Source organism: Procambarus clarkii, unplaced genomic scaffold (assembly GCF_040958095.1).
Source record: "Procambarus clarkii isolate CNS0578487 unplaced genomic scaffold, FALCON_Pclarkii_2.0 HiC_scaffold_99, whole genome shotgun sequence".
NCBI lineage: Eukaryota > Metazoa > Arthropoda > Malacostraca > Decapoda > Cambaridae > Procambarus > Procambarus clarkii.
The window spans coordinates 630,593-701,872 of record NW_027189132.1 but is presented as its reverse complement, the minus strand read 5'-3'; the positions used below and the strand labels follow the sequence as shown (position 1 = coordinate 701,872).

Here is a 71,280-nt window from a genome sequence, read left to right as displayed (position 1 = left end):
TATAATATATATAATATATATATATATATATATATATATATATATATATATATATATATATATATATATATATATATATATATATATATATTTATATATATATATATGACAATGTCAGACCACGGAGGAAAATGAAACAGGAATTTCCTTAAGTACTTTCGTATATTAAATACATCTTCAGAAGGATTTGATTCCTTCTGAAGATGTATTTAATATACGAAAGTACTTAAGGAAATTCCTGTTTCATTTTCCTCCGTGGTCTGACATTGTCACATTCTTAATCACGTGTTTATTTTCGTGATATACACACACATATATATATATATAAGACACACGATAATATATGGCATAATTTGAACTCCTTACAACTGAAGGTCATTCTGTAGTTGATAACTTAGTTAATAAAGCTCCCAAGCGGGCTCTGGCTACCCTATGGCTCACAGTCCCAACCCTGGAACCATGCACACCTCCACCGCACCTGCCCACCGGTGACACACATATATAAACCTCTAGGAAACTTGGACTCTCTCTCTTATGAACAACACCAAAGACTGCCTGAGTACTCTACCCTATCTTGCAACCCTGTTAGAATAGTATGGTGGCTTATCTGACTATACGGCCGGAGACAAGCCCTCAGTTAGCAAGGTCTGGTCGTCCAAGATACACCTCCCCTCAAGTCAAGATGGCGTCCACCGCTCTTGCTTCATCGCCCCTTAATACTCTATGCTTTACATTTTCAACCAAACCCTATATTGACTTTATTTATCATATTCCCCATGCATGATTTTTTATTGAGTCCATTTTTCCCTCACATAGTTAGGCTATTCCGGTTCACATTATTCCTAAGAATCTCCAGCTGAGAAGGTACTACTTTGCTTGGCGGAGTATTACTGGTGACTCGCGGCCCCACAGATATCAGCTGTAGATTTATTCCAATAAAACATTGTCCACTGTATCCACCAATAATTTATAATTGAAATTAACCTTCACAGGAGGTAAGGTTCGCAATAAACACTCAACACGCAGACAATTATACTTTTTCATCAGACAGACACAGACAGGCAGAGACAAAGACATCTAGTGACAGAGACAGACAGTACAAAAATGGATGGTTATATGGCTGGAAAGATGGATAGACAGATAAATAGATGGATGGGTTAATGGTTGTCTAGGTAGAAGGGTAGATAGACGAAAAGATAGATGGATAGGTAGATGGAGATATATTGGCATGATTAACGAATAGAAAGATAATTAGGTTCATGAATAGATAGATCAATAGAAAGATAGTTGGAAAGATAGATAGATCAATAGAAAGATAGTTGGAAAGATAGATAGATCAATAGAAAGCTAGCTGGAAAGATTACGAGATAGATAGATAGAAAGCTAGATGGATAGATTAATGAATAGATGAATAGATTGATAGATTGATGGATAGGTTAATGGATAGATGGATAGATTAATGGATACATGGATAGATTAGTGGATAGAAAGCGAAATGGATAGATTAGTGGATAGAAAGCGAAATGGATAGATTAATGGAAAGAAAACTAGATCGAAATATTAATGGATAAATGGATAGAAAGCTAGATGGATAAATTAATGGATAGATAGCTGCACAGATGGATGGATAGAGCGATGGATGCAAAGATGGATGTATGTATATAGATAAATGGACAGAGAAAAGGGCAGATGAATGGATTGATGGATGCATAGATGGATGGATGTGTAGGTTGATGCATAGATGGATAGATAGATGGATAGGTAGATGGATAGATCGATGGATACAGGGACCGACGGGTAGATAGAAGTATAGATAGACAGATGAGTAGATTTATGGACAAATGGATTGATGTACAAGTGGACAGACAGAAATAGAGATAGAAGGATTTATAGATTGCTAGACGGGTAGACGGGAAAATAGATGAATAGATACATTCTTAAATAGGTTGATGGGTAGATACTAGTTATATAGATGAATAGATAGACTGAGATAGACGGGCAGATAGATGGATAGACAGATATATTGATTGTTGGCGGAGTTGATGGAGAGATAAATGAATAGATGTATAAATGTACAGATTGATGGATAGATGAATGTATATAAGAATAGATTAATGGATATATAAATTAATGGATAGACAAATAGAGAGATAGGTGGATATATAGACAAATAGAGAGATAGGTAGAAGGATAGATAGATAGACAGAGTGGAGACAGACAGACAGACTCAGGCAACTCCGGGTGTTCCCCCAGTGCCATATATGGCACAAATGCTCTCAAACGTCCCCATGTATCAAAAAACAATAAATGTTTAATATTTATGGTGACATTATTCACAAGAAATATAAACTCAAAATATGTATCTTACTGAATGGAAACACATTACTTGTATAATGCTACAGACTCCAAACTTTACGTGTGAATGTCTGTCTGTCTGTTTGGCTGTTCGAGGTTGGAGGCCACACGGTTGAGACTAGCATCGTCCATATTGACAGAGGGAATGGTCGGGTGTACAGGATGAACAATGGATGGTTCGGGAGGTCAGAATTGAAGAGGTAAAAGCATGCCAAGGTCACATTCACACCACCACTAAGATGTTTGGCAGTGAAAGCCGTCTGCTCAGCTAAATATTTTCAGATTCAGATGTTTATTCAGGTAAGGTATATACATACAAGTGATGTTACATTAATGGATTGATATATAGATAGAGCTAGTACATACAATGCCTAAAGCCACTATTACGCAATGCGTTTCGGGCAAGAAAAACATTAATATCTAGAACTTAATACTAATTGAGCATAAAGAATAAAAAGTGTTGAGAACAAATACAAATAAAGATAAAAAAAAAGGGGGAACATGACTGAAAAAGCAGCACAAATACAATAGGTTGACAAACAGTGTTGATTAAAAAAAAAGAAAATAACTGACATGGGTTGACAATAGAGGAGTGAGGTAGGTTACAGGGAATTTATTAGGTAGTGTTTAGTTTTTATCTTAAACTGGTTGAGAGAGGTACAGTCTTTAACATGGTTGGGAAGGTCATTCCACATTCTGGGCCCTTTGATTTGTAGAGCATTTCTGGTTTGATTAAGTCGTACTCTAGGAATATCAAAACTGTATTTATTTCTGGTGTGGTGCTCATGGGTTCTGTTACAACCTTCTATGAAGCTTTTGAGATCAGGATTGGCATTACAATTTAGCGTTTTGTATATGTATAGTACACATGAGAGAATGTGCAGTGACTTTCAAAACCAACGTTCAGAGTAATCTTTTTTTCTTATGGTAATATGTATCATTATACACTGATCTTGGGAAAATTAACATAAATTTCATGCGGTAAATAATTTGGCCGTACTCACATAAGACAGACGATTCTTCCATAGCTTTAAAGGTTTATCAAGCCACGGCCCTTTATCAGAGTAAGGGGTAACTATTATTTGTTGAGTGTTTCACACGCTCTCCTACGCTCCTCCCGCAGGCGATCATTCACACATTAGAGAGAGAGAGAGAGAGAGAGAGAGAGAGAGAGAGAGAGAGAGAGAGAGAGAGAGAGAGAGAGAGAGAGAGAGAGAGAGAGAGAGAGAGAGAGAGAGAGAGAGAGAGAGAGAGAGAGAGAGAGAGAGAGAGAGAGAGAGAGAGAGAGAGAGAGAGAGAGAGAGAGAGAGAGAGAGAGAGAGAGAGAGACAGACAGACAGACACAGAGAGAGAGAGGGGGGGAGGGAGAGAGAGGGGGGGAGGAAGAGAGAGAGGGGGAGGAAGAGAGAGAGGGGTGGGAGCGAGAGAGGGGAGGGAGAGAGAGGGGGGGAGGAAGAGAGAGAGGGGGAGGAAGAGAGAGAGGGGTGGGAGCGAGAGAGGGGAGGGAGAGAGAGGGGAGGAGGAAGAGAGAGAGGGGGAGGAAGAGAGAGAGGGGTGGGAGCGAGAGAGGGGAGGGAGAGAGAGAGGGGAGGGAGAGAGAGAGGGGAGGGAGAGAAGGGGTGAGGGAGATAGAGGGGGAGGGGGAGAGAGAGAGGGGGGAGAGAGAGAGAGAGAGAGAGAGAGAGAGAGAGAGAGAGAGAGAGAGAGAGAGAGAGAGAGAGAGAGAGAGAGAGAGAGAGAGAGAGAGAGAGAGAGAGAGAGAGAGAGAGAGAGAGAGAGAGAGAGAGAGAGAGAGAGAGAGAGAGAGAGAGAGAGAGAGAGAGAGAGAGAGAGAGAGAGAGAGAGAGAGAGAGAGAGAGAGAGAGAGAGAGAAAGAGAGAGAGAGAGAGAGAGAGAGAGTGACCTAGAAATACAAAGACAGAGACAGACACACGCAATCAGTAACAGAACAACAGACTGCGGGAAGAAATACAGACTGATAAACAGAGAAAGAGAGAGACACAGAGACAGTAAGGAGATAGATAGATTGCAAATATATGTATGCATAGAGAGATGGATAGATAGATGGATAGATAGATGGATATATTTTTGGATAGAGGGATATATAGACAGATGAGAAGATTGATAGATAGATGGATGAATAAATAGATGGATGGATTAAAAATAGAATAAATTTAAACAGTGAGAATGTTAACATAAACTGTGTATTTCTCGTACTCACCTAGTTGTACTTGCGGGGGTTGAGCTCTGGCTCTTTGGTCCCACCTCTCAACCGTCAATCAACTGGTGTACAGATTCCTGAGCCAACTGGGATCTATCATATCTATATTTGAAACAGTGTATGGAGTCAGCCTCCACCACATCATTTCCTAGTGCATTCCACCTGTTAACTACTCTGACACTGAAAAAGTTCTTTCTAACGTCCCTGTGGCTCATGTGGGTACTCAATTTCCACCTATGTCCCCTTGTTCGCGTACCACCGTATTAAACAGTTTATCCTATTCAATATGTAAATTTCTCTGAGAATGTTATAAGTAGTGATCATATCTTCCCCTACTCTTTTGTCTTCCAGTGTTGTGAGGTGCATTTCACGCAGCTTTTCCTCGTAATTCATGCCTCTTAGTTCTGGGACTAGCCTAGTGGCATACCTCTGAACTTTTTCCAGTTTCTTGTGCTTGACAAGGTACGGGTGTTATGATCTCAGCCTACAGGAGAAACGAGTCTCCCTCCTTGAGAGTTATTCATCAAGCCTGACCTGACTAGAAGGTCTAGCAAATATTGAGGTGATAACCCATATGTAAAATAGTTGCTTGGATATGTATAACAGTTTGAGATTATGGGCAATGCAGAAGAAAATAGATAAATGACTGGCTAGGAGATGTGGACATTTTGCTGGAGGCGTGAGGCTCGCTTCCGGAGGACCTTGACCTCACTTGAGTGCCAGACATCGCAGGGGGAAGCCGCGCTCCGTTTGAGCTCCCGCCAGAAGGGAACCCCTAGTGATATATCTCGAAGAGGAGAGAAGTGTGCGGACGTGCCAGCTGTGGAATCGAGCTGGGAACGTTGTGGTCTCAAGTCCTGGTCGACGAGCAGATATTAAATCGCCCAGAAGCATTATTGTGGGCTGTGTGGAGCGCCCTGACCAGACGCCGTCAGAGGGAAAGCGCCCTCGACCAATTAATCTGTGGTAAGCACGATATACGCCAGTTCATAGTGATTGCTTATATTTGGTCGTGTGCCCAGCGACAGTAGCGATGTTTATTTATAAGTTAGACATGTTTTAATAAGGCAGAAAGCCTGAAATAAGAGAGTGGAGAGGGAGGAACACGGAGCGACGTCCGTCCCCTCTGAGCGCTGGCGGACGACTGAGGGAGCCTGGCTCCGGATGGAGGAAGACCCTCCCAGCGAGTGAGGACCGCCGCCAGGCGAGGTGGAGTATGGACCCGCCCAAAACGGGGGAGTCCACTCTCACTGTATGTAGAGGACAGATAGAGGTTTGAGGCAAGCATATTGTGTGGTTATTTTTGTTTATGTGTTAAAGGGGAACATTTTATTGGAGTGTCGATGGGTTGCAGGTTTGTTCTTTGGGGAAGAAGTTGCTGAGAACTTCGAAGCCAGCAGATGATGTAGCTGATGAGACTCCAAGGTAGTGGAGCAGAGGACCTCGAGCTGTGAGGAGAAGCAGCAGTGAAGAGGAGTGTCACGTGCTTCTGTAGAGGTGGAGAAGCACCATAGTTGCTCGGGGAAACTTCATGGTGTAGCAGCCAAGAGAGCTGTGGAGGACCCTAGCAGAAGGGTGAAGCACCGTAGTTGCTCAAGGAAACTTCATGACAGCAGCCTGGAGGAGCTGCAGAGGATCCTGGTAGCGAAGCCCGGAAGAACCTAAGGATATTAGGGTAGTGAACTTCCAGAGGTGGAAGGGGAAGTTCTGGTGGATTACTTATAGGGAGTTGATAGTGTTTGGTTGTCATTAGCGTGCAAGACGCAGTGAGAGGTGAGTGACTGTTGGCATTCTTATGTCAAGGAGTTTTTTATACTGAAGTATCAATGAACATTTATACTGGTATATGTTATTGCATTCAAATGCTGATTTTCTATATATATGTTATCTTGCTGATAGTGCAACAGTGTATGTAGGCTTGACCAACTTGAGGAGGTTAATAGTATCAGGTGGCGAACCAGGAGATAGGATACCACTTGATAAGCTGATAATAGAGTTCTGATGGTGTTGGAGTGCAACCTGATTGTGATATTATAGAGTATAGGATTCATTATTATTATATGTGTGTATGTATCGTGTATGTGCTTTGTCCAGTAAATGTGTCACAATTTGCTGGTGTTTGCCCTTGTCCTAGTGAGGCTTCCCAGGAAGTAGTGAAGAAGGAGAGAGAGAGAGAAAGAACCAAGAACCACTGCTGTGGACAGGGTAAGAGGTAATACTAATAAGTCATAGGGGATTGAGGAGATCATATCTCATAAGGAGAGAGTGGGGAGTCACAGCGGCTCGAGTGGGTGTGTGCACGTGACAACGAGGCTAAATGTTGGAGCCGCATCCCCTAAACGTGTGACGTTGAGCCCCTCTCCAAGAGCCAGAAGCGCCAAGGGTGATCTCCTAGTATAAGCACTCTACCGAGTTGTGGGTTGGGTTGTCCGTAGAGGAGGATCAACGACGACTACACCAACCAACCCACAGTCTATAATAAATTGGGGGCCTGTCCGGGATAGTGAACTGACACACCCACACCCTGTCCAAGAGTGGATTTGTACACCCTTGCTGAAATAGATAAACTGTTTGACCGCAGGTGTATATTCTCTCTCTTGGGAAGACTCACAGGACAAGATGGATAAGGTGCAAGCGTTTGTGGAGTCAGGCAAGCCTGAGGACTTAGAAGGTTGCACGAGGGATCAATTGAAGCAAATAGCAGAAAAATGTGGCATCAGGTTGAGAGCATCTAAAGTAGCTGGGATGAAGGATGAGATCCTGAGGCAGTTAAGAGCCAAAAATGAAGCGGCAGAACAAGGAGCCCAGAAAGGTGCTGAAAGTGGAAAGGAGGATGATGGGCAGGATGAAGTGAGATCCCAGGGATCGAGTAGGAGCAGCAAGAGTAGCCGCAGTAGTAGGAGTAGCCGAAATAGGAGCTTGGAGAGATTCCAGTTAGAGCTCCAGATCCAACAACAGCGTGAGGAGAGACAGTTCCAGCTGGAAAAGATGAAATTAGAACTCCAGATGAAAAATGAAGCCGAGAAGGAAAAAGAGAAAACCAGGCTGGAAGTAGAGAGAGCGAGACTAGAGGTGGAGAAAGAAAAAGAGAAAACCAGAGTAAGAGAACTGGAGTTGGAACAGGAGAAAGAAAAAGAGAAAACCAGAGTAAGGGAACTGGAGTTGGAACAGGAGAAAGAAAAAGCCCAAGTCGAAAAAGAAAAAGAGAGAACAAAACAAATGCAGATAGAAGCGAATAGAACCTTGGCTGAGCAAAGGATTGAACATGGGTTGCCAGAGAGCACCACCCAGGTATCACACTCACAAGATGTTAGGGTTAGGGAGAAGGACATTCCCTTGTTTGTTCCTGAAGAGGCAGAGAGCTTCTTCGAGCATTTTGAAAAAGTTGCCAGCATCAAGGAGTGGCCACAGGAGGAATGGGCCCAGCTGGTCCAGTTAAGATTGACCGGTGCAGCCAGAGAGGCATACACCCAATTATCACTGGAAGAGTGCCAGGATTACGCCACAGTAAAGAGCAGCATATTGCGCTCGTTTCAGTTAACCCCAGAAGCTTATAGGAAGCGCTTCAGAGAGATGATCAAAGTTGGAGCATGTACGTTTGCTGAGACAGCAAGAGATCTGGAAAGACGATTCCAGAAGTGGATTGAGGCTGCTGGAGTTGGATCTTACGCTGACCTGAAGCAACTGATGGTCATGGAGAAGTTCTTGGAGATGATGCATCCCGAAACAAAGTTCAAGATCCAAGAAGCAGGGATAAAGGAGGTGAAAGATGCCGCAGATAGGGCAGATATGATTACTGAAGCGTACAAGAGCTTGAGGGAGAACAGAGTGAGAAGCGAGGTGAGACGCAGCAATGGCAGATCCAATGGAGTCTGGGGAGGAAGAAGTTTTGGGGGGCAGACAAGCAGACCAGCTAGTTTTAAGCCCCAGGAAGGAAAGTTGCCGAGTCCGCCTGCTGGAGGTAAGCAGGAAAATAAAAGTGTGCAGAGGAGACAAGAGTCCAATGAAGCTCCACAGAGTATGAGTAGTACATCTGGCCCGAGGAACTCCAATACGAGTGGGCAGAGTCAGAGCTACTCGGGGGCGTATAGGAGAGATTTCTCCCAAATGAGATGCTACAAGTGCAACAGATCAGGTCACATGATGCGAGATTGTCGGCAGGGCAAGAGAGTCGTGACCCTGACGACATGTGATCCCCGGAAGAAGTTCGTTGAGGTACAACAAGACAAACCACAGAAGGTAGATTTGATGAACGAGCGGTATAGGCCGTTCATTAGTAAAGGTTGGGTCGGCATAGAAGGTCAACCCGAGGTGGAGGTTAGTATCCTCAGGGATACTGGAGCCAATCAGAGCTTGATTCTGAGAGGCCTAATAAGAAATGATCGACTGTTAGCTGGCAGTAGGAGGATAAAGGTTCATGGGTTGTTGTCTAAGAGTGACATGCCCGTGTGTGCTGTCCAGTTGAAGTCAGATTATTTGTCGGCGGAGGTGATGCTGGGAGTGTGCCCCAACATACCTGTTCCAGGAGTCCAAGTGATCCTGGGGAACGACTTGTGTGGGTCCAAGGTGCTGCCAGAGCTGATAGTAAAAGCTGTGCCGGAGGTGAACCAGAAGGACCGCGGTACAAGTGGAACGCCGGACAAGATAGATCTAGCCAGCATCCTTGAAGATGAGGCAGAGGACAGTCAAGTCATCGTATACCCGGCCTGTGTAGTGACAGAGTCTGACGTAGACGCCGAGGAAGACATTGGAGATGATATGGCAGTGTCGACTCCACCAAGGGAGGAGGTCAACATGGACATGTCTGGGCTGTTCGACGAGGATCGAGCTCAGAAGAATGAGGATTCGAGGAGACAGGAAGTGAAAATGACCCTACCTGAAAAGTTCAGCGTGAACCGAGCGGACCTGATTAGGGCTCAGAAAGAGGAGTTTATAGATCTAATCAGGGAGGCAAAAGGGGGAAATTCATGTCCGGAGTCCCCCGTGTATTACTACTTGGACGATGATGTACTAATGAGGAAATGGCGACCGGACAAAGCCGGCGCAGATAAGGTATGGTTGGAGAAGCACCAAGTGTTAGTGCCGAAGGAGTTTAGGGCGGCTGTGTTAGAACTAGCCCACTCCGTAGATATGGCAGGGCACTTGGGGGTGAAGAAGACCTTAAATAAGGTGCAGGAGCACTTTTACTGGCCGAACGTGTGGAAGGAGGTAAAGAAATATTGTAGGACATGTTTGGCGTGCCAACGTGCAGGTAAGCCGGCTCCGGCTATACCAAAGGCACCCTTAAAGCCCATACCGGCATTTGGCGAGCCTTTTGAGAGAGTCTTGATAGACTGTGTAGGTCCGTTGCCGAGGACCAGAAAAGGCCACGAGTACTTACTGACCATAATGTGCACGGCCACCCGTTTCCCTGAAGCAATCCCTCTGAGAAGAGTGACGTCGAGAGCCGTTCTGGATAGACTACAGAACTACATTGCGTGGGTAGGAATGCCCAAGGTTATCCAGACGGACCAGGGGAGTGTCTTCCAGTCGAAGTTGTTTAGGGAAACTGTGAAAGGATGGAGAGTAGAGCAAGTGCGCTCGTCACCGTATCACCCTCAGTCGCAGGGAGCATTGGAGCGTTTCCATGGAACGCTAAAGAGCTTGTTGAGGATATACTGCGCTGAGGAAGGGAGTAGTTGGGACGAGGCATTACCATCCGTGTTGTTCGCCATCAGGGATGCGGTAGTAGAATCACTCGGATTCACCCCATTTCAACTGGTGTACGGACACTCCGTGAGGAGCCCAGTGGGCGCGCTGAAGGAGCAGCTCACCGTGGATAGGCCTAAGGTGGACGTGGGAAAATATGTGAAGACTTTTAGAGAGCGACTCTCTAGGGCCAGAGATTTGGCCAAGGAAAATTTGAGGACATCCCAGGCAGAGATGGTAAGGTACCACGACAGGAAGGCGAAGGGCAGGAAATTTCAAGAAGGAGATCAGGTGTTAGTCCTGCTACCGGTAAAAGGAAGTATATACGAGTCGAGATTTTGTGGACCATATACCGTCCAGAAGGCATTAGGGGATGTGAATTATGTAATCCACATGCCAGATCGTCCGAGGAAGTCACAGGTTTGCCACGTGAACATGATAAAGAGGTACTATGACAGAGATAAGCCTCTAGGCGATGAAGAACCGATGGAAACCCCATTGCAGGCGACGGTGCTGTGTGGAGGAGACGGCAAAGGGATAGAAGAGGAGAACTGTAAGTTAGAGAAGGCCGATGGCGCGAAGATATCAAATACAGAAAGCCTGGCCAAGATAGGTGAGCGTCTGGGTCATTTGGAGGATGACCAACGACAGGAGCTAGTGGAGATCCTACGGAGGAATAAGTCGTTATTCACGGACGTGCCTAGAAGACACCGCGGAACGGTGCACGAAGTGAATGTAGGGAGTGCTGAGCCCATCAAGCAGCACCCTTACAGAGTTAACCCGGAGAAAGCAGCGGCAATGAGAGCAGAAGTGAAGTATCTGCTAGATAACGACTTGGCAGAGGTTAGCGACAGTGATTGGAGTTCGCCGTGCCTCCTCGTGAAGAAGAGTGACGGCACGTACCGGTTCTGTACCGATTATAGGAAAGTGAATGCACTCACGGTCGCTGACTCGTTTCCGATACCGCGCATTGACGATTGCATAGATCGGATTGGGAGTGCACGGTATGTCTCGAAGATAGACCTGTTGAAGGGATACTACCAGATTCCCCTGTCTGAGGAGGCCAAGAGGATCTCAGCGTTCGTGACACCCGACGGCTTGTACCAATATAAAGTGGTGCCGTTCGGAATGAAGAATAGTGGTAGTTGTTTTCAACGAGTAATGAATCAGGTATTACAAGGCGCGACTGGATGTGCAGTGTACATCGATGATATTGTGGTGTTCGCTGATTCCTGGAAAGATCACGTGGATCGGCTTTTAGATTTGTTCGATCGGTTGGAGAAGGCCAACATGACGATCAACTTGGCAAAAAGCGAGTTCGGGAAAGCCCGCCTGGAGTACCTTGGATATATAGTAGGGCAAGGCGAGGTTGCTCCGGTAAGAACAAAAGTGGAGGCCATTGACAACTTCCCGGTGCCCAGGAGTAAGAAAGAATTGTTGAGATACCTCGGTATGATTGGGTATTACCGGAAGTTCTGTGAAAATTTCTCCACCATAGCCGCTCCTATGACGAGTTTGCTATCAAAGAGCAAGAAGTGGGAGTGGAATGGAACAGCACAAGAAGCGTTTGAGAAGACCAAAAGACTGTTGACTGAGGCACCTGTACTAGTGTCGCCAGATTTTGAAGCGCCGTTTACGTTATTTGTAGATGCCAGTGATATAGGGGCCGGAGCTGTACTGACGCAGCAGAATGATGGAATTTACCGCCCCGTGTCCTTCTTCTCGAAGAAGTTCGTTAAGCACCAGAGGTCGTACAGTACAGTCGAGAAAGAGACTTTGGCCCTGGTGATGGCATTGAAACATTTTGAAGTGTATGTGAGTGGGGGAGGACACCCAGTGACGGTGTATACAGACCATAATCCCCTAGTTTTCCTGAAGAAAATGAAGCATGCAAACCAGAGATTAACCAGATGGTTTTTATCGCTCCAAGAGTATGACCTGGTGATAACGCACATAAGAGGGCGAGACAATGTAGTGGCTGATGCGTTATCTCGAGCCTAGCCACTAGAATAACTCTCAAAATAAGGGGAGGGGAGTGTTATGATCTCAGCCTACAGGAGAAACGAGTCTCCCTCCTTGAGAGTTATTCATCAAGCCTGACCTGACTAGAAGGTCTAGCAAATATTGAGGTGATAACCCATATGTAAAATAGTTACTTGGATATGTATAACAGTTTGAGATTATGGGCAATGCAGAAGAAAATAGATAAATGACTGGCTAGGAGATGTGGACATTTTGCTGGAGGCGTGAGGCTCGCTTCCGGAGGACCTTGACCTCACTTGAGTGCCAGACATCGCAGGGGGAAGCCGCGCTCCGTTTGAGCTCCCGCCAGAAGGGAACCCCTAGTGATATATCTCGAAGAGGAGAGAAGTGTGCGGACGTGCCAGCTGTGGAATCGAGCTGGGAACGTTGTGGTCTCAAGTCCTGGTCGACGAGCAGATATTAAATCGCCCAGAAGCATTATTGTGGGCTGTGTGGAGCGCCCTGACCAGACGCCGTCAGAGGGAAAGCGCCCTCGACCAATTAATCTGTGGTAAGCACGATATACGCCAGTTCATAGTGATTGCTTATATTTGGTCGTGTGCCCAGCGACAGTAGCGATGTTTATTTATAAGTTAGACATGTTTTAATAAGGCAGAAAGCCTGAAATAAGAGAGTGGAGAGGGAGGAACACGGAGCGACGTCCGTCCCCTCTGAGCGCTGGCGGACGACTGAGGGAGCCTGGCTCCGGATGGAGGAAGACCCTCCCAGCGAGTGAGGACCGCCGCCAGGCGAGGTGGAGTATGGACCCGCCCAAAACGGGGGAGTCCACTCTCACTGTATGTAGAGGACAGATAGAGGTTTGAGGCAAGCATATTGTGTGGTTATTTTTGTTTATGTGTTAAAGGGGAACATTTTATTGGAGTGTCGATGGGTTGCAGGTTTGTTCTTTGGGGAAGAAGTTGCTGAGAACTTCGAAGCCAGCAGATGATGTAGCTGATGAGACTCCAAGGTAGTGGAGCAGAGGACCTCGAGCTGTGAGGAGAAGCAGCAGTGAAGAGGAGTGTCACGTGCTTCTGTAGAGGTGGAGAAGTACCACAGTTGCTCGGGAAAACTTCATGGTGTAGCAGCCAAGAGAGCTGTGGAGGACCCTAGCAGAAGGGTGAAGCACCGTAGTTGCTCAAGGAAACTTCATGACAGCAGCCTGGAGGAGCTGCAGAGGATCCTGGTAGCGAAGCCCGGAAGAACCTAAGGATATTAGGGTAGTGAACTTCCAGAGGTGGAAGGGGAAGTTCTGGTGGATTACTTATAGGGAGTTGATAGTGTTTGGTTGTCATTAGCGTGCAAGACGCAGTGAGAGGTGAGTGACTGTTGGCATTCTTATGTCAAGGAGTTTTTTATACTGAAGTATCAATGAACATTTATACTGGTATATGTTATTGCATTCAAATGCTGATTTTCTATATATATATGTTATCTTGCTGATAGTGCAACAGTGTATGTAGGCTTGACCAACTTGAGGAGGTTAATAGTATCAGGTGGCGAACCAGGAGATAGGATACCACTTGATAAGCTGATAATAGAGTTCTGATGGTGTTGGAGTGCAACCTGATTGTGATATTATAGAGTATAGGATTCATTATTATTATATGTGTGTATGTATCGTGTATGTGCTTTGTCCAGTAAATGTGTCACAATTTGCTGGTGTTTGCCCTTGTCCTAGTGAGGCTTCCCAGGAAGTAGTGAAGAAGGATAGAGAGAGAGAAAGAACCAAGAACCACTGCTGTGGACAGGGTAAGAGGTAATACTAATAAGTCATAGGGGATTGAGGAGATCATATCTCATAAGGAGAGAGTGGGGAGTCACAGCGGCTCGAGTGGGTGTGTGCACGTGACAACGAGGCTAAATGTTGGAGCCGCATCCCCTAAACGTGTGACGTTGAGCCCCTCTCCAAGAGCCAGAAGCGCCAAGGGTGATCTCCTAGTATAAGCACTCTACCGAGTTGTGGGTTGGGTTGTCCGTAGAGGAGGATCAACGACGACTACACCAACCAACCCACAGTCTATAATAGGGCTCCATGCAAGGGGGGCCGCATACTTAAGGATTGGTCTTACATATGTGGTATAAAAGATTCTAAATGATTCCTTTCACAGGTTCCTGAAGGCAGTTCTGATGTTTGCCAACCTCGCAGAAGCCACAGATGTTATTCTTTTGATGTGGGCTTCAGGAGACAGGTTTGGCGTGATATCAACTCCTAGATCTTTCTCTCTGTCCGTTTCATGAAGGACTTCTTCTCCCGTTTTGTAGTCTGTGTCTGGCCTCCTGTTTCTACCGCCTAGCTTTATTACCTTACATTTACTCGGGTTTAACTTTAGTAGCCATTTGTTGGACCATTCATTCAGTTTGTCTAAGTCCTCTTGTAGCCTCCTACTATCTTCCTCTATCTTAATCCTCCTCATAATTTTTGTGTCATCAGCAAACAATGAGAGGAACGATTCTATACCTTCAGGGAGATTATTTATATATATCAGAAACAGTATAGGTCGAAGGACTGAACCCTTCAGGACTCCAATTGTGACGTCTCGCCAACCTGAGACCTCATCCCTTACAGTGACTCGCTGTCTTCTGTTGCTTAGGTACTCCCTTTTCCAATGGAGAACCTTCCCTTTGACTCCTGCCTGCATCTCCAGCTGTTGCACTAACCTCCTGTGTGTTACTGTGTCAAAGGCTTTTTGGCAATCCAAAAATATGCAGTCTGCCCACCCTTTCTTTTTCTTGCCTGATTTTTTGTTGCCTGGTCGTAGAATTCAATTAATCCGGTGAGGCAGGACTTGCCATACCTGAACCCATGTTGATGTTGTGTTACCAAGTTCTTTCGCTCCAGATGTTCCACTAGCTTTATTCGCACAATCTTCTCCATCAGCTTACATGGTATGCAAGTTAGGGACACTGGCCTGTAATTCAGTGCCTCCTGTCTATCCCTCTTCTTGTATATTGGGACTACATTAGTTGTCTTCCAAATTTTTGGCAGTTCCCCTGTTACCAGTGATTTGTTATACACTATGGAGAATGGTAGGCATAGTGCTTCTGCCCCTTCCCTTAGGATCTAAGGGAAGATTGCGTCTGGGACTATAGACTTTGTCACATCCAACTCTAGCAAGAGCTTCCTTACATCCCCACTGGTAATCCCAAACTCCTCTAGTGGTACCTGGTTAACTATTCCCTCTCTTATCTCTAGAACTTCTCCTTGCTCTAATGTGAAGACCTCCTGGAATTTCTTATTCGTTTCCTCACACACTTCCTTGTCGTTTGTAGTGAATCTGTCTGCCCTTATCCTCAGTTTCATTACCTGTTCCTTCACTGTTGTTTTTTCCTGATGTGGCTGTGCAGTAATTTAAGTTGCGTCTTGTCCTTGCTTGCTTGCTATGTCGCTTTCGTATTGCCCTCCTGCCTCTTTTCTCACCCTGACGTATTCATTCCTGGCTCTTTGGTATCCTTCCCTGCTCTCAAGTGTTCTGTTATTTCTATAGTTTCTCCACGCTCTCTTTTACTTAGTTGCTTTGCTAGTTTAAATCTCTGATTAAACCATGGATTTCTCATCTGCATTTCATTTTTTTAGCTTTTGGACTGGGACGAACTTGTCTGCTGTTTCCTTACACTTCTGCGTGATGTATTCCATCATGTCTTGCGCCGTCTTTCCCCTGAGCTCTGTTTCCCATGTTATATCTGTCAGAAATTTTCTTATCTCCAAATAGTTTCCCTTTTGGAATGCCACCATTTTGTTTTCAGTTCCCCTCTTTGAGTTCATAAACCCTTCTTCGACCAGATACTCAAACGTCAGTACACTGTACTGTGACCGCTCATTCATATAATATCACTCATATATATATAACCCACATATATCACACATATAATCCCACATAGTCAAATAGATGTATTGATAGATGGATAAATAGATGGAATAGATAGATAGAAAGATGGATAGACATTTAAATATAAAGTCCACTTACTAAAGTTAAAATTAAATATGTACTTAACCAAATAATCCCATATTGTCAAAGAGATGTATAGATTGATGGATGGATAGATGGATAAATAGATGGATAGATAGATGGATAGCTAGTTGAAAAGATAAATGGATATATAGATGGTTATATAGATGGAGAGATATATGAACATTTTAATGGATGGATGCAAAGATGGAGAAATATGTGAATATATGGATGGATAAATTGATGGATGGCTAGATAGTTAGTTGGAAAGATAAAGAAATAGATAGATGGATTGGTAGACAGATGGAAGACAGTCAGAGCCTGACAATGGCAGGTATACCCAGAGTGCAGTATATATATCAGGAAGCAGTTTACATAATTGTTAAGGTGTCACACGTTACAGAACATGTAAAGAGACATGTGTGCGGAATATTTACTTGTGAAGGGAATATTTTGTTTTAAATATATTAGATTTCAATAGCATCAGTTTCAGTTAAATATTTGTTCAATTAAATTATATTTTATTATTTGGAAAATAGTGCACTGTATTTTTTAAAAACTCCACATAAATAATTCCTCACATATATGGGGGTATTTACATATATAAATAACTAAATTGAAATAAATCAGTTCCTTCTTATTATTGAAACTTCAGATTATTTAAATTAACTAAATTTGTTTTTTCTAATAACGAAAATGAATGTCAGTTTAGCTGAACAGGAGCTTTTGGTTTAGCTGGGACGCGTGTCAGTCACGTGAGCCCATCTCTCCTGCCGACATGTGGCTATTGCGTCTCTCTCTGGGGACGACCCTTATTCTGGATAATACCAAACTCAGCTTCTTTGAGATTGAACATCAGACTATTGACAAGTTACATTATAATATAAATCACGAATATTGTTCACTTTATTCAATTACAAATTATTGCGATATTTTCGTCTAGAGTGCTTACCCCTGGGGCTGGTGTTTCCTACCTTCTAACCATACTCTCTGTAACTATGTGGCAACACTGTTTTTTAAGGAGTGAGTACGGGACTGAGGCACTTCCCTTGTTATGGGAGAGATCAGTGAGCAGTAGCATCATAGGAGTTACGTTAACACTAAAGAAAACCAAGCACGGCTACACTCGTGTGTCCCGCTTGGAAGTCCATGATGGAGCGTCTCATCTCCTTCGGCAGGGAACATTCATGTCCCATAAAATTTTCTCTTATTTTACAACTTAAGGAAAGGTATTTACTTAAGGAGAGGTAAATACCTCTCCCGGAAGTTTCAGTTTCAGTTTCAATACCATAGGACTGGTAAGTCGGGAAGAGAAGGATGGGGGAGGCTGCAGAAATCTTGAGCGAGGAACTGGAGACGAGGTGAAGAGGTGAGATGAAAGATCGGTGACCCAACCACCATGGGTAAGAATTGCAGCTGATGCTGTAGTTTGGCTGTAGAGTGGAGTGTTCATTGTTGCTCGCTGATGTGTCTTGCTGGAGGCAGGGCTTCTCGTCGCGGTGTTCTTTAAAGCAGCTGGCAGTTGAGGGTTCATTACAGGTGTTGATGTTAAATCATTTCGTTATTGGTCTTCTTTTTTGTTGACAATTTCATCAAACTCTGATCTTTGGTCTTCTTCTTGGACTTGTCGGTCTTGGTCGTGGTAGACTGACTTGGTGCTGGCCTTGTGGTGCTATCGTTGGGGGTTGTTGGTGCGGTGTCTTAAAGGAAATCGGCAGCTGAGTAGTGACATATCCGTGAAGGAGGAGATGGTGTTCCAACAGACACGTCCTCATGCGATTCATCAAATGAGTGAAGAGCAGAGGTGGTAGATTGCGAAGATAGTGTTCTCGAAGGTTGAGTTCTTGAAGGTTGAGTAGCAGCAGTGGGTACTGCAGCAGAGGGGACTTCATAGTATAGACCCTCTACAGGGTCACACCCAGGGTCCATTGAAGCTGAATTCACCACTGGGACGGGTGAAGGGTTAGCAACAGCCGGAGAAACATGTGGAGCAGGAGCTGACAGTAAGTCTAAAAGCGTGGCCGCGTTCACAGTGATGTCACGGTTAGTAACTGGAATTGTAGTAGAAGTGGGGGGTCTCAGGAGGCAGACTCTTGCGAGCTGAAGGTACTACAACAGGATCTGAAGTCTGCATTGTAGTGGCGGAATCGTCGTCGGATGTAGAGTCGGCATCCTCCACAGGGTCAGTTGCTGGAGTTGAACCCGGAGTGTTGTAGACTTCTTCAGGAACAAAGAAGGTAGGGAGACCGTTCGTTTTGTGGAAAATTTTCAGGAGTCTCACAAATTCTGTGGGGTTAGTGCCAGCAGTCATTCTGGCCGTCGATATCAAAGCTTTTACTGTGCTAGACAGTGGTTGGCCGGGATGGGGTGGAGGCGACAATGGCTGGTTCGATGTGTGGCTGGTTGGTTGGGAGCAAAGGCCCCCATTGGCTGCTAGTGGCAGTAGCAGTAGAAGTGGGTCGTCCTCCCGGAATCACAGGGAAAATGGCGGCTTGGACGTTGAAACCTGAAGTTGAGGTGGACGCTGATTGGTTGGTTGCACCAGGGGTGGTGGTTCCGGTAGAAGATGTGTTTTTTCCATGTTCTGGGTGACTTCTTGTCTATGAGGACAACGAATGGAGATTGCAGGATGATCGCCTTTGCAAAGCAAACAGCATAGTGTCTCTGACGTGCTGATAGAATAATGGTGATCAGCTGAACAGAAGTTACACTTCTAAATCCTCTGGTTACATTTGCTGGTGGAGTGGGTGTACTCGTAGCACCGGAGGCACTGGTTGACCATGTGGAAACGTTCCATCTTCACACGGAATGGAGGAATGTGAATACCGAAGCTGTAAACGCCATTTCTGGTAGCCAGAGTAGCCGAATCAATGGTCCGGAAGGTCTGCTTCAAGGAGCAATATCTGTTGAAGAAGTTAGCTTTATGGAGCTGTAAGCCCGGGTTGGATTCAGTGAAGTCGGTCATGAATGCGCTTTCATCTGCTAGATCTTGATCAGCGATCCATTGGCTGAGATCGTGAACAATGACAGAGCGAGCAGCCAGCTACTGACGTGGGAAATTGAGACGGAGGTGATGTCTGAGAGAAGTGGAGGTGTAGAACAGAACTTTGTCAACTTCCTCATCACTCTAAAAGTAGCAGAGGATGTCCGTGCCTTCCTGTCTGATGTCGTTAGGTGTCACTCCCGCAACTTCTTTAAATAGCTTCAGGAGGGATGTCTTGGAGAACGGGTGCTCGTCAAGGAGCGTTCCCCGGATCCTGTAGCGTTTGTGGCCCATGGTGAACTTCCTGGTGGCCGATGGGTCTCTCTCTCAAAGACTACCCGTCACTGAAGATGGCCTCCCGTCTCTACCCGGCATAAAACACCAAGTTAGGAGTGGGGTCTGACCATCTAGAGAGACGCAAGTCTTCTGCCAATTATTTACCCACCCTGCAGCGCTAGGTGCGAGAGAGATCGTGATCTGTGATGTGATCGTGATCTGTGATGTGATCGTGATCTGTGATGTGATCGTGATCTGTGATGTGATCGTGATCTGTGATGTGATCGTGATATGTGATGTGATCGTGATATGTGATGTGATCGTGATCTGTGATGTGATCGTGATCTGTGATGTGATCGTGATCTGTGATGTGATCGTGATCTGTGATGTGATCGTGATCTGTGATGTGATCGTGATCTGTGATTTGATCGTGATCTGTGATGTGATCGTGATCTGTGATGTGATCGTGATCTGTGATGTGATCGTGATCTGTGATGTGATCGTGATCTGTGATGTGATCGTGATATGTGATGTGATCGTGATCTGTGATGTGATCGTGATCTGTGATGTGATCGTGATCTGTGATGTGATCGTGATCTGTGATCGTGATCTGTGATGTGATCGTGATCTGTGATCGTGATCTGTGATGTGATCGTGATCTGTGATGTGATCGTGATCTGTGATGTGATCGTGATATGTGATGTGATCGTGAACTGTGATGTGATCGTGATCTGTGATCGTGATCTGTGATGTGATCGTGATCTGTGATGTGATCGTGATATGTGATGTGATCGTGATCTGTGATGTGATCGTGATCTGTGATGTGATCGTGATCTGTGATGTGATCGTGATATGTGATGTGATCGTGATATGTGATGTGATCGTGATCTGTGATGTGATCGTGATCTGTGATGTGATCGTGATCTGTGATGTGATCGTGATCTGTGATGTGATCGTGATCTGTGATGTGATCGTGATCTGTGATGTGATCGTGATCTGTGATGTGATCGTGATCTGTGATGTGATCGTGATCTGTGATGTGATCGTGATCTGTGATGTGATCGTGATATGTGATGTGATCGTGATCTGTGATGTGATCGTGATCTGTGATGTGATCGTGATCTGTGATGTGATCGTGATCTGTGATCGTGATCTGTGATGTGATCGTGATCTGTGATGTGATCGTGATATGTGATGTGATCGTGAACTGTGATGTGATCGTGATCTGTGATCGTGATCTGTGATGTGATCGTGATCTGTGATGTGATCGTGATATGTGATGTGATCGTGATCTGTGATGTGATCGTGATCTGTGATGTGATCGTGATCTGTGATGTGATCGTGATCTGTGATCGTGATCTGTGATGTGATCGTGATCTGTGATGTGATCGTGATATGTGATGTGATCGTGAACTGTGATGTGATCGTGATCTGTGATGTGATCGTGATCTGTGATTTGATCGTGATCTGTGATGTGATCGTGATCTGTGATGTGATCGTGATCTGTGATTTGATCGTGATCTGTGATGTGATCGTGATCTGTGATGTGATCGTGATCTGATCTCCCGGAAGGAGAAGTATTTAAATTTTCTATATTTAAATTCTTTTTAGTTTTATTTTAATCTAATAATTTATTTTGTAAACAGTCGTCAGACTGTATGTATTAAAATATAAGTACAGACATAAATACGTTTGATATTCTGTAAGTTCGTGACGCAGCCATCACCTTTTCTCCATAGTGAATGGAGGAATTAAATACGATTCTTTCTGTTTCGGATAAATCTAACTTAATTTTATTTGGTAAATTATACACAGCAACGAAAAGTATCTTTATCTGGTGTATATTTAATTAATTAAAAGATATATAAATTAAATTGAACCAGGTGGGGAAATTTTTCCACAGTATGCAACATAACATACTTATGGCATCACACAATACTCCACGATTAAAACATATCACACGACATCCTATATTGAATATATAAAACTGAACCTATGGTGTCATGCATTACAAAAATCATATGGTGCCCCAAAACAAACTTCACATATTATATCAAACAATACACCACCTTAATCTGTGATTTTCACTGACTGTTGGCTGTATTATAACAGCTTGGTAATTGTTATTGGTTTAGCTTACATGACTGCCAGACCCAGCATTGTTCATTATCGTCTTGTACCGTGTATGGGTACTGTTGTAACGAATCTGTATGATCTGGGCTGGGTTGATTAGATAGGATCACTCCTGTTGCAAGATCCCACATTTTTTTAATTGGTTCCAACTACCCTCCTCACTCGTCTGGGTGATTTGTAATTGGTACTGATCTGTTCTTATTTAAGGAATTATCACAGTTGCTGGTTTAACAGAATCTACAGGAGGCGATGAGTTAAACCGCAATACCAGACCTCTCATTAATTTTCCTCTTGCAGAAGGTATGAGATTTATTCCTTGCATTCTCTTTTTCGAGAGAATGTAATTGTTGTAATAGTCAGATCCACCAGAACACCAGTGGCCTTGATGTTAGAATGGACTTACAGTTCATCCAACTTCACCCCATTTTTTCAATGATGTCTTGCAGTCGCCCAAGACCAATTACGTGTAGGTCAATCAGGATTTTGTCAACAACAATGGCATACACCAGTACGGACATATGGCTTCCCCACACCATAAGCCTATAGTCCTGAATTAGTAAGAAACCAAGAAATGTTTAATGTTACCTGAGTAATGGGCGATTAATTTAATGCCTTCTGTCGCCCCCATTGGCAATGAATGTCTAATGGGAGTCTTTATCAAACAACTTTCTAATATTTTTTAGCTCCTTTATGACTAATTAATTATGTTGGTTGAAAGGTTTCAACTGCATTAGCCTTGAACAACAGGGCATTAATATTATCGTCTACCTTACAGTATTTACTGTAAGGTAGCACCAGCATATTCACCCCTTCTGTGTCATAAGTTGGCAAGCATCTAGTGCCCCGTTGCAAGTGCTGTACACGACTGATATGGTTTGATAATCTGGGTAGGTAAAGCCTCTGTATATTAAATGATCCTGCTTGTAAAACAAATAGTTCCATCCAACTGTGGCACTAATTGGAGACTCAAGCTTTCAGTGTACAGATAAAATAACAGGTAAAGATTGGAACACCAGAGAGTTTCCCATGCTACCTTGCTTCCCTTTAAAATCTGCAGCCTTTGGATTGTAATTAGCGTGGGTTTGTCAGGGGTTATCTTGAGATGATTTCGGGGCTTTAGTGTCCCCGCGGCCCGGTCCTCGACCAGGCCTCCACCCCCAGGAAGCCAGCTGACTAACTCCCAGGTACCTATTTACTGCTAGGTAACAGGGGCATTCAGGGTGAAAGAAACTTTTGCCCATTTGTTTCTGCCTCGTGCGGGAATCGAACCCGCGACACAGAATTACGAATCCTGCGCGCTATCCACCAGGCTACGAGGCCCCCCTCGTCACCTGACTGAGTTTGTCATGTGGCTTAATTTTGTCAAAGGTTCGCAAGATTGATAGCTGGTTTTAGACACTTTGGCTTTCTCTCTGGGTAAGAAACGCTTTATTAAGGTGTGAGCAAATAGTTGTTAGAATGTCAGTAGGTACTTTTCACTGTATAATTAGTTTTAAAAACCTCTCAGCTTCAATAATGTTGATATATGTGCAGAGGGAACTTAATAATGACTCCACCTTAAAACGAAAACTCTGTATGGACTCTGCATTGTTGGTTGGTGGAGGCAAGTCTAGCAGGTGGAAAGTAAGATGGTCATAAACAGTTTAGCATTATAATGTTTCCACCTTAGTAACTTGACTACTTTATGGTGACTATCATCGATGTGGTTTATATTTACTATCACAGACTTAACTTTCACTTCCAGAGGCTCTTTCAAATAGGTAAACTTAGTAATATTACTTAATGTTAGTTTGGGGATTATACATGTGGATGAATTCCCCAAATTCCTTCCAGTTTCGCCAATTTTCCTTTCAACGGTGGTTAAATTAGATGTGGGGAGGATTTACATTCTGTTGTGCTTTAATATTATTTAATTTATGGAACTTGGCTTGGACATTATTCTCATACTGAGCCAAGCTGTATTGAATATGATCGAACTGATTAGTTACTGACTTGTCAACTGGGACTTTCTTCATATAGTTTGCAGCTGCATGGTTCACTTCCTGGAACATGGTTTGTGCTACTTGTGAATTACTGTTCAGTAACGCAAGACTCATGTTATGATTAGTTGCTAACTGTTCGCACTTATATAATTACCATGTCAAGTGATTCTTAACCTTTAAGTTTAACAAATAGGTGGGGGATGGTGCTCGTTACATATAAATAAGATAAAGCTGACTTGTGAGTCCTCATCTCCTCGAGCACTCGTCCAAGTTCCTGTACAGTGACGGACTGGGTCTGAAAATAATGAATGCCAGGAGACAAAGGGGCCACCCACAGCTATTAGGCGGTCATTTAATTTTATAAGAAAAAATACGTAAGTGGGAAAAAGGTACAATCTTTTTTTTTTTAATTAAATGTATAATTTTTAGTAATTATATTGCGCTCTGGTTGTCACTCAAGGTGCTGCGAAGTCTGCAAACTAAGTCTGATTCTGGTCTGTCTTCCTGGCTACTGGCTATCCTTCTCTGTCTCTTAGTAATATGGACTTAGAATCCATATATATATATATATATATATATGCAAACAAGCCTGAATGGTCCCCAGGACTATATACAACTGAAAACTCACACCCCAGAAGTGACTCGAACCCATACTCCCACAACTGGTATGTACAGGGACGCCTTAATCCGCTTGACCATCACGACCGGACATAAGGAAGTGATAGCCGAGGCTATATGAACCACTTCCCCGCCGGCACTCGGATGGTAATCTTGGGCATAGCATTTTATCAAATCACCTCATTCTTTGGGGCACACGTGAGGAACACAAATGCAAACAAGCCTGAATGGTCCCCAGGACTATATACAACTGAAAACTCACACCCCAGAAGTGACTCGAACCCATACTCCCACAACTGGTATGTACAGGGACGCCTTAATCCGCTTGACCATCACGACCGGACATAAGGAAGTGATAGCCGAGGCTATATGAACCACTTCCCCGCCGGCACTCGGATGGTAATCTTGGGCATAGCATTTTATCAAATCAAGATTACCATTCGAGTGCCGGCGGGGAAGTGGTTCATATAGCCTCGGCTATCACTTCCTTATGTCCGGTCGTGATGGTCAAGCGGATTAAGGCGTCCCTGTACATACCAGTTGTGGGAGTATGGGTTCGAGTCACTTCTGGGGTGTGAGTTTTCAGTTGTATATAGTCCTGGGGACCATTCAGGCTTGTTTGCATTTGTGTTCCTCACGTGTGCCCCAAAGAATGAGGTGATTTGATAAAATGCTATGCCCAAGATTACCATCCGAGTGCCGGCGGGGAAGTGGTTCATATAGCCTCGGCTATCACTTCCTTATGTCCGGTCGTGATGGTCAAGCGGATTAAGGCGTCCCTGTACATACCAGTTGTGGGAGTATGGGTTCGAGTCACTTCTGGGGTGTGAGTTTTCAGTTATATATATATATATATATATATATATATATATATATATATATATATATATATATATATATATATATATATATAAATATATATATATATATATATATATATATATATATATATATATATATATATATATATATATATATATATATATATTAGTATATTTTGGTAGTCTTTCTGTCTTTCAAGCAGTCTTTCCTGTAGACATATATTATTAAATATGACCGAAAAAGTAAGATTAATAATTCTAACACGAATTTTCTCAATCTTTCGTACATTTCTTTTCACTGTTGGTGGTAATTCAAAAATCAATTCTCCAAAATTGAAATAAAAGAAATAAAAATGAATTTTGGAGAATTGATTTTTGAATTACCACCAACAGTGAAAAGAAATGTACGAAAGATTGAGAAAATTCGTGTTAGAATTATTAATCTTACTTTTTCGGTCATATTTAATAATATATATATTTATATATATATATATATATATATATATATATATATATATATATATATATATATATATATATATATATATATATATATATATGCGAACAAGCCTGAATGGTCCCCAGGACAATATGCAACTGAAAACTCACACCCCAGAAGTGACTCGAACCCATACTCCTAGGAGCAACGCAACTGGTATGTACAAGACGCCTTAATCCACTTGACCATCACGACCGGACATAATGAGGTGATAGCCGAGGCTATTTGAACCACCCCACCGCCGGCATTCGGATAGTAATCTTGGGCATAGCAATTTACCAAATCACCTCATTCTTTGGGGCACACGTGACGAACACAAATATATATATATATATATATATATATATATATATATATATATATATATATATATATATGTATATATATATATATATATATATATATATATATATATATATATATATATATATATATATATATATGTATATATATATATATATATATATATATATATATATATATATATATATATATATATATGTATATATATATATATATAATATATATATATATAATATATATATATATAATATATATATATATATATATATATATATATATATATATATATATATATATATATATATATATATATATAATATATATATATATAATATATATATATATATATATATATATATATATATATATATATTATATATATATATATATATAATATATATATATATATATATATATATATATATATATATATATATATATATATATATATATATATATATATATATATATATATATATATATATTAGTATATTTTGGTAGCAGTCTTTCCTGTAGACATATATTATTAAATATGACCGAAAAAGTAAGATTAATAATTCTAACACGAATTTTCTCAATCTTTCGTACATTACGCTTCACTGTTGGAGGTAAATCAAAAATCAATTCTCCAAAATTCATTTTTATTTCTAGTCTGACGCGACACGGGCGCGTTTCGTAAAACTTATTACATTTTCAAAGACTTTAGTTCACAAATACACAATTGATTAGAACTTACGTATCTCCGATTTTATATCTACATTTGAGTGAGGTGGGAGGGGTGATGTGGCATTAACACAAGACAGAACAAGAGGGGATATTAATAGGGTATTAAAAGTATCAACACAAGACAGAACACAAACAATGGGTATTGAATAGAAGTGTTTGTAGAAAGCCTATTGGTCCATATTTCTTGATGCTTCTATATTGGAGCGGAGTCTTGAGGTGGGTAGAATATAGTTGTGCAATAATTGGCTGTTGATTGCTGGTGTTGACTTCTTGATGTGTAGTGCCTCGCAAACGTCAAGCCGCCTGCTATCGCTGTATCTATCGATGATTTCTGTGTTGTTTACTAGGATTTCTCTGGCGATGGTTTGGTTGTGGGAAGAGATTATATGTTCCTTAATGGAGCCCTGTTGCTTATGCATCGTTAAACGCCTAGAAAGAGATGTTGTTGTCTTGCCTATATACTGGGTTTTTGGGAGCTTACAGTCCCCAAGTGGGCATTTGAAGGCATAGACGACGTTAGTCTCTTTTAAAGCGTTCTGTTTTGTGTCTGGAGAGTTTCTCATGAGAAGGCTGGCCGTTTTTCTGGTTTTATAGTAAATCGTCAGTTGTATCCTCTGATTTTTGTCTGTAGGGATAACGTTTCTATTAACAATATCTTTCAGGACCCTTTCCTCCGTTTTATGAGCTGTGGAAAAGAAGTTCCTGTAAAATAGTCTAATATGGGGTATAGGTGTTGTGTTAGTTGTCTCTTCAGAGGTTGCATGACTTTTCACTTTCCTTCTTATGATGTCTTCGATGAAACCATTGGAGAAGCCGTTATTGACTAGGACCTGCCTTACCCTACAGAGTTCTTCGTCGACTTGCTTCCATTCTGAGCTGTGGCTGAGAGCACGGTCGACATATGCGTTAACAACACTCCTCTTGTACCTGTCAGGGCAGTCGCTGTTGGCATTTAGGCACATTCCTATGTTTGTTTCCTTAGTGTAGACTGCAGTGTGGAAACCTCCGCCCTTTTCCATGACTGTTACATCTAGAGAGGGCAGCTTCCCATCCTTTTCCATCTCGTAAGTGAAACGCAGCACGGAACTCTGCTCAAATGCCTCCTTCAGCTCCTGCAGATGTCTGACATCAGGTACCTGTGTAAAAATGTCGTCAACATACCTGCAGTATATGGCCGGTTTCAAGTTCATGTCGACTAAGACTTTTTGCTCGATGGTACCCATGTAGAAGTTTGCAAACAGGACACCTAGGGGAGAACCCATGGCGACCCCATCTACTTGCTTACACATGTGCCCATCCGGGCTCAAGAAGGGTGCCTCTTTAGTACAAGCTTGGAGTAGTTTCCTCAGAATATTTTCTGGCATGTCAAGAGGAGTACAGGCTGGATCACGATACACTTTGTCGGCTATCATTCCGATTGTCTCGTCCACAAGTACGTTGGTAAACAGCGATTCTACGTCCAACGAGGCTCTTATCTCTGTGGCCCGTGTGCCCCGCAGTAAGTCAACAAATTCCTTTGGAGACTTCAGGCTGAAGGCGCAAGGAACATAAGGAGTCAGCAGGCCATTGAGTCGCTTCGCCAGTCTGTACGTGGGTGTGGGTATCTGGCTAATGATTGGCCGAAGTGGGTTTCCAGGCTTGTGCGTCTTGACATTTCCATACGCATATCCATGTTATGCGTATGCCTCCCTCATGTCGTGGTGCCGGAAGGAGCCTAATTGATCGTGCAGCTAAGCACATTAAAGATCTTCCCCTATGCAACGTATTGTTACTTTATGAATGATTAGAAAGTATTAGTAAGCAAAGTTGGTGCCTATGTTATTATTTAATAATCAACCCCCAGCTCAGTCTTTAAATGCTCTTTGAGAAACAATAATAGTCTTACGTCTGGCAGGGAAGATACAAACAATTGCCATTCGAAATGCGCCAACTGTACTACTAGGAAGTTTAATAGCTCAATTTTGACCTCTGGTTTCCACTGGAGAACCCAGGGTCGTAACACTCCTCCCCCCTTCAGAGAAAAAAAAAATGTGACTACTAGAATAGTAGTCATATTTTTTTTTTGTAAGAGTATACAGAGAACAAAAAGAAAAACATATGACAAAAACAAAAAATCAATCAAAAGCAATTTCTCTGCAAAAAAAAAATACAAAGGAGTTCTCTGAAAGAAAAAAAAAACATACACAAAAAAAAATAAAAGAACAGGGAAGTAAATAAATTGGACACGGAATATTTAATGTCACAGGAGAACCTAAAAAAAATTAACTAAAGCATGACGGTTGGTAAATGGCTTTCTGTGGCTCAGATGAATGTTATTCAGGCAACCGGGACAGAGCATCAGCTATCACGTTGAGTCTGCCCGGTAGGTGGGTAATGGAAAGATTGAAGTCCTGTAGGTACAACGCCCACCTGAGGATGCGTTTATTCTTACCCTTCATCTGAGTCAGGAAGACTAGTGGGTTATGGTCCGTGTACACTTCCACTATATTACCTGTGAGGTAAACTTCGAACTTTTTACATGTTAACACTAGCGCCAACGCCTCTTTTTCTACCACTGAATAATTGCGTTGCGCCTTGTCGAATTTCACAGAGTAATAATATACTGGGTGTTCCACCTGATCATCCCCAGTTTGCAACAACACTGCACCAGCACCCGAGTCAGACGCGTCAACATGAATTTTAAACGGTCGGTCGAACCTTGGACTAGCAAGCACTGGGGCGGAAGCTAAGATCAATTTCAAATTTTTAAATGCCTCTGCACAGTCTGATGACCACTTAAATTTAACGGCTTTCCGCAACAAGTCTGTGAGAGGAGTGGCAACACTGGAAAAGTTCTGACAAAAACGTCGATAGTACGCACACATACCGATAAATCTTTGAACGTCCTTTTTAGACTTTAGTACTGGATACTCCAGAATGGCACTGATTTTATCTTGCCGAGGTAACACTTTTCCTTGGCCCACTTCATAACCGAGGTACGTCACTGTGCCTTGGCCAAAATGACACTTTTTAGCATTTAAGGTAAGATTTGCCCTTTTCAAGATGGCAAACAACTGGCGTAACCTAGCTATGTGGTCAGCCCAATTACTGTCAAACAGCACGATATCATCTAAATACGCCCGACAATTTGGCACCTTAGCGAGTAGAGAGTTCATGAGTCTCTGGAACGTGGCAGGGGCATTACGCAAGCCGAACGGTAACACTTCATACTCAAAAACACCCTCGGGTGTCACAAACGCCGTTAGCTGTTTAGCACGTTCAGTGAGTGGGATTTGATAATACCCCCTCGAGAGGTCGAATTTCGAAACGTACTTGGCATTTCCCAACTCGTCGATGCAGTCCTCGAGGAGGGGCAGCGGATAGGCATCCACAATGGTCACCTTGTTGAGCTGCCGATAGTCGGTGCATAATCGCCAGGAGCCGTCTGGTTTGGGGACCAAAAGGCAGGGCGAGCACCAAGAGCCCTGGCTCGGCCGGATGAGGCCGTGCTGGAGCAAGAAGTCGACCTCCTTCTGTACGATGGCCTTCTTTTCTGGACTCATCCGATAGGGTTGAAGGCGAATGGGAGTGTAGTCCGTCAACTCGACATCATGGCAAATGGCATCAGTCTGGGTCGGGACCTCCCCGAACAGACTGGAGAATTCATCAATCAACGACTGCACCTCTTCACGTTGGGCCATCTGCAAATGGGACAGTCCCTCCTCCACAGCATTCACAGAACTAGAATTATTGAAAATGAGATTAGTTGGGTCCCCAGAACAATCATCCCCTCTCTCACTGGAAATGGAAACATTGGTTAGTGCAATGGGCCTGGGGCCCTGGAACTTCTTCAGTCGATTTACATGTATGAGCATTACCTGGTTACGTTTGTCAGAGTGCCTCACTTTGTACGTGAGGTCCCCAGTCTTTTCTGTCACTATGAAGGGGCCTTCGTACTTGTGGGACATAGTGTTCCCTAGTCGAGGCTTTAATACCAGGACAGGGTCGCCAGGCTGAAATACCCGTAACTTAGATTTAGCATCGTTACGTTCTTTCATCTTTTCTTGGGCCTTGCCAAGATACTTAAATGCAGCCGCCTTGCAGTCCTCGAGTTTCTGGTGGTGTTGCGCAAAGAAAGCCGAACCTTCGGATAACGTTACGTTCCCTAACAGATTCTCCTGTAACATTTGCAAGGGTCCACGAACTTTATGGCCAAAGACTAACTCAAAAGGAGAACAGCCCAGTGAACTTTGTAATCCCTCTCTAGCCGCAAACAAAACATACGGTAAATTCTCATCCCAGAAGGTGTGGGAACTCTCGCACGATGTCTTCAACATCTGCTTCAGAGTTAGATGGAAACGTTCAATTACCCCCTGACTCTGTGGATGGTATGGGCTGGAAACCTTATGAGTTATTCCATGTTCCTTACAAAATTGCTCGAAAACATCAGACTTAAAATTAGTACCATTGTCAGTTTGCACGACCCGAGGCAGTCCAAAAGTGGAAAAAAATTGCAACATACGAGCAACAACAGTTTTTGCTCGGATGTTCCTTACAGCAAAAGCCTCTGGGTAACGAGTAGTGATACACATCATCGTGATTAGGTAAATATTACCAGACTTAGTTCTAGGTAATGGTCCAACACAGTCCATTACCACATGAGAAAATGGTTTCTCTGGCACGACAATAGGCCTTAGAGGAGCTTTAGGTGGAGTCTGGTTTGGTTTCCCAACCAGTTGACAAACAACACACGCATTACAAAATTTTGCCACATCGCTTTTCAGCTTGGGCCAGAAAAAATACTTTAAAATTTTGTGATACGTAATATTAATACCTTGATGTCCCCCCATAGGATCATCATGAGCAGCTGCCAAAACTCTTTCTCTATAGCAGGTCGGCAACATAACCTGGTGGACTACCTCCCACTCATTTGACAAGGGAGCACTCTGTGGTCTCCATTTTTTCATCAAAATCCGATCATTGTAGTAGTACCCAGTTGCTGCGTCTACAATTTCCTCCATAGAGACGGCTGTTTCATGACAATCTGCAAGAGTGGGGTCAGCTTTCTGTAACTCACTCAAGGAGGCATCTAGGCCTTGGTCAGATGCCATTGGCCGAGGCTCAACAGTGTTCTCCTCCACCTCCCCACTACTCTCTGTAGATGGCGGTGGCAGGCTCTCCACAAGGTCCTCGGCCACGTCATCGAGTCGGGCCATGAATGTGTCCGCGAGGTCCACTTGGTTTTCACCACTCGGAAAGCTCCTCGTGACCTCGGGATTTACCACCTTGGCAAGCACAGGGCTGCCCTTACATTTAAGTCCCATAGACCTGGTCACCGCGCACGCAGGGTACACAACATTATCCTCTGCGGCGGGTGGATCCAGGCAAACCTTAGGGGTAGGCAACATAATAGGCAGTCTGGAGTCCCCTACCTTATCCCCTGCTAAATCATTACCAACTATTACATCAACATTAGGGAAAGGTAGGTATGAAGTGACTCCGACTGTACAAACACCCTTGTGGAAATCAGATTCCAGGGTAACCTTATGGAGGGGTACTGCCCGAGTATCACTAGTGACACCCTCGACCAGTACCACCTCTCCAGTGTCGAGAGTGTTGGCACCTTGCAATGCACTCTCTAAAATTAAAGTCTGGATGGCACCGGTGTCTCGGAAGATCACCACGTCCTTCCAGGAAGAACCCTCAGACAAAAGTAGTCTCCCTTTCGATAAGAATGGGGTAAGCAAGTCCAACCACTGTGGGTTGGAGGTCTTACTCCCTAACCCTTCCGAAGGCCTCAAGCCCTGTGTCACAACTAGAGCATTGGGTCTTTTTTCTGGGTGCAGTTGCCAACAACGGCTAATAGTGTGGTTTGGACGATTACAGTGACCACAAAAACGTCGGGGAGAAGAGACATTACTAACAGAATTACCCTTCGGTTCACCTTTAGGTGCCGTTGGGCTAGACACTTTAACAGGGTTAGTTATGTCTGAAACAGAAGGTGCATTAGGTAAAGGGTTAGAATGAGCTGGTCTGGACTGGCTGTGGGTATAAGTTTTGCTACTCTGTGGGGTATAATTATTTTTATTGGGCCTTTTGCCCGCCAATTTGTAGTTTTCTGCCAACTTGGCCAAATCCCCTATTTTAGAATTTACCTCTACCCTTCCTCTAATGTAATTTGATACGTTCTCTGGCATAATATCTATGAAATGTTCCATTAAAATTAAGTTCCTGAGAGCCTCGTATGTTTCGGCTTTCGCCGAGCGAATCCATCTATCAAACAATCGAATTTGATCATTCACAAATTCAGTGAGCGGTTGGTTGTGAGTAGGCCTAAGGTTACGATAAACTTGGCGGTGAGCTTCAGGAGTAATTTCATATGCCCGCAAAATACATTCCCTGACTTTATCATATTCGAAACACTCGTCGTCAGGCATGTTTATAAAAATATCTTGTGCTTTACCCCTAAGTCTTCCCTGTAGGATTTTCACCCACTCTTCCTTTGGCCAGTTCATGGACGTGGCCACTCTCTGAAAATGGTTGAAAAACCTTTCAGGGTCAGACTCGGAAAATTCAGGCAAATTATGCTTTTTCTCATAATGCCTGGGGTTTGAATCCCCGGCAGGTGGAGTTCCAGTGGCATTCGCTCCAATTTTAGCCTCCTCGGTTTTGAGTCTTTGCTCCTCTAATTTTATTTTTGCTAACTCTAAAGCTAATTCACTTTCCCTATGAGTTGCACTTTCTGCTTGGCTAGGCTGGCATAAAGGTGTATCACTTGCCAATAGTTGTTCATCAATACAATGTTGTAATATTTCATTCACCAAAGTTCACTTTTTATCTGCGACATTTAATTCTAGGCCAAATTCCTGGCCTAACAATACTAAATTAGACTTTTTAAGTTTCTTTATCTCTACCACTGAAGGCTCCCTTGCCAGGTTCTGCATTTCAGAAGACATCACTAATAATTTTAGCTCCCAGCCAAAGAAAAAATTAAAAAAATAAAAATTGGAAAAAAACAAAAATTTGCACGGCCCCTAACACAAGGCCACACTAACCTTAATCGTGAAGGGATCCAGCTGGGTATCCAGTCAGTGCAAGAATGTCCTTTGCTAGATGAGCTGGACCCTAGGCTAGCACACAACCGTTCTGCGGAAAACAAAAAATTTTAATTTTGGCACTCAAGAATCTAATTTTTTACACTTATAATGTTCCTCCCAGACTGGCCAACCACTTGTTACAACTGATATGAGTGGGGCTTCTATGGGGTACTGGTACTATTAAGGGGAAAGGGTAGTTAGAAGACAAGAGTATCAAATATGGGAGAGCTAAAAGGCCCGGCCCCCAAAATAAACTATCCACAGTAGTAATAACTTGCTACAAGACCATATATGTTAGTCTAAGGGTTGATCAAGGCGCTCCCACGCTGGAAGAAGAGATACTCTGTAATTCATGTACTTATTTATTAACCCCTTAACAATCCCCCATATACACTCACACCAATAACAATAATAACTTTACCACACTATCTTACGTTAAAAGCCTTGGTCCACATAGACAGGATACAAGGTTTACACTAATAACAAGCTAGGGTAAAGTACTACTGGATAAGCACTGAAGCTGGATGCAGCTTAGGGTAGTGAGACCATGTGGTACCCTAATACAAAACACAACACTTAGGGTAAACAAAACACTGGCAAATCCTAACCCCAGGTCTCACCAATAGACACTACCAGAGTAGGTACACTTACTAATGCCCCGTACTTAGCTTAAGGATACAGGAACTTCAGGTAAGGGAAATAAGTAAGAGGAGAAGGGAGGAGAGTAGGGGTGCAGCCACAGAGTAGGTCTTATCCGCACGACACCAGCCAGAGAGAAGAGCGAGCTAGCGACCAGCTGCCTCCCTCATGTAGTGGTGCCGGAAGGAGCCTAATTGATCGTGCAGCTAAGCACATTAAAGATCTTCCCCTATGCAACGTATTGTTACTTTATGAATGATTAGAAAGTATTAGTAAGCAAAGTTGGTGCCTATGTTATTATTTAATAATCAACCCCCAGCTCAGTCTTTAAATGCTCTTTGAGAAACAATAATAGTCTTACGTCTGGCAGGGAAGATACAAACAATTGCCATTCGAAATGCGCCAACTGTACTACTAGGAAGTTTAATAGCTCAATTTTGACCTCTGGTTTCCACTGGAGAACCCAGGGTCGTAACAATAGGCAAGACAACAACATCTCTTTCTAGGCGTTTAACGATGCATAAGCAACAGGGCTCCATTAAGGATCATATAATCTCTTCCCACAACCAAACCATCGCCAGAGAAATCCTAGTAAACAACACAGAAATCATCGATAGATACAGCGATAGCAGGCGGCTTGACGTTTGCGAGGCACTACACATCAAGAAGTCAACACCAGCAATCAACAGCCAATTATTGCACAACTATATTCTACCCACCTCAAGACTCCGCTCCAATATAGAAGCATCAAGAAATATGGACCAATAGGCTTTCTACAAACACTTCTATTCAATACCCATTGTTTGTGTTCTGTCTTGTGTTAATGCCACATCACCCCTCCCACCTCACTCAAATGTAGATATAAAATCGGAGATACGTAAGTTCTAATCAGTTGTGTATTTGTGAACTAAAGTCTTTGAAAATGTAATAAGTTTTACGAAACGCGCCCGTGTCGCGTCAGACTAGAAATAAAAATGAATTTTGGAGAATTGATTTTTGATTTACCTCCAACAGTGAAGCGTAATGTACGAAAGATTGAGAAAATTCGTGTTAGAATTATTAATCTTACTTTTTCGGTCATATTTAATAATATATATATATATATATATATATATATATATATATATATATATATATATATATATATATATATATAAATATATATATATATATATATATATATATATATATATATATATATATATATATATGTCGTACCTAGTAGCCAGAACGCACTTCTCGGCCTACTATGCAAGGCCCGATTTGCCTAATAAGCCAAGTTTTCCTGAATTATTATATTTTCTCAATTTTTTTTCTTATGAGATGATAAAGCTACCCATTTCATTATGTATGAGGTCAATATTTTTTTATTGGAGTTAAAATTAACGTAGATATATGACCAAACCTAACCAACCCTACCTAACTTAACCTAACCTATCTTTTTAGGTTAGGTTAGGTAGCCGAAAAAGTTAGGTTAGGTTTGGTTAGGTAGGTTAGGTAGTCGAAAAACAATTAATTCATGAAAACTTGGCTTATTAGGCAAATCGGGCCTTGCATAGTAGGCAGAGAAGTGCGTTCTGGCTATTAGGTACGACATACATATATATATATATATATATATATATATATATATATATATATATATATATATATATATATATATATATATATATATATATATATATATTTATATATATATATATATATATATATATATATATATATATATATGTCGTACCTAATAGCCAGAACGCACTTCTTTGCCTACTATTCAAGGCCCGATTTGCCTAATAAGCCAAGTTTTCATGAATTAATGTTTTTTCGTCTACCTAACCTACCTAACCTAACCTAACCTAGCTTTTTTTGGCTACCTAACCTAATCTTACCTATAAATATAGGTTAGGTTAGGTTAGGTAGGGTTGGTTAGGTTCGGTCATATATCTACGTTAATTTTAACTCCAATAAAAAAAAATTGACCTCATACATAGAGAAAAGGGTTGCTTTATCATTTCATAAGAAAAAAATTATAGTAAATATATTAATTCAGGAAAACTTGGCTTATTAGGCAAATCGGGCCTTGAATAGTAGGCTGAAAAGTGAGTTCTGGCTATTAGGTACGACATATATATATATATATATATATTTATATATATATATATATATATATATATATATATATATATATATATATATATATATATATATATATATATATATATATATATATATATATATGTCGTACCTAGTAGCCAGAATGCACTTCTCAGCCTACTATGTAAGGCCCGATTTGCCTAATAAGCCAAGTTTTCATGAATTAATTTTTTTTCGACTACCCAACCTACCTAACCTAACCTAACCAAACTTTTTCGGCTACCTAACGTAACCTAACCTATAAAGATAAGTTAGGTTAGGTTAGATAGGGTTGGTTAGGTTCGGTCATATATCTACGTTAATTTTAATTCTAATAAAAAAAATTGACCCCATACATAATGAAATGGGTAGCTCTATCATTTCATAAAAAAATTAAAATATATTAATTCATGAAAACTTGGCTTATTAGGCAAATCGGGCCTTGCATAGTAGGCCGAGAAGTGCGTTCTGGCTACTAGGTACGACATATATATATATATATATATATATATATATATATATATATATATATATATATATATATATAAATATATATATATATATATATATATATATATATATATATATATATACATATATATATATATATATATATATATATATATATATATATATATATATTATATATATATATATATATATATATATTTATTATTAAATATGACCAAAAAAGTAAGATTAATACTTCTAACACGAATTTTCTCAATATAACATAAGGAAGTGATAGCCGAAGCTATTTGAACCACTTCCCCGCCGGCACTCGGATGGTAATCTTGGGCATAGCATTTTATCAAATCACCTCGTTCTTTGGGGCACACGTGAGGAACACAAATGCGAATAAGCCTGAATGGTCCCCAGGACTATATGCAACTGAAAACTCACACCCCAGAAGTGACTCGAACCCATACTGCCAGGAGCAACGCAACTGGTATGTACACCGAGGAGCTTCGGCTATCACTTCCTTATGTCCGGTCGTGATGGTCAAGCGGATTAAGGCGTCCCTGTACATACCAGTTGCGTTGCTCCTGGCAGTATGGGTTCGAGTCACTTCTGGGGTGTGAGTTTTCAGTTGCATATAGTCCTGGGGACCATTCAGGCTTGTTCGCATTTGTGTTCCTCACGTGTGCCCCAAAGAATGAGGTGATTTGATAAAATGCTATGCCCAAGATTACCATCCGAGTGCCGGCGGGGAAGTAGTTCAAATAGCTTCGGCTATCACTTCCTTATGTCCGGTCGTGATGGTCAAGCGGATTAAGGCGTCCCTGTACATACCAGTTGCGTTGCTCCTGGCAGTATGGGTTCGAGTCACTTCTGGGGTGTGAGTTTTCAGTAATATATATATATAAATATATATATATATATATATATATATATATATATATATATATATATATATATATATATATATATATATATATATATATTAGTATATTTTGGTAGCAGTCTTTCCTGTAGACATATATTATTAAATATGACCGAAAAAGTAAGATTAATGATTCTAACACGAATTTTCTCGATCTTTCGTACATTTCTTTTCACTGTTGGTGGTAATTCAAAAATCAATTCTCCAAAATTCATTTTTATTTCTAGTCTGACGCGACACTTGAGCGCGTTTCGTAAAACTTATTACATTTTCAAAGACTTTAGTTTACACATACACAACTGAATAGAACTTACACATCTCCGATTTGTTTATATCTACATTTGAGTGAGGTGGATGGGGTGAGGTGGTATTAATAGGGTATTAATTTCATCAACACAAGACAGAACACGAAACAATGGGTATTGAAATGGAAGTGATTGTAGAAAGCCTATTGGTCCATATTTCTTGATGCTTCTATATTGGAGCGGAGTCGTGAGGTGGGTAGAATATAGTTGTGCATTAATTGGCTGTTGATTGCTGGTGTTGACTTCTTAATGTGTAGTGCCTCGCAAACGTCAAGCCGCCTGCTATCGCTGTATCTATCGATGATTTCTGTGTTGTTTGCTAAGATTTCTCTGGAGATGATTTGGTTGTGGGAAGAGACTATATGTTCCTTAATGGAGCCCTGTTGCTTATGCATCGTTAAACGCCTGGAAAGAGATGTTGTTGTCTTGCCTATATACTGTGTTTTTTGAGGCTTACAGTCCCCAAGAGGGCATTTGAAGGCATAGACGACGTTGGTCTCTTTTAAAGCGTTCTGCTTTGTGTCTGGAGAGTTTCTCATGAGTAGGCTGGCCGTTTTTCTGGTTTTATAGTAAATCGTCAGTTGTATCTTCTGATTTTTGTCTGTAGGGATAACGTTTCTACTAACAATATTTTTCAGGACCCTTTCCTCCATTTTATGGGCCGTGGAAAAGAAGTTCCTGTAAAATAGTCTAATAGGGCATATAGGTGTTGTGTTAGTTGTCTCTTCAGAGGTTGCATGGCGTTTCACTTTCCTTCTTATGATGTCTTCCAGGAAACCATTGGAGAAGCCGTTGTTGACTAGGACCTGCCTTACCCTACAGAGTTCTTCGTCGACTTGCTTCCATTCTGAGCTGTGGCTGAGAGCACGGTCGACATAAGCGTTAAGAACACTCCTCTTGTACCTGTCTGGGCAGTCACTTTTTTCATTCAGGCACATTCCTATGTTTGTTTCCTTAGTGTAGACTGCAGTGTGGAAACCTCCGCTCTTTTCCATGACTGTTACATCTAGAAAGGGCAGCTTCCCATCCTTCTCCATCTCGTAAGTGAAACGCAACACAGCATTCTGCTCAAATGCCTCCTTCAGCTCCTGCAGATGTGTGACATCAGGTACCTGTGTAAAAATGTCGTCAACATACCTGCAGTATATGGCCGGTTTCAAGTTCATGTCGACTAAGACTTTTTGCTCGATGGTACCCATGTAGAAGTTTGCAAACAGGACACCTAGGGGAGAACCCATGGCGACTCCATCTACTTGCTTATACATGTGCCCATCCGGGCTCAAGAAGGGTGCCTCTTTAATACAAGCTTGGAGTAGTTTACTTAGGATATTTTCGGGTATGTCAAGAGGAGTACAGGCTGGATCACGATACACTCTGTCGGCTATCATCCCGATTGTCTCGCCCACAGGTACGTTGGTAAACAGCGATTCTACGTCCAACGAGGCTCTTATCCCTGTGGCCCGTGTGCCCTGCAGTAAGTCAACAAATTCCTTTGGAGACTTCAGGCGCAAGGAACATAAGGAGTCAGCAGGCCGTTGATTCGCTTCGCCAGTCTGTACGTGGGTGTTGGTTGGTATCTGGCTAATGATTGGCCGAAGTGGGTTTCCAGGCTTGTGTGTCTTGACATTTCCATACGCATATCCAGGTTTATATTCCCCAATGATCTTTGGCAGGTGGAGTCCGGATTTCTTGGCGTTCACAGTTTCGATCAGTTTGTTGACCTTTGCTTTTAATTCGGCTGTAGTGTCCTTCGTTACCCTTTGGAACTTAGTTTGGTCAGAGAGTATGAGGTTCATTTTCGCCAGATATTCGTCTTTTTTAAGAATGACATATATTGGCGACTTGTCACCTCTCCTGACAACTATCTCCTTGTTCTCACGAAGGCTTTTAGCTGCCGCTTTGAGCTCAGGGGACAGTATGGTGCTTCTGTAATTGCCTCGATTCTTTCCTCCTTCTGCAATAAGTTCTGCTTGTAAGGTATCTTTGGTAGTGACCTTCTTTTGTGTCTCGAGGTCGAATATGTCGTCCAACAGAATTTCCAACTCTACTTTCCGGGCCATCTCACTCGGTCTGGACATAACGTGACAGTTTATGCCCAGATTTAGGAGAGTGACTTGGTCCTCAGTGAGGTTAATTCCTGCAAGGTTCAGGAAGCCATCTCTTGGTCGTGGAATTGCCATAGGTCCTCCATATAATGTTGTTAGTTTCTTGATAATCCTTGTTTCAGTGCTGAGGTGATGTCGGTTTGTGAGGATGTCGAGGTGTTGTTCAATGCGGGTACGGATACTTTCGTCGATGTTGCTATTTCTCCACTCGTTTGTAGCATGAAGTAGTTGCGTTTTGTTGTCTTTGATTTCATTCTCTGCCTTGTATATCTGATCACGAATCAGATCCTGGCGATATTTTATCGTGAAGGCTTGATTCCTTGCTGCTGGGCCGTGCGCTTTAATATTAGTATATTTTGGTAGCAGTCTTTCCTGTAGACATATATTATTAAATATGACCGAAAAAGTAAGATTAATAATTCTAACACGAATTTTCTCAATCTTTTGTACATTACGCTTCACTGTTGGAGGTAAATCAAAAATCAATTCTCCAAAATTCATTTTTATTTCTAGTCTGACGCAACACGGGCGCGTTTCGTAAAACTTATTACATTTTCAAAGACTTTAGTTCACAAATACACAACTGAATAGAACTTACGTATCTCCGATTTTATATCTACATTTGAGTGAGGTGGAAGGGGTGATGTGGCATTAACACAAGACAGAACAAAGTGTGGTATTAATAGGGTATTAATTTCATCAACACAAGACAGAACAGGAGTATTAATAGGGTATTAATTTCATCAACACAAGACAGAACACGAAACAATGGATATTGAATAGAAGTGTTTGTAGAAAGCCTATTGGTCCATATTTCTTGATGCTTCTATATTGGAGCGGAGTCTTGAGGTGGGAAGAATATAGTTGTGCAATAATTGGCTGTTGATTGCTGGTGTTGACTTCTTGATGTGTAGTGCCTCGCAAACGTCAAGCCGCCTGCTATCGCTGTATCTATTGATGATTTCTGTGTTGTTTACTAGGATTTCTCTGGCGATGGTTTGGTTGTGGGAAGAGATTATATGTTCCTTAATGGAGCCCTGTTGCTTATGCATCGTTAAACGCCTAGAAAGAGATGTGTACGATGGGTACCATCGAGCAAAAAGTCTTAGTCGACATGAACTTGAAACCGGCCATATACTGCAGGTATGTTAACGACATTTTTACACAGGTACCTGATGTCAGACATCTGCAGGAGCTGAAGGAGGCATTTGAGCAGAGTTCCGTGCTGCGTTTCACTTACGAGATGGAAAAGGATGGGAAGCTGCCCTTTCTAGATGTAACAGTCATGGAAAAGGGCGGAGGTTTCCACACTGCAGTCTACACTAAGGAAACAAACATAGGAATGTGCCTAAATGCCAACAGCGACTGCCCAGACAGGTACTAGAGGAGTGTAGTTAACGCATATGTTGACCGTGCTCTCAGCCACAGCTCAGAATGGAAGCAAGTCGACGAAGAACTCTGTAGGGTAAGGCAGGTCCTAGTCAATACCGGCTTCTCCAATGGTTTCGTCGAAGACATCATAAGAAGGAAAGTGAAAAGCCATGCAACCTCTGAAGAGACAACTAACACAACACCTATACCCCCCTATTAGACTATTTTACAGGAACTTAGCATGGGAGTTTTACAGGAGTAGCATGGAAGGAGAGGTGTTGGTGAGAGTAGCATGGAAGGAGAGGTGTTAGTGAGAGTAGCATGAAAGGAGAGGTGCTGGTATTAGTTGCATCTAAGGATAGGTGTTGGTGAGAGTAACATGGAAGGAGAGGTGCTGGTGAGAGTAGCATGGAAGGAAAGGTACTGGTGAGAGAAGCATGGATGGAGAGGTGCTGGTGAGAGTAGCATGGAAGGAGAGGTGCTGGTGAGAGTAGCACCTAAGGAGAGGTGATGGTGAGAGTAGCACGGAAGGAGAGGTGCTGGTGAGAGTAGCATGGAAGGAGAGGTGCTGGTGAGAGTAGTATGGAAAGAGAGGTGCTGGTGAAAGTAGCATGGAAGGAGAGGTGCTGGTGAGAGTAGCATGGAAGAAGAGGTGTTGGTGAGTGTAGCATGGAAGGAGAGGTGCTGGCGAGAGTAGCATGGAAGGAGAGATGTTGGTGAGAGTAGCATGGAAGGAAAGGTGCTGGTGAAAGTAGCATGGAAGGAGAGGTGTTGGTGAGAGTAGCATGGAAGGAGAGGTGCGGTGAGAGTAGCATGGAAGGAGAGGTGCGGTGAGAGTAGCATGGAAGGAGAGGTGTTGGTGAGAATAGCATGGATGGAGAGGTGCTGGTGAGAGTAGCATGGATGGAGAGGTGCTGGTGAGAGTAGCATGGATGGAGAGGTGCTGGTGAGAGTAGGATGGAAGGAAAAGTGTTGGTGAAAGTAACATGGAAGGAGAGGTGTTGGTGAGAGTAGCATGGAAGGAGAGGTGTTAGTGAGAGTAGCATGGAAGGAGAGGTGCTGGTATTAGTTGCATCTAAGGATAGGTGTTGGTGAGAGTAACATGGAAGTAGAGGTGCTGGTGGGAGTAGCATGGAAGGAAAGGTACTGGTGAGAGAAGCATGGAAGGAGAGGTGCTGGTGAGAGTAGCATGAAAGGAGAGGTGCTGGTGAGAGTAGCACCTAAGGAGGGGTGATGGTGAGAGTAGCACGAAATTAGAGGTGCTGGTGAGAGTAGCATGGAAGGAGAGGTGCTGGTGAGAGTAGCATGGAAGAAGAGGTGCTGGTGAGAGTAGCATGGAAGGAGAGGTGCTGGTGAGAGTAGCATGGAAGGAGAGGTGCTGGTGAGAGTAGCATTGAAGGAGAGGTGCTGGTGAGAGTAGCATGGAGGGAGAGGTGATGGTGAGAGTAGCATGGAAGGAGAGGTGCTGGTGAGAGTAGCATGGATGGAGAGGTGATTGTGAGAATAGCATGGAAGGAGAGGTGCGGTGAGAGTAGCATGGAAGGAGAGGTGCTAGTGAGAGTAGCATGGAAGGAGAGGTGCTGGTGAGAGTAACATGGAAGGAGAGGTGCTGTTGAGAGTAACATGCAAGGAGAGGCGTTGGTGAGAACAGCATGAAAGGTGTTGGTGAGAGCAGCATGAGAGGTGTTGGTGAGAGTAGCATGGAAGGAGAGGTGCTGGTGAGAGTAACATGGAAGGAGAGGTGCTGGTGAGAGCAGCGTTTGAAGGAGACGTGCTAGTGAGAGTAGCATCTAAGGAGAGGAGTTGGTGAGAGTAACATGGAAGGAGAGGTGCTGGTGAGAGTAATATGGAAGGATAGGTGCTGGTGAGAGTAGCATGGAAGGAGAGGTGCTGGTGAGAGTAGCATGGAAGGAGAGGTGCTGGTGAGAGTAGGATGGAAGGTGAGGTGTTGTTGAGAGTATCGTGGAAGAAGAGGTGCTGGTGAGTGTTGCATGGAAGGAGAGGTGCTGGTGAGAGTAGCATCTAAGGAGAGGTGTTAATGAGAGTAGCATGGAAGGAGAGGTGCTGGTGAGAGTAGCATCTAAGGAGAGGTGTTTGTGAGAGAGGCATGGAAGGGGAGGTGTTGGTGAGAGTAACATGGAAGGAGAGGTGTTGATGAAAGTAGCATGGAAGGAGATGGGTTGCTGAGAGTAGTATGGAAGGAGAGGTGTTGGTGAGAGTAACATGGAAGGAGAGGTGCTGGTGAGAGTAGCATGGAAGGAAAGGTAATGGTGAGAGAAGCAAGAAAGGAGAGGTGTTGGTGAGAGTAGCATGGAAGGAGAGGTGCTGGTGAGAGTAGCATGGATGGAGAGGTGCTGGTGAGAGTAGCATTGATCGAGAGGTCCTGGTGAGAGTAGGATGGAAGGAAAAGTGTTGGTGAAAGTAACATGGAAGGAGAGGTGTTGGTGAGAGTAGCATGGAAGGAGAGGTGTTAGTGAGAGTAGCATGGAAGGAGAGGTGCTGGTATTAGTTGCATCTAAGGATAGGTGTTGGTGAGAGTAACATGGAAGGAGAGGTGCTGGTGAGAGTAGCATGGAAGGAAAGGTACTGGTGAGAGAAGAATGGATGGAGAGGTGCTGGTGAGAGTAGCATGGAAGGAGAGGTGCTGGTGAGAGTAGCACCTAAGGAGAGGTGATGGTGAGAGTAGCACGGAAGGAGAGGTGCTGGTGAGAGTAGCATGGAAGGAGAGGTGCTGGTGAGAGTAGTATGGAAAGAGAGGTGCTGGTGAGAGTAGCATGGAAGGAGAGGTGCTGGTGAGAGTAGCATGGATGGAGAGGTGTTGGTGAGTGTAGCATGGAAGGAGAGGTGTTGGCGAGAGTAGCATGGAAGGAGAGATGTTGGTGAGAGTAGCATGGAAGGAGAGGTGCTGGTGAAAGTAGCATGGAAGGAGAGGTGTTGGTGAGAGTAGCATGGAAGGAGAGGTGCGGTGATGGTAGCATGGAAGGAGAGGTCCGGTGAGAGTAGCATGGAAGGAGAGGTGCGGTGAGAGTAGCATGGAAGGAGAGGTGCGGGTGAGAGTAGCATGGAAGAAGAGGTCCTAGTGAGAGTAGCATTGAAGGAGAGGTGCTGGTAAGAGTTGCATGGAAAGAGAGATGTTGGTGAGAGTAGCATGGAAGGAGATGTGTTAGTGAGAGTAGCAAGGAAGGAGAGGTGCTGGCGAGAGTAGCATGGAAGGAGAGGTGTTGGTAAGAGTAGCATAGAAGGAGAGGTGCTCGTGAGAGTAGCCTGGAAAGAGAGGTGCTGGTGAGAACAGCACAGAAGGAGAGATGCTGGTGAGAGTAGCACCTAATGAGAGGTGTTGGTGAGAGTAGCATGGTAGGAGAGGTGCTGGTGAGAGTAGCACCTAAGGAGAGGTGTTGGTTAGAGTAGCATGGAAAGAGAGGTGTTTTCGAGAGTAGCATGGAAGGAGAGGTGCTGGTGAGAGTAGCATGCAAGGAGAGGTGCTGGCGACAGTAGAATGGAAGGAGAGGTGCTGGTGAGAGTAGCATGGAAGGAGAGGTGCTGGTGAGAGTAGCATGGATGGAGAGGTGATAGTGAGAATAGCATGGAAGGAGAGGTGCTTGTTAGAGTAGCATGGAAGGAGAGGTGCTAGTTAGAGTAGCATGGAAGGAGAGGTGCTGGTGAGAGTAGAATGGAAGGAGAGGTACTGTTGAGAGTAACATGGAAGGAGAGGTGTTGGTGAGAGCAGCATGAGAGGTGTTGGTGAGAGTAGCATGGAAGGAGAGGTGCTGGAGAGAGTAACATGGAAGGAGAGGTGCTGGTGAGAGTAGAATGGAAGGAGAGGTGTTGGGGAGAGTAGCATGGAAGGAGAGGTGTTGGTGAGAGTAGCATGGAAGGAGAGGTGATGGTGAGAGTAGAATGGAAGGAGAGGTGCTGGTGAGAGTAGAATGGAAGGAGAGGTGCTGGTGAGAGCAGCATGGAAGGAGAGGTGCTGGTGAGAGTAGCATCTAAGGAGAGGTGTTAATGAGAGTAGCATGGAAGGAGAGGTGCTGGTGAGAGTAGCAACTAAGGAGAGGTGTTTGTGAGAGTAGCATGGAAGGGGAGGTGCTGGTGAGAGTAGCATGGAAGAAAAGGTGCTAGTGAGAGTATCATCTAAGGAGAGGTGTTGGTGAGAGTAGCATGGAAGGAGAGGTGTTGGTGAGAGTAACATGGAAGGAGAGGTGTTGGTGAAAGTAGCATGGAAGGAGATGGGTTGCTGAGAGTAGTATGGAAGGAGAGGTGCGGGTGAGAGTTGCATGGAAGGAGAGGTGTTGGTGAGAGTAGCATGGAAAGAGAGGTGCTGGTGGGAGTAGCACCTAAGGAGAGGTGCTGGTGAGAGTAGCATGGTGGGAGAGGTGCTGGAGAGAGTAGCATGGAAGGAGAGGTGCAGGTGAGAGCAACATGGAAGGAGAGGTGTTGGTGAGGGTAGCATGGAAGGAAAAGTGTTGGTGAAAGTAACATGGAAGGAGAGGTGTTGGTGAGAGTAGCATGGAAAGAGAGGTGTTAGTGAGAGTAGCATGGAAGGAGAGGTGCTGGTATTAGTTGCATCTAAGGAGAGGTGTTGGTGAGAGTAACATGGAAGGAGAGGTGCTGGTGAGAGTAGCATGGAAGGAAAGGTACTGGTGAGAGAAGCAAGGAAGGAGAGGTGTTGGTGAGAGTAGCATGGAAGGAGAGGTGTGTTACGTACTCCTAGCAGAATACGTATATAAATTTGAAATAACTGGTTTTATTTTATTTTATCATTGCCTGTATATGTACACACATTGTGTTTTGTAAATTGTCGTATAGTGTGGCAGCGTTACTGGAGACAGGAGCGGGGTTGCGTTGCACACGTCTAGTACCTGTTTGATTCCGGAAGCTGGACCTGTTCAGTTTGAGAGTTCCAGATGTCAATTTTATTTAGTTAGGAAATGGTTCATAATCTGTAATTAAACAGGTGGCATTGTACTTATATATTTTGTAAGTAACTATTATCTGTAATTTGCATTCCTGTGTGTTTTGAGAACAAGTGGTTGTTCAATTAGTTTAAAATATTAAAAAGTCCTTAGTTTCCATCCCTCATCCTGGGATGAGGCAGACGGGAGGTGAGAATGTGGGTGGCGACAGAGCGAGAGTCAGTAGCTTCGGGGAACCAGGAGGAGTAACATGTGGGAGATAAGTCTGTATTTTTTTGTTGTGCCATAGTTTACTATTATATATTACGTGCAATGACAATACTTTCATTTATTGTATAAGTTAACCTAACCATCTGTGTTTTTATATTATACTGTCTTGAATATATATCTATATAATCTTTTGTATCTATTCTTCAGTCCTAAAGGAAGAGTTTTATTTATGTGCTCATTACTTATCAAGGGGTTATACTGGTGACGTGCTTTAGAGAGCAGCAGTGGTATCCCTAGACGTAATTAAAGCTTGGCTGCTGTTGGGTCACGAGCCGTAACGAACGATAGGTAACAAGGTGCTGGTGAGAGTAGCATGGATGGAGAGGTGCTGGTGAGAGTAGCATTGATAGAGAGGTGCTGGTGAGAGTAGGATGGAAGGAAAAGTGTTGGTGAAAGTAACATGGAAGGAGAGGTGTTGGTGAGAGTAGCATGGAAGGAGAGGTGTTAGTGAGAGTAGCATGGAAGGAGAGGTGCTGGTATTAGTTGCATCTAAGGATAGGTGTTGGTGAGAGTAACATGGAAGGAGAGGTGCTGGTGAGAGTAGCATGGAAGGAAAGGTACTGGTGAGAGAAGAATTGATGGAGAGGTGCTGGTGAGAGTAGCATGGAAGGAGAGGTGCTGGTGAGAGTAGCACCTAAGGACAGGTGATGGTGAGAGTAGCACGGAAGGAGAGGTGATGGTGAGAGTAGCATGGAAGGAGAGGTGCTGGTGAGAGTAGTATGGAAAGAGAGGTGCTGGTGAGAGTAGCATGGAAGGAGAGGTGCTGGTGAGAGTAGCATGGAAGGAGAGGTGTTGGTGAGTGTAGCATGGAAGGAGAGGTGCTGGCGAGAGTAGCATGGAAGGAGAGATGTTGGTGAGAGTAGCATGGAAGGAGAGGTGCTGGTAAAAGTAGCATGGAAGGAGAGGTGTTGGTGAGAGTAGCATGGAAGGAGAGGTGCGGTGAGAGTAGCATGGAAGGAGAGGTGCGGTAAGAGTAGCATGGAAGGAGAGGTGCGGTGAGAGTAGCATGGAAGGAGAGGTGCGGGTGAGAGTAGCATGGAAGAAGAGGTCCTAGTGAGAGTAGCATTGAAGGAGAGGTGCTGGTAAGAGTTGCATGGAAAGAGAGATGTTGGTGAGAGTAGCATGGAAGGAGAGGTGCTCGTGAGAGTAGCCTGGAAAAAGAGGTGCTGGTGAGAATAGCACAGAAGGAGAGATGCTGGTGAGAGTAGCACCTAATGAGAGGTGTTGGTGAGAGTAGCATGGTAGGAGAGGTGCTGGTGAGAGTAGCACCTAAGGAGAGGTGTTGGTTAGAGTAGCATGGAAGGAGAGGTGTTGGCGAGAGTAGCATGGAAGGAGAGGTGCTGGTGAGAGTAGCATGCAAGGAGAAGTGCTGGCGACAGTAGCATGGAAGGAGAGGTGCTGGTGAGAGTAGCATGAAAGGAGAGGTACTGGTGAGAGTAGCATGGATGGAGAGGTGATGGTGAGAATAGCATGGAAGGAGAGGTGATTGTTAGAGTAGCATGGAAGGAGAGGTGCTGGTGAGAGTAGCATGGAAGGAGAGTTACTGTTGAGAGTAACATGGAAGGAGAGGTGTTGGTGAGAGCAGCATGAGAGGTGTTGGTGAGAGTAGCATGGAAGGAGAGGTGCTGGAGAGAGTAACATGGAAGGAGAGGTGCTGGTGAGAGTAGCATGGAAGGAGAGATGCTGGTGAGAGTAGCATGGAAGGAGAGGTGCTGGTGAGAGTAACATGGAAGGAGAGGTGCTGGTGAGAGTAGAATGGAAGGAGAGGTGTTGGGGAGAGTAGCATGGAAGGAGAGGTGTTGGTGAGAGTAGCATGGAAGGAGAGGTGATGGTGAGAGTAGAATGGAAGGAGAGGTGCTGGTGAGAGTAGAATGGAAGGAGAGGTGCTGGTGAGAGTAGCATGGAAGGAGAGGTGCTGGTGAGAGTAGCATCTAAGGAGAGGTGTTAATGAGAGTAGCATGGAAGGAGAGGTGCTGGTGAGAGTAGCATCTAAGGAGAGGTGTTTGTGAGAGTAGCATGGAAGGGGAGGTGCTGGTGAGAGTAGCATGGAAGAAAAGGTGCTAGTGAGAGTATCATCTAAGGAGAGGTGTTGGTGAGAGTAGCATGGAAGGAGAGGTGTTGGTGAGAGTAACATGGAAGGAGAGGTGTTGGTGAAAGTAGCATGGAAGGAGATGGGTTGCTGAGAGTAGTATGGAAGGAGAGGTGCGGGTGAGAGTAGCATGGAAGGAGAGGTGTTGGTGAGAGTAGCATGGAAAGAGAGGTGCTGGTGGGAGTAGCACCAAAGGAGAGGTGCTGGTGAGAGTAGCATGGTGGGAGAGGGGCTGGAGAGAGTAGCATGGAAGGAGAGGTGCAGGTGAGAGCAACATGGAAGGAGAGGTGTTGGTGAGGGTAGCATGGAAGGAAAAGTGTTGGTGAAAGTAACATGGAAGGAGAGGTGTTGGTGAGAGTAGCATGGAAAGAGAGGTGTTAGTGAGAGTAGCATGGAAGGAGAGGTGCTGGTATTAGTTGCATCTAAGGAGAGGTGTTGGTGAGAGTAACATGGAAGGAGAGGTGCTGGTGAGAGTAGCATGGAAGGAAAGGTACTGGTGAGAGAAGCAAGGAAGGAGAGGTGTTGGTGAGAGTAGCATGGAAGGAGAGGTGCTGGTGAGAGTAGCATGGATGGAGAGGTGCTGGTGAGAGTAGCATTGATGGAGAGGTGCTGGTGAGAGTAGGATGGAAGGAAAAGTGTTGGTGAAAGTAACATGGAAGGAGAGGTGTTGGTGAGAGTAGCATGGAAGGAGAGGTGTTAGTGAGAGTAGCATGGAAGGAGAGGTGCTGGTATTAGTTGCATCTAAGGATAGGTGTTGGTGAGAGTAACATGGAAGGAGAGGTGCTGGTGAGAGTAGCATGGAAGGAAAGGTACTGGTGAGAGAAGAATTGATGGAGAGGTGCTGGTGAGAGTAGCATGGAAGGAGAGGTGCTGGTGAGAGAGCACCTAAGGAGAGGTGATGGTGAGAGTAGCACGGAAGGAGAGGTGCTGGTGAGAGTAGCATGGAAGGAGAGGTGCTGGTGAGAGTAGCATCTAAGGAGAGGTGTTAATGAGAGTAGCATGGAAGGGGAGGTGCTGGTGAGAGTAGCATGGAAGAAAAGGTGCTAGTGAGAGTATCATCTAAGGAGAGGTGTTGGTGAGAGTAGCATGGAAGGAGAGGTGTTGGTGAGAGTAACATGGAAGGAGAGGTGTTGGTGAAAGTAGCATGGAAGGAGATGGGTTGCTGAGAGTAGTATGGAAGGAGAGGTGCGGGTGAGAGTAGCATGGAAGGAGAGGTGTTGGTGAGAGTAGCATGGAAAGAGAGGTGCTGGTGGGAGTAGCACCTAAGGAGAGGTGCTGGTGAGAGTAGCATGGTGGGAGAGGGGCTGGAGAGAGTAGCATGGAAGGAGAGGTGCAGGTGAGAGCAACATGGAAGGAGAGGTGTTGGTGAGGGTAGCATGGAAGGAAAAGTGTTGGTGAAAGTAACATGGAAGGAGAGGTGTTGGTGAGAGTAGCATGGAAAGAGAGGTGTTAGTGAGAGTAGCATGGAAGGAGAGGTGCTGGTATTAGTTGCATCTAAGGAGAGGTGTTGGTGAGAGTAACATGGAAGGAGGGGTGCTGGTGAGAGTAGCATGGAAGGAAAGGTACTGGTGAGAGAAGCAAGGAAGGAGAGGTGTTGGTGAGAGTAGCATGGAAGGAGAGGTGCTGGTGAGAGTAGCATGGATGGAGAGGTGCTGGTGAGAGTAGCATTGATGGAGAGGTGCTGGTGAGAGTAGGATGGAAGGAAAAGTGTTGGTGAAAGTAACATGGAAGGAGAGGTGTTGGTGAGAGTAGCATGGAAGGAGAGGTGTTAGTGAGAGTAGCATGGAAGGAGAGGTGCTGGTATTAGTTGCATCTAAGGATAGGTGTTGGTGAGAGTAACATGGAAGGAGAGGTGCTGGTGAGAGTAGCATGGAAGGAAAGGTACTGGTGAGAGAAGAATTGATGGAGAGGTGCTGGTGAGAGTAGCATGGAAGGAGAGGTGCTGGTGAGAGAGCACCTAAGGAGAGGTGATGGTGAGAGTAGCACGGAAGGAGAGGTGCTGGTGAGAGTAGCATGGAAGGAGAGGTGCTGGTGAGAGTAGCATCTAAGGAGAGGTGTTAATGAGAGTAGCATGGAAGGAGAGGTGCTGGTGAGAGTAGCATCTAAGGAGAGGTGTGTGTGAGAGTAGCATGGAAGGGGAGGTGCTGGTGAGAGTAGCATGGAAGAAAAGGTGCTAGTGAGAGTATCATCTAAGGAGAGGTGTTGGTGAGAGTAGCATGGAAGGAGAGGTGTTGGTGAGAGTAACATGGAAGGAGAGGTGTTGGTGAAAGTAGCATGGAAGGAGATGGGTTGCTGAGAGTAGTATGGAAGGAGAGGTGCGGGTGAGAGTAGCATGGAAGGAGAGGTGTTGGTGAGAGTAGCATGGAAAGAGAGGTGCTGGTGGGAGTAGCACCTAAGGAGAGGTGCTGGTGAGAGTAGCATAGTGGGAGAGGTGCTTGAGAGAGTAGCATGGAAGGAGAGGTGCAGGTGAGAGCAACATGGAAGGAGAGGTGTTGGTGAGGGTAGCATGGAAGGAAAAGTGTTGGTGAAAGTAACATGGAAGGAGAGGTGTTGGTGAGAGTAGCATGGCAAGAGAGGTGTTAGTGAGAGTAGCATGGAAGGAGAGGTGCTGGTATTAGTTGCATCTAAGGAGAGGTGTTGGTGAGAGTAACATGGAAGGAGAGGTGCTGGTGAGAGTAGCATGGAAGGAAAGGTACTGGTGAGAGAAGCAAGGAAGGAGAGGTGTTGGTGAGAGTAGCATGGAAGGAGAGATCCTGGTGAGAGTAGCATGGATGGAGAGGTGCTGGTGAGAGTAGCATTGATGGAGAGGTGCTGGTGAGAGTAGGATGGAAGGAAAAGTGTTGGTGAAAGTAACATGGAAGGAGAGGTGTTGGTGAGAGTAGCATGGAAGGAGAGGTGTTAGTGAGAGTAGCATGGAAGGAGAGGTGCTGGTATTAGTTGCATCTAAGGATAGGTGTTGGTGAGAGTAACATGGAAGGAGAGGTGCTGGTGAGAGTAGCATGGAAGAAAAGGTACTGGTGAGAGAAGAATTGATGGAGAGGTGCTGGTGAGAGTAGCAAGGAAGGAGAGGTGCTGGTGAGAGTAGCACCTAAGGAGAGGTGATGGTGAGAGTAGCACGGAAGGAGAGGTGCTGGTGAGAGTAGCATGGAAGGAGAGGTGCTGGTGAGAGTAGTATGGAAAGAGAGGTGCTGGTGAGAGTAGCATGGAAGGAGAGGTGCTGGTAAGAGTAGCATGGAAGGAGAGGTGTTGGTGAGAGTAGCATGGAAGGAGAGGTGCTGGCGAGAGTAGCATGGAAGGAGAGATGTTGGTGAGAGTAGCATGGAAGGAGAGGTGCTGGTAAAAGTAGCATGGAAGGAGAGGTGTTGGTGAGAGTAGCATGGAAGGAGAGGTGCGGTGAGAGTAGCATGGAAGGAGAGGTGCTGGTGAGAGTAGCATGCAAGGAGAGGTGCTGGCGACAGTAGCATGGAAGGAGAGGTGCTGGTGAGAGTAGCATGGAAGGAGAGGTGCTGGTGAGAGTAGCATGGAGGGAGAGGTGATGGTGAGAATAGCATGGAAGGAGAGGGGCTTGTTAGAGTAGCATGGAAGGAGAGGTGCTAGTGAGAGTAGCATGGAAGGAGAGGTGCTGGTAAGAGTAGCATGGAAGGAGAGGTACTGTTGAGAGTAACATGGAAGGAGAGGTGTTGGTGAGAGTAGCATGGAAGAAGAGGTGCTGGTGAGAGTAGCATGGAAGTGGAGGTGCTGGTGAGAGTAACATGGAAGGAGAGGTGCTGGTGAGACTAGAATGGAAGGAGAGGTGTTGGGGAGAGTAGCATGGAAGGAGAGGTGTTGGTGAGAGTAGCATGGAAGGAGAGGTGATGGTGAGAGTAGAATGGAAGGAGAGGTGCTGGTGAGAGTAGAATGGAAGGAGTGGTGCTGGTGAGAGTAGCATGGAAGGAGAGGTGCTGGTGAGAGTAGCATAGAAGGAGAGGTGCTGGTGAGAGTAGCATGGAAGGAGAGGTGCTGGTGAGTGTAGCATGGAAGGAGAAATGTTGGTGAGAGTAGCATGGAAAGAGAGGTGCTGGAGAGAGTAGCATGGAAGGAGAGGTGCTAGTGAGAATAGCATGTAAAAAGAGGTGCTGGTGAGAGTAGCACGGAAGGAGAGGTGCTGGTAAAAGTAGCATGGAAGGAGAGGTGTTGGTGAGAGTAGCATGGAAGGAGAGGTGCGGTGAGAGTAGCATGGAAGGAGAGGTGCGATGAGAGTAGCATGGAAGGAGAGGTGCGGTGAGAGTAGCATGGAAGGAGAGGTGCGGGTGAGAGTAGCATGGAAGAAGAGGTCCTAGTGAGAGTAGCATTGAAGGAGAGGTGCTGGTAAGAGTTGCATGGAAAGAGAGATGTTGGTGAGAGTAGCATGGAAGGAGAGGTGCTCGTGAGAATAGCCTGGAAAAAGAGGTGCTGGTGAGAATAGCACAGAAGGAGAGATGCTGGTGAGAGTAGCACCTAATGAGAGGTGTTGGTGAGAGTAGCATGGTAGGAGAGATGCTGGTGAGAGTAGCACCTAAGGAGAGGTGTTGGTTAGAGTAGCATGGAAGGAGAGGTGTTGGCGAGAGTAGCATGGAAGGAGAGGTGCTGGTGAGAGTAGCATGCAAGGAGAGGTGCTGGCGACAGTAGCATGGAAGGAGAGGTGCTGGTGAGAGTAGCATGGAAGGAGAGGTGCTGGTGAGAGTAGCATGGATGGAGAGGTGATGGTGAGAATAGCATGGAAGGAGAGGGGCTTGTTAGAGTAGCATGGAAGGAGAGGTGCTAGTGAGAGTAGCATGGAAGGAGAGGTGCTGGTAAGAGTAGCATGGAAGGAGAGGTACTGTTGAGAGTAACATGGAAGGAGAGGTGTTGGTGAGAGCAGCATGAGAGGTGTTGGTAAGAGTAGCATGGAAGGAGAGGTGCTGGAGAGAGTAACATGGAAGGGGAGGTGCTGGTGAGAGTAGCATGGAAGGAGAGGTGCTGGTGAGAGTAGCATGGAAGTGGAGGTGCTGGTGAGAGTAACATGGGAGGAGAGGTGCTGGTGAGAGTAGAATGGAAGGAGAGGTGTTGGGGAGAGTAGCATGGAAGGAGAGGTGTTGGTGAGAGTAGCATGGAAGGAGAGGTGATGGTGAGAGTAGAATGGAAGGAGAGGTGCTGGTGAGAGTAGAATGGAAGGAGAGGTGCTGGTGAGAGTAGCATGGAAGGAGAGGTGCTGGTGAGAGTAGCATAGAAGGAGAGGTGCTGGTGAGAGTAGCATGGAAGGAGAGGTGCTGGTGAGTGTAGCATGGAAGGAGAAATGTTGGTGAGAGTAGCATGGAAAGAGAGGTGCTGGAGAGAGTAGCATGGAAGGAGAAGTGCTAGTGAGAATAGCATGTAAAAAGAGGTGCTGGTGAGAGTAGCATGGAAGGAGAGGTGCAAGTCAGAGTAGCATGGTAGGAGAGGTGTTGGTGAGAGTAGCATGGAAGGAGAGGTGATGGTGAGAGTAGCATGGAAGGAGAGGTGCTGGTGAGAGTAGCATGGAAGGAAAGGTGCTGGTTAGAGTAGCACGGAAGGAGAGGTGCTGGTGAGAGTAGCACCTAAGTAAAGGTGCTGGTGAAAGTAGCATGGAAGGAGAGTTGGTGGTGAGAGTAGCATGGAAGGAGAGGTGCTAGTGAGAGTAGCACCTAGGTAAAGGTGCTGGTGAAAGTAGCATGCTGAAGAGGTGCTGGTGAGAGTAGCATGGAAGGAGAGGTGCTGGTGAGAGTAGCACCTAAGCAAAGGTGCTGGTGAGAGTAGCATGGAAGGAGAGTAGCTGTGAGAGTAGCATGGAAGGAGAGATGCTGGTGAGAGTAGCATGGCAAGAGAGGTGTTAGTGAGAGTAGCATGGAAGGAGAGGTGCTGGTATTAGTTGCATCTAAGGAGAGGTGTTGGTGAGAGTAACATGGAAGGAGAGGTGCTGGTGAGAGTAGCATGGAAGGAAAGGTACTGGTGAGAGAAGCAAGGAAGGAGAGGTGTTGGTGAGAGTAGCATGGAAGGAGAGATCCTGGTGAGAGTAGCATGGATGGAGAGGAACTGGTGAGAGTAGCATTGATGGAGAGGTGCTGGTGAGAGTAGGATGGAAGGAAAAGTGTTGGTGAAAGTAACATGGAAGGAGAGGTGTTGGTGAGAGTAGCATGGAAGGAGAGGTGTTAGTGAGAGTAGCATGGAAGGAGAGGTGCTGGTATTAGTTGCATCTAAGGATAGGTGTTGGTGAGAGTAACATGGAAGGAGAGGTGCTGGTGAGAGTAGCATGGAAGAAAAGGTACTGGTGAGAGAAGAATTGATGGAGAGGTGCTGGTGAGAGTAGCAAGGAAGGAGAGGTGCTGGTGAGAGTAGCACCTAAGGAGAGGTGATGGTGAGAGTAGCACGGAAGGAGAGGTGCTGGTGAGAGTAGCATGGAAGGAGAGGTGCTGGTGAGAGTAGTATGGAAAGAGAGGTGCTGGTGAGAGTAGCATGGAAGGAGAGGTGCTGGTGAGAGTAGCATGGAAGGAGAGGTGTTGGTGAGAGTAGCATGGAAGGAGAGGTGCTGGCGAGAGTAGCATGGAAGGAGAGATGTTGGTGAGAGTAGCATGGAAGGAGAGGTGCTGGTAAAAGTAGCATGGAAGGAGAGGTGTTGGTGAGAGTAGCATGGAAGGAGAGGTGCGGTGAGAGTAGCATGGAAGGAGAGGTGCGGTGAGAGTAGCTGAAGGAGAGGTGCGGTGAGAGTAGCATGGAAGAAGAGGTGCGGGTGAGAATAGCATGGAAGAAGAGGTCCTAGTGAGAGTAGCATTGAAGGAGAGGTGCTGGTAAGAGTTGCATGGAAAGAGAGATGTTGGTGAGAGTAGCATGGAAGGAGAGGTGCTCGTGAGAGTAGCCTGGAAAAAGAGGTGCTGGTGAGAATAGCACAGAAGGAGAGATGCTGGTGAGAGTAGCACCTAATGAGAGGTGTTGGTGAGAGTAGCATGGTAGGAGAGGTGCTGGTGAGAGTAGCACCTAAGGAGAGGTGTTGGTTAGAGTAGCATGGAAGGAGAGGTGTTGGCGAGAGTAGCATGGAAGGAGAGGTGCTGGTGAGAGTAGCATGCAAGGAGAGGTGCTGGCGACAGTAGCATGGAAGGAGAGGTGCTGGTGAGAGTAGCATGGAAGGAGAGGTGCTGGTGAGAGTAGCATGGAGGAAGAGGTGATGGTGAGAATAGCATGGAAGGAGAGGGGCTTGTTAGAGTAGCATGGAAGGAGAGGTGCTAGTGAGAGTAGCATGGAAGGAGAGGTGCTGGTAAGAGTAGCATGGAAGGAGAGGTACTGTTGAGAGTAACATGGAAGGAGAGGTGTTGGTGAGAGCAGCATGAGAGGTGTTGGTAAGAGTAGCATGGAAGGAGAGGTGCTGGAGAGAGTAACATGGAAGGGGAGGTGCTGGTGAGAGTAGCATGGAAGAAGAGGTGCTGGTGAGAGTAGCATGGAAGTGGAGGTGCTGGTGAGAGTAACATGGAAGGAGAGGTGCTGGTGAGACTAGAATGGAAGGAGAGGTGTTGGGGAGAGTAGCATGGAAGGAGAGGTGTTGGTGAGAGTAGCATGGAAGGAGAGGTGATGGTGAGAGTAGAATGGAAGGAGAGGTGCTGGTGAGAGTAGAATGGAAGGAGTGGTGCTGGTGAGAGTAGCATGGAAGGAGAGGTGCTGGTGAGAGTAGCATAGAAGGAGAGGTGCTGGTGAGAGTAGCATGGAAGGAGAGGTGCTGGTGAGTGTAGCATGGAAGGAGAAATGTTGGTGAGAGTAGCATGGAAAGAGAGGTGCTGGAGAGAGTAGCATGGAAGGAGAGGTGCTAGTGAGAATAGCATGTAAAAAGAGGTGCTGGTGAGAGTAGCACGGAAGGAGAGGTGCTGGTAAAAGTAGCATGGAAGGAGAGGTGTTGGTGAGAGTAGCATGGAAGGAGAGGTGCGGTGAGAGTAGCATGGAAGGAGAGGTGCGATGAGAGTAGCATGGAAGGAGAGGTGCGGTGAGAGTAGCATGGAAGGAGAGGTGCGGGTGAGAGTAGCATGGAAGAAGAGGTCCTAGTGAGAGTAGCATTGAAGGAGAGGTGCTGGTAAGAGTTGCATGGAAAGAGAGATGTTGGTGAGAGTAGCATGGAAGGAGAGGTGCTCGTGAGAGTAGCCTGGAAAAAGAGGTGCTGGTGAGAATAGCACAGAAGGAGAGATGCTGGTGAGAGTAGCACCTAATGAGAGGTGTTGGTGAGAGTAGCATGGTAGGAGAGGTGCTGGTGAGAGTAGCACCTAAGGAGAGGTGTTGGTTAGAGTAGCATGGAAGGAGAGGTGTTGGCGAGAGTAGCATGGAAGGAGAGGTGCTGGTGAGAGTAGCATGCAAGGAGAGGTGCTGGCGACAGTAGCATGGAAGGAGAGGTGCTGGTGAGAGTAGCATGGAAGGAGAGGTGCGCTGGTGAGAGTAGCATGGATGGAGAGGTGATGGTGAGAATAGCATGGAAGGAGAGGGGCTTGTTAGAGTAGCATGGAAGGAGAGGTGCTAGTGAGAGTAGCATGGAAGGAGAGGTGCTGGTAAGAGTAGCATGGAAGGAGAGGTACTGTTGAGAGTAACATGGAAGGAGAGGTGTTGGTGAGAGCAGCATGAGAGGTGTTGGTAAGAGTAGCATGGAAGGAGAGGTGCTGGAGAGAGTAACATGGAAGGGGAGGTGCTGGTGAGAGTAGCATGGAAGGAGAGGTGCTGGTGAGAGTAGCATGGAAGTGGAGGTGCTGGTGAGAGTAACATGGGAGGAGAGGTGCTGTGAGAGTAGAATGGAAGGAGAGGTGTTGGGGAGAGTAGCATGGAAGGAGAGGTGTTGGTGAGAGTAGCATGGAAGGAGAGGTGATGGTGAGAGTAGAATGGAAGGAGAGGTGCTGGTGAGAGTAGAATGGAAGGAGAGGTGCTGGTGAGAGTAGCATGGAAGGAGAGGTGCTGGTGAGAGTAGCATAGAAGGAGAGGTGCTGGTGAGAGTAGCATGGAAGGAGAGGTGCTGGTGAGTGTAGCATGGAAGGAGAAATGTTGGTGAGAGTAGCATGGAAAGAGAGGTGCTGGAGAGAGTAGCATGGAAGGAGAGGTGCTAGTGAGAATAGCATGTAAAAAGAGGTGCTGGTGAGAGTAGCATGGAAGGAGAGGTGCAAGTCAGAGTAGCATGGTAGGAGAGGTGTTGGTGAGAGTAGCATGGAAGGAGAGGTGATGGTGAGAGTAGCATGGAAGGAGAGGTGCTGGTGAGAGTAGCATGGAAGGAAAGGTGCTGGTTAGAGTAGCACGGAAGGAGAGGTGCTGGTGAGAGTAGCACCTAAGTAAAGGTGCTGGTGAAAGTAGCATGGAAGGAGAGTTGGTGGTGAGAGTAGCATGGAAGGAGAAATGCTAGTGAGAGTAGCACCTAAGTAAAGGTGCTGGTGAAAGTAGCATGCTGAAGAGGTGCTGGTGAGAGTAGCATGGAAGGAGAGGTGCTGGTGAGAGTAGCACCTAAGCAAAGGTGCTGGTGAGAGTAGCATGGAAGGAGAGTAGCTGTGAGAGTAGCATGGAAGGAGAGATGCTGGTGAGAGTAGCATGGATGGAGAGGTGTTAGTGAGAGTAGCATGGAAGGAGAGGTGCTGGTATTAGTTGCATCTAAGGAGAGGTGTTGGTGAGAGTAACATGGAAGGAGAGGTGCTGGTGAGAGTAGCATGGAAGGAAAGGTACTGGTGAGAGAAGCAAGGAAGGAGAGGTGTTGGTGAGAGTAGCATGGAAGGAGAGGTGCTGGTGAGAGTAGCATGGATGGAGAGGTGCTGGTGAGAGTAGCATTGATGGAGAGGTGCTGGTGAGAGTAGGATGGAAGGAAAAGTGTTGGTGAAAGTAACATGGAAGGAGAGGTGTTGGTGAGAGTAGCATGGAAGGAGAGGTGTTAGTGAGAGTAGCATGGAAGGAGAGGTGCTGGTATTAGTTGCATCTAAGGATAGGTGTTGGTGAGAGTAACATGGAGGGAGAGGTGCTGGTGAGAGTAGCATGGAAGAAAAGGTACTGGTGAGAGAAGAATTGATGGAGAGGTGCTGGTGAGAGTAGCAAGGAAGGAGAGGTGCTGGTGAGAGTAGCACCTAAGGAGAGATGATGGTGAGAGTAGCACGGAAGGAGAGGTGCTGGTGAGAGTAGCATGGAAGGAGAGGTGCTGGTGAGAGTAGTATGGAAAGAGAGGTGCTGGTGAGAGTAGCATGGAAGGAGAGGTGCTGGTGAGAGTAGCATGGAAGGAGAGGTGTTGGTGAGAGTAGCATGGAAGGAGAGGTGCTGGCGAGATTAGCATGGAAGGAGAGATGTTGGTGAGAGTAGCATGGAAGGAGAGGTGCTGGTAAAAGTAGCATGGAAGGAGAGGTGTTGGTGAGAGTAGCATGGAAGGAGAGGTGCGGTGAGAGTAGCATGGAAGGAGAGGTGCGGTGAGAGTAGCTGAAGGAGATGTGCGGTGAGAGTAGCATGGAAGAAGAGGTGCGGGTGAGAATAGCATGGAAGAAGAGGTCCTAGTGAGAGTAGCATTGAAGGAGAGGTGCTGGTAAGAGTTGCATGGAAAGAGAGATGTTGGTGAGAGTAGCATGGAAGGAGAGGTGCTCGTGAGAGTAGCCTGGAAAAAGAGGTGCTGGTGAGAATAGCACAGAAGGAGAGATGCTGGCGAGAGTAGCACCTAATGAGAGGTGTTGGTGAGAGTAGCATGGTAGGAGAGGTGCTGGTGAGAGTAGCACCTAAGGAGAGGTGTTGGTTAGAGTAGCATGGAAGGAGAGGTGTTGGCGAGAGTAGCATGGAAGGAGAGGTGCTGGTGAGAGTAGCATGCAAGGAGAGGTGCTGGCGACAGTAGCATGGAAGGAGAGGTGCTGGTGAGAGTAGCATGGAAGGAGAGGTGCTGGTGAGAGTAGCATGGAGGGAGAGGTGATGGTGAGAATAGCATGGAAGGAGAGGGGCTTGTTAGAGTAGCATGGAAGGAGAGGTGCTAGTGAGAGTAGCATGGAAGGAGAGGTGCTGGTAAGAGTAGCATGGAAGGAGAGGTACTGTTGAGAGTAACATGGAAGGAGAGGTGTTGGTGAGAGCAGCATGAGAGGTGTTGGTAAGAGTAGCATGGAAGGAGAGGTGCTGGAGAGAGTAACATGGAAGGGGAGGTGCTAGTGAGAATAGCATGTAAAAAGAGGTGCTGGTGACAGTAGCACGGAAGGAGAGGTGCTGGTAAAAGTAGCATGGAAGGAGAGGTGTTGGTGAGAGTAGCATGGAAGGAGAGGTGCGGTGAGAGTAGCATGGAAGGAGAGGTGCGATGAGAGTAGCATGGAAGGAGAGGTGCGGTGAGAGTAGCATGGAAGGAGAGGTGCGGGTGAGAGTAGCATGGAAGAAGAGGTCCTAGTGAGAGTAGCATTGAAGGAGAGGTGCTGGTAAGAGTTGCATGGAAAGAGAGATGTTGGTGAGAGTAGCATGGAAGGAGAGGTGCTCGTGAGAGTAGCCTGGAAAAAGAGGTGCTGGTGAGAATAGCACAGTAGGAGAGATGCTGGTGAGAGTAGCACCTAATGAGAGGTGTTGGTGAGAGTAGCATGGTAGGAGAGGTGCTGGTGAGAGTAGCACCTAAGGAGAGGTGTTGGTTAGAGTAGCATGGAAGGAGAGGTGTTGGCGAGAGTAGCATGGAAGGAGAGGTGCTGGTGAGAGTAGCATGCAAGGAGAGGTGCTGGCGACAGTAGCATGGAAGGAGAGGTGCTGGTGAGAGTAGCATGGAAGGAGAGGTGCTGGTGAGAGTAGCATGGATGGAGAGGTGATGGTGAGAATAGCATGGAAGGAGAGGGGCTTGTTAGAGTAGCATGGAAGGAGAGGTGCTAGTGAGAGTAGCATGGAAGGAGAGGTGCTGGTAAGAGTAGCATGGAAGGAGAGGTACTGTTGAGAGTAACATGGAAGGAGAGGTGTTGGTGAGAGCAGCATGAGAGGTGTTGGTAAGAGTAGCATGGAAGGAGAGGTGCTGGAGAGAGTAACATGGAAGGGGAGGTGCTGGTGAGAGTAGCATGGAAGGAGAGGTGCTGGTGAGAGTAGCATGGAAGTGGAGGTGCTGGTGAGAGTAACATGGGAGGAGAGGTGCTGGTGAGAGTATAATGGAAGGAGAGGTGTTGGGGAGAGTAGCATGGAAGGAGAGGTGTTGGTGAGAGTAGCATGGAAGGAGAGGTGATGGTGAGAGTAGAATGGAAGGAGAGGTGCTGGTGAGAGTAGAATGGAAGGAGAGGTGCTGGTGAGAGTAGCATGGAAGGAGAGGTGCTGGTGAGAGTAGCATAGAAGGAGAGGTGCTGGTGAGAGTAGCATGGAAGGAGAGGTGCTGGTGAGTGTAGCATGGAAGGAGAAATGTTGGTGAGAGTAGCATGGAAAGAGAGGTGCTGGAGAGAGTAGCATGGAAGGAGAGGTGCTAGTGAGAATAGCATGTAAAAAGAGGTGCTGGTGAGAGTAGCATGGAAGGAGAGGTGCAAGTCAGAGTAGCATGGTAGGAGAGGTGTTGGTGAGAGTAGCATGGAAGGAGAGATGTTGGTGAGAGTAGCATGGAAGGAGAGGTGATGGTGAGAGTAGCATGGAAGGAGAGGTGCTGGTGAGAGTAGCATGGAAGGAAAGGTGCTGGTTAGAGTAGCACGGAAGGAGAGGTGCTGGTGAGAGTAGCACCTAAGTAAAGGTGCTGGTGAAAGTAGCATGGAAGGAGAGTTGGTGGTGAGAGTAGCATGGAAGGAGAGGTGCTAGTGAGAGTAGCACCTAAGTAAAGGTGCTGGTGAAAGTAGCATGCTGAAGAGGTGCTGGTGAGAGTAGCATGGAAGGAGAGGTGCTGGTGAGAGTAGCACCTAAGCAAAGGTGCTGGTGAGAGTAGCATGGAAGGAGAGTAGCTGTGAGAGTAGCATGGAAGGAGAGATGCTGGTGAGAGTAGCATGGATGGAGAGGTGCTGGTGAGAGTAGCAAGGAAGGAGAGGTGTTGGTGAGAGTAGCATGGAAGGAGAGGTGCTGGTGAGAGTAGCATGGATGGAGAGATGCTGGTGAGAGTAGCATGGAGGGAAAGGTGTTGGTGAGAGTAACATGGAAGGAGAGGTGTTGGTGAGAGTAACATGGATAGAGAGGTGCTGGTGAGAGTAGCATCTAAGGAGAGCTGTTAGTGAAAGTAACACGGAAGGAGAGGTGTCGGTGAGAGAAGCATGGAAGGAGAGGTACTGGTGAGAATAGCATGGAAGGAGAGGTGCTGGTGAGAGTAGCATGGAAGGAGAGGTGCAGGTGAGAGTAGCACATAAGGAGAGGTGATGGTGAGAGTAGCATGGAAGGAGAGGCGATGGTGAAAGTAGCCTGGAAGGAGAGGTGTTTGTGAGAGTAGCATGGAAAGAGAGGTGCTGTGAGAGTAGTATGGAAGGAGAGGTGCTGATGAGAGTAGCATGGAAGGAGAGGTGTTGGTGAGAGTAGCACCTAAGGAGAGGTGATGGTGAGAGTAGCATGGAAGGAGAGGTGCTGGTGAGAGTAACATGGAAGGAGAGGTACTGGTGAGAGTAGCACCAAAGAAGAGGTGCTGGTGAGAGTAGCAATGAAGGAAAGGTGTTGGTAAGATTAGCATGGAAGGAGAGGTGTTGGTAAGAGTAGCATGGAAGGATAGGTGCGGTGAGAGTAGCATGGAAGGAGAGGTGCGGGTGAGAGTAGCATGGAAGGAGAGGTGCTGGTAAGAGTTGCATGGAAAGAGAGATGTTGGTGAGAGTAGCATGGAAGGAGAATTGCTGGTGAGAGTAGCATGGAAGGAGAGGTGCTGGTGAGAGTAGCATGGAAAGAGAGGTGCTGGTGAGAATAGCACAGAAGGAGAGATGCTGGTGAGAGTAGCACCTAATGAGAGGTGTTGGTGAGAGTAGCATGGTAGGAGAGGTGCTGGTGAGAGTAGCACCTAAGGAGAGGTGTTGGTTAGAGTAGCATGGAAGGAGAGGTGTTGGCGAGAGTAGCATGGAAGGAGAGGTGTTAGTGAGAGTAGCAAGGAAGGAGAGGTGCTGGCAAGAGTAGCATGGAAGGAGAGGTGTTGGTAAGAGTAGCATAGAAGGAGAGGTGCTCGTGAGAGTAGCCTGAAAAGAGAGGTGCTGGTGAGAATAGCACAGAAGGAGAGATGCTGGTGAGAGTAGCACCTAATGAGAGGTGTTGGTGAGAGTAGCATGGTAGGAGAGGTGCTGGTGAGAGTAGCACCTAAGGAGAGGTGTTGGTTAGAGTAGCATGGAAGGAGAGGTGTTGGTGAGAGTAGCATTGAAGGAGAGGTGCTGGTAAGAGTTGCATGGAAAGAGAGATGGTGGTGAGAGTAGCATGGAAGGAGAGGTGTTAGTGAGAGTAGCAAGGAAGGAGAGGTGCTGGCGAGAGTAGCATGGAAGGAGAGGTGTTGGTAAGAGTAGCATAGAAGGAGAGGTGCTCGTGAGAGTAGCCTGGAAAGAGAGGTGCTGGTGAGAATAGCACAGAAGGAGAGGTGCTGGTGAGAGTAGCACCTAAGGAGAGGTGTTGGTTAGAGTAGCATGGAAGGAGAGGTGCTGGTGAGAGTAGCATGGAAGAAGAGGTGCTAGTGAGAGTAGCATGGAAGGAGAGGTGCTGGTGAGAGTAGCATGGAAGGAGAGGTGCTGTTGAGAGTAACATGGAAGGAGAGGTGTTGGTGAGAGCAGCATGAGAGGTGTTGGTGAGAGTAGCATGGAAGGAGAGGTGCTGGAGAGAGTAACATGGAAGGAGAGGTGCTGGTGAGAGTAGCATGGAAGGAGAGGTGCTGGTGAGAGTAGCATGGAAGGAGAGGTGCTGGTGAGAGTAACATGGAAGGAGAGGTGCTGGTGAGAGTAGAATGGAAGGAGAGGTGTTGGGGAGAGTAGCATGGAAGGAGAGGTGATGGTGAGAGTAGCATGGAAGGAGAGGTGATGGTGAGAGTAGAATGTAAGGAGAGGTGCTGGTGAGAGTAGAATGGAAGGAGAGGTGCTGGTGAGAGTAGAATGGAAGGAGAGGTGTTGGGGAGAGTAGCATGGAAGGAGAGGTGATGGTGAGAGTAGCATGGAAGGAGAGGTGATGGTGAGAGTAGAATGTAAGGAGAGGTGCTGGTGAGAGTAGAATGGAAGGAGAGGTGCTGGTGAGAGTAGCATGGAAGGAGAGGTGCTGGTGAGAGTAGCATAGAAGGAGAGGTGCTGGTGAGAGTAGCATGGAAGGAGAGGTGCTGGTGAGTGTAGCATGGAAGGAGAAATGTTGGTGAGAGTAGCATGGAAAGAAAGGTGCTGGAGAGAGTAGCATGGAAGGAGAGGTGCTAGTGAGAATAGCATGGAAGGAGAGGTGCTGGTGAGAGTAGCATGGAAGGAGAGGTGAAAGTCAGAGTAGCATGGTAGGAGAGGTGTTGGTGAGAGTAGCATGGAAGGAGAGATGTTGGTGAGAGTAGCATGGAAGGAGAGGTGATGGTGAGAGTAGCATGGAAGGAGAGGTGCTGGTGAGAGTAGCATGGAAGGAAAGGTGCTGGTTAGAGTAGCACGGAAGGAGAGGTGCTGGTGAGAGTAGCACCTAAGTAAAGGTGCTGGTGAAAGTAGCATAGAAGGAGAGTTGGTGGTGAGAGTAGCATGGAAGGAGAGGTGCTAGTGAGAGTAGCATGGCTGAAGAGGTGCTGGTGAGAGTAGCATGGAAGGAGAGGTGCTGGTGAGAGTAGCACCTAAGCAAAGGTGCTGGTGAGAGTAGCATGGAAGGAGAGTTGCTGTGAGAGTAGCATGAAAGGAGAGATGCTGTTGAGAGTAGCATGGATGGAGACGTGCTGGTGAGAGTAGCACATAAGGAGAGGTGATGGTGAGAGTAGCATGGAAGGAGAGGCGATGGTGAAAGTAGCCTGGAAGGAGAGGTGTTTGTGAGAGTAGCATGAAAAGAGAGGTGCTGTGAGAGTAGTATGGAAGGAGAGGTGCTGGTGAGAGTAGCATGGAAGGAGAGGTGTTGGTGAGAGTAGCACCTAAGGAGAGGTGATGGTGAGAGTAGCATGGAAGGAGAGGTGCTGGTGAGAGTAACATGGAAGGAGAGGTACTGGTGAGAGTAGCACCAAAGAAGAGGTGCTGGTGAGAGTAGCAATGAAGGAAAGGTGTTGGTAAGATTAGCATGGAAGGAGAGGTGTTCGTGAGAGTAGCATGGAAGGATAGGTGCGGTGAGAGTAGCATGGAAGGAGAGGTGCGGGTGAGAGTAGCATGGAAGGAGAGGTGCTGGTAAGAGTTGCATGGAAAGAGAGATGTTGGTGAGAGTAGCATGGAAGGAGAATTGCTGGTGAGAGTAGCATGGAAGGAGAGGTGCTGGTGAGAGTAGCATGGAAGGAGAGGTGTTGGTAAGAGTAGCATAGAAGGAGAGGTGTTGGTGAGAGTAGCATTGAAGGAGAGGTGCTGGTAAGAGTTGCATGGAAAGAGAGATGTTGGTGAGAGTAGCATGTAAGGAGATGTGTTAGTGAGAGTAGCAAGGAAGGAGAGGTGCTGGCGAGAGTAGCATGGAAGGAGAGGTGTTGGTAAGAGTAGCATAGAAGGAGAGGTGCTCGTGAGAGTAGCCTGGAAAGAGAGGTGCTGGTGAGAATAGCACAGAAGGAGAGATGCTGGTGAGAGTAGCACCTAATGAGAGGTGTTGGTGAGAGTAGCATGGTAGGAGAGGTGCTGGTGAGAGTAGCACCTAAGGAGAGGTGTTGGTTAGAGTAGCATGGAAGGAGAGGTGTTGGCGAGAGTAGCATGGAAGGAGAGGTGCTGGTGAGAGTAGCATGCAAGGAGAGGTGCTGGCGAGAGTAGCATGGAAGGAGAGGTGCTGGTGAGAGTAGCATGGAAGGAGAGGTGCTGGTGAGAGTAGCATGGATGGAGAGGTGATGGTGAGAATAGCATGGAAGGAGAGGTGCTTGTTAGAGTAGCATGGAAGAAAAGGTGCAAGTGAGAGTAGCATGGTAGGAGAGGTGCTGGTGAGAGTAGCATGGAAGGAGAGGTGCTGTTGAGAGTAACATGGAAGGAGAGTTGCTGGTGAGAGAAGCATGGAAGGAGAGGTGCTGGTGAGAGTAGCATGGAAGGAGAGGTGCTGGTGAGAGTAACATAAAAGGAGAGGTGCTGGTGAGAGTAGCATGGAAGGAGAGGTGCTGGTGAGAGTAACATAAAAGGAGAGGGGCTGGTGAGAGTAGAATGGAAGGAGAGGTGTTGGGGAGAGTAACATAAAAGGAGAGGGGCTGGTGAGAGAAGAATGGAAGGAGAGGTGCTGGTGAGAGTAGTATGGAAGGAGAGGTGCTGGAGAGAGTAGCATGGAAGGAGAGTTGCTGGTGAGAGTAGCATGGAAGGAGAGGTGCTGGTGAGAGTAGCATGGAAGGAGAGGTGCTGGTGAGAGTAACATAAAAGGAGAGGGGCTGGTGAGAGTAGAATGGAAGGAGAGGTGTTGGGGAGAGTAGCATGGAAGGAGAGGTGATGGTGAGAGTAGCATGTAAGGAGAGGTGATGGTGAGAGTAGAATGGAAGGAGAGGTGCTGGTGAGAGTAGCATGGAAGGAGAGGTGCTGGTGAGAGTAGCATAGAAGGAGAGGTGCTGGTGAGAGTAGCATGGAAGGAGAGGTACTGGTGAGTGTAGCATGGAAGGAGAAATGTTGGTGAGAGTAGCATGGAAAGAGAGGTGCTGGAGAGAGTAGCATGGAAGGAGAGGTGCTAGTGAGAATAGAATGGAAGGAGAGGTGCTGGTGAGAGTAGCATGGAAGGAGAGGTGCAAGTCAGAGTAGCATGGTAGGAGAGGTGTTGGTGAGAGTAGCATGGAAGGAGAGATGTTGGTGAGAGTAGCATGGAAGGAGAGTTGGTGGTGAGAGTAGCATGGAAGGAGAGGTGCTAGTAAGAGTAGCATGGCTGAAGAGGTGCTGGTGAGAGTAGCATGGAAGGAGAGGTGCTGGTGAGAGTTGCACCTAAGGAAAGGTGCTGGTGAGAGTAGCATGGAAGGAGAGTTGCTGTGAGAGTAGCATGGAAGGAGAGATGCTGGTGAGAGTAGCATGGATGGAGAGGTGCTGGTGAGAGTAGCAAGGAAGGAGAGGTGTTGGTGAGAGTAGCATGGAAGGAGAGGTGCTGGTGAGAGTAGCATGGATGGAGAGGTGCTGGTGAGAGTAGCATGGAGGGAAAGGTGTTGGTGAGAGTAACATGGAAGGAGAGGTGTTGGTGAGAGTAACATGGAAAGAGAGGTGCTGGTGAGAGTAGCATCTAAGGAGAGCTGTTAGTGAAAGTAACACGGAAGGAGAGGTGTCGGTGAGAGTAGCATGGAAGGAGAGGTACTGGTGAGAGTAGCATGGAAGGAGAGGTGCTGGTGAGAGTAGCATGGAAGGAGAGGTGCTGGTGAGAGTAGCACCTAAGCAAAGGTGCTGGTGAGAGTAGCATGGAAGGAGAGTTGCTGTGAGAGTAGCATGAAAGGAGAGATGCTGGTGAGAGTAGCATGGATGGAGACGTGCTGGTGAGAGTAGCACATAAGGAGAGGTGATGGTGAGAGTAGCATGGAAGGAGAGGCGATGGTGAAAGTAGCCTGGAAGGAGAGGTGTTTGTGAGAGTAGCATGAAAAGAGAGGTGCTGTGAGAGTAGTATGGAAGGAGAGGTGCTGGTGAGAGTAGCATGGAAGGAGAGGTGTTGGTGAGAGTAGCACCTAAGGAGAGGTGATGGTGAGAGTAGCATGGAAGGAGAGGTGCTGGTGAGAGTAACATGGAAGGAGAGGTACTGGTGAGAGTAGCACCAAAGAAGAGGTGCTGGTGAGAGTAGCAATGAAGGAAAGGTGTTGGTAAGATTAGCATGGAAGGAGAGGTGTTCGTGAGAGTAGCATGGAAGGATAGGTGCGGTGAGAGTAGCATGGAAGGAGAGGTGCGGGTGAGAGTAGCATGGAAGGAGAGGTGCTGGTAAGAGTTGCATGGAAAGAGAGATGTTGGTGAGAGTAGCATGGAAGGAGAATTGCTGGTGAGAGTAGCATGGAAGGAGAGGTGCTGGTGAGAGTAGCATGGAAGGAGAGGTGTTGGTAAGAGTAGCATAGAAGGAGAGGTGTTGGTGAGAGTAGCATTGAAGGAGAGGTGCTGGTAAGAGTTGCATGGAAAGAGAGATGTTGGTGAGAGTAGCATGTAAGGAGATGTGTTAGTGAGAGTAGCAAGGAAGGAGAGGTGCTGGCGAGAGTAGCATGGAAGGAGAGGTGTTGGTAAGAGTAGCATAGAAGGAGAGGTGCTCGTGAGAGTAGCCTGGAAAGAGAGGTGCTGGTGAGAATAGCACAGAAGGAGAGATGCTGGTGAGAGTAGCACCTAATGAGAGGTGTTGGTGAGAGTAGCATGGTAGGAGAGGTGCTGGTGAGAGTAGCACCTAAGGAGAGGTGTTGGTTAGAGTAGCATGGAAGGAGAGGTGTTGGCGAGAGTAGCATGGAAGGAGAGGTGCTGGTGAGAGTAGCATGCAAGGAGAGGTGCTGGCGAGAGTAGCATGGAAGGAGAGGTGCTGGTGAGAGTAGCATGGAAGGAGAGGTGCTGGTGAGAGTAGCATGGATGGAGAGGTGATGGTGAGAATAGCATGGAAGGAGAGGTGCTTGTTAGAGTAGCATGGAAGAAAAGGTGCAAGTGAGAGTAGCATGGTAGGAGAGGTGCTGGTGAGAGTAGCATGGAAGGAGAGGTGCTGTTGAGAGTAACATGGAAGGAGAGTTGCTGGTGAGAGAAGCATGGAAGGAGAGGTGCTGGTGAGAGTAGCATGGAAGGAGAGGTGCTGGTGAGAGTAACAGAAAAGGAGAGGTGCTGGTGAGAGTAGCATGGAAGGAGAGGTGCTGGTGAGAGTAACATAAAAGGAGAGGGGCTGGTGAGAGTAGAATGGAAGGAGAGGTGTTGGGGAGAGTAACATAAAAGGAGAGGGGCTGTTGAGAGTAGAATGGAAGGAGAGGTGCTGGTGAGAGTAGCATGGAAGGAGAGGTGCTGGAGAGAGTAACATGGAAGGAGAGTTGCTGGTGAGAGTAGCATGGAAGGAGAGGTGCTGGTGAGAGTAGCATGGAAGGAGAGGTGCTGGTGAGAGTAACATAAAAGGAGAGGGGCTGGTGAGAGTAGAATGGAAGGAGAGGTGTTGGGGAGAGTAGCATGGAAGGAGAGGTGATGGTGAGAGTAGCATGTAAGGAGAGGTGATGGTGAGAGTAGAATGGAAGGAGAGGTGCTGGTGAGAGTAGCATGGAAGGAGAGGTGCGGGTGAGAGTAGCATGGAAGGAGAGGTGCTGGTAAGAGTTGCATGGAAAGAGAGATGTTGGTGAGAGTAGCATGGAAGGAGAATTGCTGGTGAGAGTAGCATGGAAGGAGAGGTGCTGGTGAGAGTAGCATGGAAGGAGAGGTGTTGGTAAGAGTAGCATAGAAGGAGAGGTGTTGGTGAGAGTAGCATTGAAGGAGAGGTGCTGGTAAGAGTTGCATGGAAAGAGAGATGTTGGTGAGAGTAGCATGTAAGGAGATGTGTTAGTGAGAGTAGCAAGGAAGGAGAGGTGCTGGCGAGAGTAGCATGGAAGGAGAGGTGTTGGTAAGAGTAGCATAGAAGGAGAGGTGCTCGTGAGAGTAGCCTGGAAAGAGAGGTGCTGGTGAGAATAGCACAGAAGGAGAGATGCTGGTGAGAGTAGCACCTAATGAGAGGTGTTGGTGAGAGTAGCATGGTAGGAGAGGTGCTGGTGAGAGTAGCACCTAAGGAGAGGTGTTGGTTAGAGTAGCATGGAAGGAGAGGTGTTGGCGAGAGTAGCATGGAAGGAGAGGTGCTGGTGAGAGTAGCATGCAAGGAGAGGTGCTGGCGAGAGTAGCATGCAAGGAGAGGTGCTGGTGAGAGTAGCATGGAAGGAGAGGTGCTGGTGAGAGTAGCATGGATGGAGAGGTGATGGTGAGAATAGCATGGAAGGAGAGGTGCTTGTTAGAGTAGCATGGAAGAAAAGGTGCAAGTGAGAGTAGCATGGTAGGAGAGGTGCTGGTGAGAGTAGCATGGAAGGAGAGGTGCTGTTGAGAGTAACATGGAAGGAGAGTTGCTGGTGAGAGAAGCATGGAAGGAGAGGTGCTGGTGAGAGTAGCATGGAAGGAGAGGTGCTGGTGAGAGTAACAGAAAAGGAGAGGTGCTGGTGAGAGTAGCATGGAAGGAGAGGTGCTGGTGAGAGTAACATAAAAGGAGAGGGGCTGGTGAGAGTAGAATGGAAGGAGAGGTGTTGGGGAGAGTAACATAAAAGGAGAGGGGCTGTTGAGAGTAGAATGGAAGGAGAGGTGCTGGTGAGAGTAGCATGGAAGGAGAGGTGCTGGAGAGAGTAACATGGAAGGAGAGTTGCTGGTGAGAGTAGCATGGAAGGAGAGGTGCTGGTGAGAGTAGCATGGAAGGAGAGGTGCTGGTGAGAGTAACATAAAAGGAGAGGGGCTGGTGAGAGTAGAATGGAAGGAGAGGTGTTGGGGAGAGTAGCATGGAAGGAGAGGTGATGGTGAGAGTAGCATGTAAGGAGAGGTGATGGTGAGAGTAGAATGGAAGGAGAGGTGCTGGTGAGAGTAGCATGGAAGGAGAGGTGCTGGTGAGAGTAGCATAGAAGGAGAGGTGCTGGTGAGAGTAGCATGGAAGGAGAGGTGCTGGTGAGTGTAGCATGGAAGGAGAAATGTTGGTGAGAGTAGCATGGAAAGAGAGGTGCTGGAGAGAGTAGCATGGAAGGAGAGGTGCTAGTGAGAATAGCATGGAAGGAGAGGTGCTGGTGAGAGTAGCATGGAAGGAGAGGTGCAAGTCAGAGTAGCATGGTAGGAGAGGTGTTGGTGAGAGTAGCATGGAAGGAGAGATGTTGGTGAGAGTAGCATGGAAGGAGAGTTGGTGGTGAGAGTAGCATGGAAGGAGAGGTGCTAGTAAGAGTAGCATGGCTGAAGAGGTGCTGGTGAGAGTAGCATGGAAGGAGAGGTGCTGGTGAGAGTTGCACCTAAGGAAAGGTGCTGGTGAGAGTAGCATGGAAGGAGAGTTGCTGTGAGAGTAGCATGGAAGGAGAGATGCTGGTGAGAGTAGCATGGATGGAGAGGTGCTGGTGAGAGTAGCAAGGAAGGAGAGGTGTTGGTGAGAGTAGCATGGAAGGAGAGGTGCTGGTGAGAGTAGCATGGATGGAGAGGTGCTGGTGAGAGTAGCATGGAGGGAAAGGTGTTGGTGAGAGTAACATGGAAGGAGAGGTGTTGGTGAGAGTAACATGGAAAGAGAGGTGCTGGTGAGAGTAGCATCTAAGGAGAGCTGTTAGTGAAAGTAACACGGAAGGAGAGGTGTCGGTGAGAGTAGCATGGAAGGAGAGGTACTGGTGAGAGTAGCATGGAAGGAGAGGTGCTGGTGAGAGTAGCATGGAAGGAGAGGTGCAGGTGAGAGTAGCACATAAGGAGAGGTGATGGTGAGAGTAGTATGGAAGGAGAGGCGATGGTGAAAGTAGCCTGGAAGGAGAGGTGTTTGTGAGAGTAGCCTGGAAAGAGAGGTGTTGTGAGAGTAGT

At 45.8% G+C, this 71,280-nt stretch overlaps 1 protein-coding gene across 1 annotated transcript; it reads right to left on the bottom strand.

The window, feature by feature from the left end:
* Positions 1 to 19,656: 19,656 nt before the first annotated feature.
* Positions 19,657 to 23,679, bottom strand: LOC123750132 (serine/arginine repetitive matrix protein 5-like). The gene is made up of 2 exons (XM_045732254.2): positions 23,515 to 23,679; positions 19,657 to 21,057 (listed from the first exon to the last, which is right to left on the bottom strand). The coding sequence occupies exons 1-2, from the start codon at positions 23,677 to 23,679 to the stop codon at positions 19,657 to 19,659; spliced, it is 1,566 nt and encodes a 521-aa protein (XP_045588210.2).
* Positions 23,680 to 71,280: the final 47,601 nt, after the last annotated feature.

What these genes read in the sequence shown, in the direction of transcription:
- LOC123750132 (XM_045732254.2), bottom strand. Translation starts at nt 23,679, where the DNA reads ATGTTCCAGGAAGTGAACCATGCAGCTGCAAACTATATGAAGAAAGTC. An exon ending in ATATTAAAGCACAACAGAAT is followed by an intron (nt 21,058 to 23,514) that starts GTAAATCCTCCC and finishes TCCTTCCGGGAG; the next exon opens with ATCAGATCACGATCACATCA.